A 72089-nucleotide genomic window follows, 5' to 3' on the forward strand; every position below is an offset into this window, starting at 1 on the left:
ACCTCTAATTCCCATTCTAGCTCTAAGCAAGTCTAATCAGTCAGGTGCTCACAAGCCCTGTAGAGCTCCGAAGGCCCGAGCACGAGGCCCTCCTACACCACTCAGCGAAGTGTGTAGGAACACGTCTGTGAACAGACGAAGCAAGCAGACCCTGTGTGGTGAAACAACTCTGAGCTGAAGCTGCCCAGGAAAGATCCCCTACAAAAAACAAACCCCTACAGGAAAATATTTTGCCGTGGCCTTGTCTGGCGATAGGCCCTTGTCTGCTCCAATAGCCTCAGGCCTCCACATAACTGCTGTGATGTACCAACAATTCCCCACCATGACACTTAGAAAAAGCTCTCCTCTGAAGTTGTGTGTCCCACAGCAGATGGACCGCTGTGCCTCATGGGCTCCAGTGGACCGGGCATGCTGTGGGACAGTGGCCAGCAGGAAGGCCTTGCTTGCAGTGGCGGGTAATGGTAGCTGTCCAAAGTGCAACCCTCATAAGACTCTGGGCATTCAAGCGGTGGTGAAGACAAATGTGTGACTAAGTATAGGTTAACATTTTGAAAATTTGAATTACAACAGAATTTTTTTAAGAACTTTACTGCTATATGAAGTTTCAAATTAAATTTTTTTTGGTCCTGATTCTAGATGAAAGCACATGTGGAACTGTTGCAAAAACCTGCAGGACAGACAGTCCTGTCTTCTGTCAGCTCTGCTTGAAGGTTGTCTAAAGGTTGGACTGTCTTGTCTGGCACCAGGCTCTTAATAAGCGACCAGCATCACCGTTTTCTTTCACTTATCACAGAAAAGCCCATACCATTATGAAGTTCCAGTCATTTAAGATATTGCTCTAAGAAAGAAAGGATGTATCAGCTGAATTTGAACCAGCTCAGTGAAATAGCCCCCAAAGTTTGAGTTGAATAAAAATCATAGGAAATAAACAGCTATGAAGGCAGAAGGCCAAAACAAGATTTAAAAGGCTTTTGAACTCTATCCAGACAAGATCAGGGGAAATTAAAATTATTTTCTAAGAGCTGGTTCCTGGCAGGTATATTTTAAAGCAGTCTCTCCTGAAACCTTCCCTTCTGTGCTTCGATCTCTCACAGCTTTGCTGTGAATATGGTTAATTAGATTCTGGAAAGGAAATCTTTAGGAATGCAATCTACCTTCTTTCCTTATATAACATTCCTATCACCTTGTATCCAAGTTCTTCACAAACACTGATAAGTTTATCCTGTCTCCCTTCCTTCCTTTGCCCTCTGTGACCTGAGGAAGTAGGCTTTTCCAGTTTTCCAGCAGGAGATGTGAAAATCTCATTCTGGCGAAGATTAGGTCTCTGTCTGTTGTTTGCAGCCACCTTCACTTACAGAGGGCTTTCTTCCTCTCTCCTTCCCTTCCTGGCTTTGGCTGTGGTGGAAGAGTTGAGCTTCCTCTCTAAGCCCTTTCTCCTTCCATTTCCCATCCTTTATCCTTCACACAGCGCTGTAGCTGATACTTCTTTTCCCCTCTATCCATGTTGCCACCTCTTATTCCTCCATCTCCTCTCCATCAGCCTTCCCCTCTAATTTTAGCTCTGGATTCTTTTCGTTCTTTTCATCACAATTTTTTGTCTGAGACTTCAACCTCAATATTAATGACCTTCTTGATTTGCAGCTTCATGTGTTGTCCCCTCATGGTTTGACTGCACTGGTAGTTGTTTCATAAGTTCTCCTGCCCATGGAAAGGACGACTCTATTTCATCTTAGACAAACACAGCATTCAGCCGACACTCTGATGCTTCCCCTTCACTTACAGCCCACCTATGTTAATGATTCCTCTGCTTCTCCTACTGTACCCCTTGCCTTTGATTCCCTCCCTTCTACTGTCATGGTCCTTTGCACAGCAAGCACAGGAGCAGTGCAAGTGTGTTACAAAATGGAGACCAGTGTGTCCAAGATCCATTGGTAGTTGTCATTTCCACATTGCCTAGCATGGCCTTCCTCAAATATTTCATAGAATTGTCTAGGTTGGAAGGGACCTTTAAGATCATCAAGTCCAACCATCAACCTAACACTGAAAAAAACATCACTAAACCATGTCCCTAAGCACCACGTCTATACAACTTTTAAATACCTCTAAAGATGGTCATTCCACCACTTCCCTGGGCAACCTGTAACAATGCTTGACAACCCTTTCAGTGAAGAAATTTTTCCTAATATCCAATCTAAGCCCCCACAATGTAACTTGAGTCCATTTCCTCTTGTCCTATCACCTGTTACTTGGGAGAAGAGATCGACCCCCACCTCTCTACAACCTCCTTCCGGGTAGTTGTAGAGAGAAACAAGGTCTCTCCTCAGCCTCCTTTTCTCCAGGCTAAACAACCCCAGCTCCCTCAGCCGTTCCTCATAAGACTTGTTCTCCAGACCCCTCACCAGCTTTGTTGCCCTTCTCTGGACACGCCCCAGAATTTCAATGTCTTTCTTGTAAGGGGCCCAAAATTGAACAGAGTATTCAAGGTGGGGCCTCACCAGTGCCAAGTACAGGGGGACAATCACGTCCCTAGTCCTGCTCACCATGCTATTCCTGATACAGACCGGGATGCTGTTGGCTTTCTTGGCCACCTGGACACACTGCTGGCTTGTAGTCAGCCAGCTGTCAACCGACACCCCCAGGTCCTTTTCTGCCAGGCAGCTTTCCAGCCACTCTGCCCCAAGCCTGTAGTGCTGCATGGGGTTGTTATGACCCAAGTGCAGGACCCGGCACTTGGTGTTGTTGAACCTCATACCATTGGCCTCAGCCCATCAATCCAACCTGTCCCAATCCCTCTGTAGAGCCTTCCTACCCTCAGGCAGGTCGACCCTCCCACCTAATTTAATGCTGCCACAGCAACTACAACAGCTGGAAGAAATTTTGTGCATAGTAGGAGAAGAGGGTTCAACGTGGATACTCACTGTTGTAAGCAGCATAGTGGGACCAAGGGAAAGGAGGGAAGGAAGGGACTCTGGCCATTTTCATAGAATCATAGAGTGGTTAGAGCTGGAAAGGACCTTAAAGATCATCTAGTCCCAACCCCACTGCCATGGGTAGTGACACCTTCCACTAGACCAAATTGCTCAAAGCCCCATACAACCTGGCCTTGAACACTTCCAGGGATGGGGCATCCACAACTCTGGGGAGCCTATTCCAGTGTCTCACCACCCTCAGAGTAAAGAATTTCTCCCTAATATCTAATCCAAATCTACCTTCTTTCAGTTTAAAACCATTAAACCTCATCCTATTCTCCCTGATAAAGAGTCCCTCCTCACCTTTTCTGTAGGCCCCCTTTAAGTACTGAAAGACCACTATAAGGTCTCCCTGGAGCCTTCTCTTCTCCAGGCTGAACAGATGCAACTCTCTTAGCCATTTTGCTACCTTTCTTTCCCATTTTTCATTTTACCTCCATACATGACCATGCCAGTTCCTCTCTAGAGAAAATTATCAATGCATACTTTGAACTTTATCTTCCTTTCTATTGGCCTTGTCTTTGATCTTCCTCCTCCCTAACACTTCTCTCTCATTTCATCTGCAAATATTTCTTGTGTGCTCTCTTCTCTGAGCATACCACCTGCCCCAGATGCTACATTTCATGACGTGTACTTTCATGTGATCTCCCTTTAGCTTACTCTTCAGCATCTTAGTCTCCCCTGGCTCTTCTCTCACAGTAAGTCTTACCTTAGGAAAAAAAAAGGAAAAAACCTCTTGACTCTGCTTCTCCAACACACGTACCCCCCCATTCTCCTCCTTTTCACCTTCAGCTTTATGGAATATGCTTCTTGCAGTCAACACCTCAAGTCCTTTCCTTCATTTCTACCCTAGACTGTTTCTGATATGTCTGCTATCAGTCTACAGAAAAAAAGTGAAGGACCTTAGTGATCTAGTGAACTCATCATTGTCAAAGATTTTACCCTTCTCAATCTATCCAGAGACTTCAACATAGCTAAAATCTTATTCTCCCTTGGCTTTTGTCTTTTAGGTCTCTCATCTCCTCAGTCTTTTCCCCTTTCTCTAGCAACTTCTCATTTTTGGGAGACTTCAAATCTCTGAGATTCTGCCCCAGATCACCCTCTTTCCTCCCTCTTCAAAGTATACTTGGGTAATTCCAGCCACATCCATTTTTATGGTATTGTATACTGTTTCTCAAAATAGCCTGAGATGTAGATTTTTACTATTATCACCACTGATGATGCTGTGTTGGTGTTTAAATGCAAGTTGAACTCTTTTCATAATCCACATTTAGATTTCTTGTCTGTGGTCATGCAAGAGGGATATAATAGAACTAAAACAGAATCAATATTTCTGATTTCTCTTTTTCTCTTCTCATTCCTCTTCAGACTATTGTCCATACAGACAATACTCTGGACACATAGAATTCCTTCATTAACTCAAAAATCTAGTTTATGGCTCTTTGCTTTCAGTATGCCTATTTTTCTTCCTTGTATATGTCTTGCTCTCTCATTCCTTGTACAAATATCTCACTACCAGGTTAAGGTCTTGCTCCTCTTTGATCTTTCCATGGCACTAGGAGTACTCCTGAAATGCTTGGCAGTTAATAGCTGATCATTGATTTAAGTGGGAAGTGAGAAACCTGAATATTTTATCGGATCTGGGCCATGGTCCCTCCTTAGGGAGCTTTTATCCACATAAACTCAGAGAGTCTGCCTAGCATGCAAAAGGTATCTGGCTCTGCTTGAGAGATCTACAATACAAGTACTGACAGACAATATCTAGTTTCATATTATATGAATAGACAGGGAGAAGCCAAGTCAATTCTGCTCTCTCAAGAGTTTTTCTTCATCTTTGGAGTAGAGCAAACACCATACTTCCTCCCTTGCCCCAGACTGATACATTCCTGATTCTTGAAATATCCTAACCAGTCAGCACCATCACTCCATGGAGCAATCTCCCACAGCGCCTACTTTGGATGTCCTACTCATGCCCAGGGCAGGGTGTGCAGACAGGACCAGACAGGGGCCTACTTCTCAGGTGCACTGGAGCTAGGTCATACAATACTTACACTGTTGTCTGTTAGAAGCCCTGACAACACTAAATCCATTTGGAAATACAACATCTCTAACAGTAAAAACTACCATTTGCACGCTGTGTGAGAGGCTGGAAGATGAGATTTCACTCTACACTTCGCTTGAATGTGCCCTGACCATCAGGCTTTAGCCTAGCTTCAACTATTGGGTAGAAGAGGGGCACTGCCCATCCTTGGCCAATCTCAAGTTGTGTCACTGTGCAGAAAGTAACTGAAGTTACTTAAAACTTAAAGCCTTTCTCATAAGTGAAGAGCCATGAAAAGAACAGGCAAGAAGGATACGGACTTGGTAGCCCACTGAAAGTGTGGGGATTAAGGGAAAGGAAATTCTTGTATGGTCTAAGGAAAAAAGCCCAGGCTGCACTGTAGCAGGTCTTCCAGTCCTTCATGAGGACATGAAGGTCTGAAAAGCATAGGTCCAACAGCTACTTCTGGTTGGAAGAGTCAGGTTTCAAGGGCTTTGCTGCCTGGGGAAACTTGTGCACAGAAGGCAATTTACAGCACCCAAGGAACCCAATGCTCCCTTCCCTTGTGAACACTCATCCTAAGCTAAAAGCAAATTTGATAAGGGCAACTTACTCTAATTTGATGTTGAAGAAAGATACCAACCATGGTGGTGCAGTCTCTGTACAGGTCTGTACTACACAATGAAGTGCAGTGCAGGAAATCCCAAGACAGCAGCAAGGCTGGAATGGCCAGTCTGAAGTTGCTGCAAAAAAAAAGAAAGTAGACATGCTCTAAAGGTGGAAACTGCATAGACGAAACCTCATGAAGAACTAGTTCATACAAGGCAAGCAACAGGATTTCACTGCTGGCTGTTTTGGTTGTTTCTCTGGTTTTGTTTTGACTTTACAGCTGGCGACATCTTTCATAAAATCCCTTCTCACAACACACACCAGATTTCTGGCCTCCTATATGTATGGTTAATTCTGGCAGGATGTCAGCAGGACTAGGGGTAATAATTTCACATAAAAAAGAAAGAGTGATCCAATGTGTTAATATAATATTTGTGATACTATTTATTTTGAGATTACATTTCACAAAATCCAGTTATGTATTTGACATGTTTTCTCTTTTTATCTTTTATATCTGATGATTGTTATTTTGTCAGTTTTATCACTGCTTTATTGCATAATAGTAGCATTTTATATTTCAATTTGTAACAACATTCAACATTATTTATTTGTTATATTCTTTTGTAAGGTTTTTTTATGAAAGTAATAAAAAGTTTAAACATTAAAGAATATCAGGCAAACCCTTTCTCCTTTTGTCAGCGCTGAGAGTGGATTTTTGCAGTGGTCAAAGCATTAGCAGCATATAGAGAGAGCATTCAGTCTCATTTTGTAGTATTAGAATTGCTGTAATTTTAGGTCTTGTGGAGAAGCTTCACTGAGGACTTGGAATCACCAGGCGCTGAGTTTTCAAATGTGTGTGCTTTCAGTTACATACTTCAGGACTTACTTAGGTACCGATCTCAGTTTGGTCCCTGGAGCATCAGAACCACAAACGAAGCCAGTAAGAGATTTTGATGGTCAGCACCTCTGAAATTCCTGCATCCTTTAGGCTTCGGGTGCCAAGTTGGACTCTCATAGAAACTGAAGCTTAGAAACAAAACCTACTTATCCCTGTGACAACACCATATTTATCCTCAAGGCATCTTCCCAGAGAAAGATTCAGAGGTCATAAAAAGTAGTACCATGGGGGACTGATAAGGTCCCAAACTCCCTTTACGTTGCAGAGGAGAAACCATTTTATTGCATTATTCTATTTTAAAAATGGAAATTCCTTCTTCGGCTCAAAGTACAGTCACCCTTCTGTTTCCTTCCATGTCCTTTGTACTCCTGCAAATATCAGTGAGAAGGAGCAGGAGAAGTAGAGACTGGAAAGAATCTACCCTGAGATGGGGACAGAAGTGTGGGACAGAAGATCAGGCAGGTATGACTTGTTTATTTGCTGGCATACTAAGCAGTTACAAATTCAAGAAAACACAAACAAAAATCTCTGGGAAAAGATTACCAATAGATTACCTCAGAAACCAAATTTGGAACAGCTTTCAATAACCAGGACCATGAAATATCAGATGTCTGGGACCTTCTTGGGTACTGCAGAGGAGGTTAAGTATCTGCATTCTACACAGCAATTCACACTACCAACTAACCACCTTTGACTGCCAAACCCTGTCAGTAGAGTGAAAAAATCATGATGCTTAAATGTTCATAGTAACCTTTTCAAACAGTGCGATCTAAATAATTGTGGCAAAGAATAGATGGACAGATAGATAGAGAGATGGATGTCTCTTTTCTGTAGAATTAATTATGAATATGGATAAAGAAGCATTGCTTGTACAGGTGACTTCATACTCTCCAAGCCAGCCTAGCTGATGGAGAAAACCCACCACACTAATCAACCAACCAAACAAAAAAAACCCCACCTTTTATTTATTCCTTCAGGAACACATAAAACTAACCTCTGCTTAGAGGCAAGCCAAATGCAGTTAAGCAATGTGTATAATATGAAGAAAAAAAATGCAGCTCTCTTTATGTTAATATAATTAACATTACCTATTAACTAGGACAGTAATATAATCAGGAAAATATGAGGCAGAATCTCTTATAAAGCAAACAATAACTCGGGGAAAAGGGCAAGAGGTGAGAGAGCAGAAAGTAAAATCCAAACAGTGAATATAATGTTTTATGCTCAAATTTGCATCCTGCAACAAGGCAATGACAGCAAGATGGCACGTGACGCTCTAGAGTCCCATGCTGGGGTTTGAATTTTAATGCCTCGGAACACACAGTTGCCTGAGACCCGAGGAATCTACGCACTGGGAAGGGAGGTCTATATGATGAAAGACAGATTGACCAGTGATGGTCTATTAAGAAGTGCTGGGAGCAGAAAGGCATTCAGTGAAGATCTGGAAAAAGTCTCCACTTCAAATCCTTCTGACTCAATGGAGCAGAGAAACAGTCCTTTAGCTGGTGGCAGCAAAGCATTGGTGATGTTGAGAAAGTCAAGTAGCCATTCATTACTGTGGCATGGAAGAAGTTGCATAGAGGATCCGAAAAGCCCTCCAAAGAACGCTGAACCCAGGCAGTAACTATGTCAAGTGTTTGACCCACCAAAACCACTATTAACCTCTAACAGAGGCACAGTTGTACAGCCAAACAATCACAATGTTAGTCATGTTTAAACAGCTTCCAGTAAAGATGACACAGGCCTATTAGAGGAATTTGCACATTCCCTCTGGAATTGATGGGATTCTTTCAAGTCTTTATCCTCAGCCTTGGCTGCCGACTTCAACTTTACAGTCCTTATCCCTTATTTTCCCTGGGAACCTAATAAACGAAATATTATGCCTACACATTTAACATTTCCTATTAGAGGAAATTTGGTTTGGTGAGGATGGGCTGGCCTATGCTACAGATTTCCTAAGTGGTTGGTTTAAATATGTACGTTTAAAAACTTGGCCATGAGCCTTAGTTTGGGGTAGAAAGGAAACCCTCTTTTCTCCAATTTTTCCTTTCAGACACATCAAGGAAAAGATAGTAAATGTCATACAAAATGCCAATCCCAAAGAGCTGACACATCACCTTCTATTTTCTCCAGCATTTCTTTGTGTAACCCCATGCTCAAGAGATGCCACGAGTTGTCCTTCCCCACACAGAAACCAATCCCAGCGAGCTCTCTGTCTCTGAAGCTGCCTAATGCCACTGAAATCAATAGAGTTATCCTCAATTGCAGCAACAGGAGGCAGTGTCAGGTCCTTCCCTTCCTTGGCAGCCCACAGCTCTGGCTCAAAGCCATGAATGAAATGGCTTATCCTACGTGCAGTGAACTAACGCTGCTGCAGGACTAGTGAGCAGTGGGGACCAGCTGGAACCTGGGCAGGCTGGAAAGAGATAATACATCAGGAGGGACCCTCTCACACACACACAAACACACATACACAAAAGGGTGACAAAGGCGTTATTGTCAATCTGTTGATTTGACCGTCTTAATTCTTAAGAGCCATAACCACTGAAATGCACCACCTATAAATCAAAAAGGGGCCATAAGGACTATTACAAGATACTTTTTTTTTTTTTAAATCACCATACTATCATTCCAGAATAACTTCACTGTATTTAGCTGAAATCAGTGGAATTACCCTAGCATAAAATGGAAGTAATCTGGTGGTGAATCAAGTCTTTCAGGAATAAAACACAAAACCAGGGTGTAGTCCTTGTAATTTTCTAGGTGTAGGTACAGTGATAACCATTAGGTGGATAGCTGTTTGTCCTGCTCTGCTTCATATTCTGGTATTTTATAGCAAAAAGAAACTTACTAAATTAGTCACAAACTATGTTCCTAGAATTTTTGGAAGTAAGTTCTGTTTATAACCTTTACCTGACATCAGAAACCTTTTATGGTGTTTCAAGCATGATTTGAAGTAGATGGACTGGTTTTGTTCCTTCCCCTTCTCTGGCCTCAGCACTCTGTTTTTTTGGCAACATCTTTTTATTTTCTTGTAGAATTCAAGCAATGCTACTCACAAAAGCATACCAGAAATTAGCACCCCTATGTATATCTCAAAGAAACCAAGCTTACTATATAGCATCTGCCTCATCCTACATCTCTTGGCGGTCTTTCTGGGTCACCTAAATTGTGCCCTGGGTACCTCCAAGTAGTCAGAGGCTCATTTCTCCTGTGATTCTGCATTGTGTTCAGAATAATCTTGTCTCCAGTTCCCCAAAGACTTCTTTATGATGTTTTAATTCAAACCTGACATTGCAGCCATGAGGTCTTGATGAGGAGTTGTGTAATGCAATAGAAAGAAGAGTTATGACTGTGGCACTGTGGGATCAGCAGCACCAGTGCATCGGTCGTACTTCTACAGCCAAATACAGGGAAAAAAGATGTAGAAAAGCCATCACATAAAAAGTTCACTTTTAAAATGACCAGCCCTGTAGTGCAGCCATGGTGAGTAGGCTTCTCCTAAGTGTTGTCCTGAGAGTGAGGTTTAGACCTAACCATTGCCAACCCAACCCCTGCCTCTAGCAGGGTCAGTTTTTTCACTCTTTGCTAAGAGGTTTCCTTCAGCTTTCTTCATACAAGCTGAGCAATACCACTGACTATCTCAAGAGCCAGGGAAAAACTGAAGCTCTTGGCCTACATCAATTCCTTAGTTCAATGCTTAACCAAAGCCTGAAGGCTCTCTTCCCCTTCAGCACTATCTCTGCTACCACTTTTCCTTTGCAGCTCTTGGGTATGTTAATGCAACAGACTGGCAGCACTGAAGGCAGAGATCACGCAAGCAGAGCTAAACTAGCTTTAAACCAGACAGCTCATATATCCCTAACAGGTGAGGCTGATGTAGCACGGGTCTGAGTGTGAGCTACTTCAGCCCCTTCAGCCTAAGGTGCAGCCTTGCTGCATCTTGCTGCACTGAGCAGCACCTGAGCTTGGTAGTGTAAAGCTAGTTTATCTATGCTACCTACAGTAGTAAGGTAAGACTACTAATGAATACTGTATGTCCTCTCAGGGGCATGGTAGTGGTAGACTTGGCAGTGTTAGGTTTATAGTTGGATTCGATGATCTTAAGGGTCTTTTCCAACCTAAAAGATTCTATTCTATGATTGTATATTGCACAGAAGTCACTGGGGTGTAAACCAGTCTTCACATTTCTCTAGATAGTCTTTATCACCACCTTCAACAAGCCTATTGCTCACTGTGTCTTGTGATACTGAAGTATCCTCAGCACTATAGCTGCCCTGAAAGGTATGGCATTTGGATGGAATGGCAGGCAGACCCCAGCTAGAGACTGATGAAAGATCTGGGTTCAGCAAGAAGATCTTCAGAATCAGGAAAGCAGGTCCTGATATCATGGGTTGGGATTTTGGAAAAGGCCCCAAGCAACTTATGAAGGTTAAATTTCATTGTAACCAGTGAGAAAAGCACCATGAGGGAAAGAACTTGGCAAAATGTCAAGCATGAGTAGAGACCTGATAAGATTCCTTCTATAAAATTAATGTGAAATAACTTTGGGTTTCATTTCAGTGCTGAGAGAAGGTTAGGGTCAGTTTTTTTCTCTCCTTCTGAAGTGATGCCCTGATTCCTTCTTGCATTTCTATAATAAGCTTCTATGAATTCCAATAAAATAATCACCTGCAGGATCCAGTTTTATTGCCCTGGACAAATGCATCATCTTTACTCCAATTTAGAAAAAGCATTACAGCCAGGTGTAATAGTCCAGATCCTCTAAAAAATGGAACAGTCATTGAATTTAACAGCAAGGCTTTTCTCCATCAAAAGGCTAGAGACATCACCATTATCCAGTTTTTACTTAATTACAGCATATGGCTAGAAAAGTTCTATAAATAATCATGCTCGCACTGTACTTTGAAAGTTGCCATTTCCCACTGGCTATGTGTACCTCAACAAAAGAATCTAATACAAACTCTGGAAAATAAACTGAAACATTGTCCCATCTCCTTTCAGACACTTACCCAGGAAACAGGATCCAGGTTGAGATCCTCTTCACCTAAAAGGGTTCAACCTCATAGCTCCCACTTCTGATGAAAGGCGCTTAGCCATGTTATCTAATACTAAGCTTATGAGCTGGCCTATGTTACAGACGCCACAAGATTGTCACTCAGGCATAAGGTCCTTTTTGAGTTGAAGCTGTACTCATGGGCTCCACCATTAACACTGACATAGCCATCATATGTATCCTGCTCATGAACAAAGTAGAGAAAACACCAGGGAAAAAAAAGAATGAGGTTTAATTTTTATCCCTGCTGAACAGTTTTCCCCTTGATTTTGAATCACACACATCAAGGCAGTTTTTAAGGAAGAACCACAAGATAATGTTTTGCATCACCATGTAAGATAAAAGCCTATAAGAGATAGCTTGAGGAGTTTGGGTCAGCATGCAGTTCCCTTGCTTCTGGGTCTGGGGCTCAAATCAAGTCCACAATGGTCAATATTTGTCCTTTTGTGAGGTGTTCTGTGTGAAGGTCCCGACTACTTCTAGGTCTAACTGATAAGGCCAGTGCCTGCCGTGACACATTTTGCATGCCAGAAAAGCATACTGAAACATCCGCACATTGATCAAGTGGCTTCTCCACTCTGGCACACAGAAATAATAATTCCCTGAGAATGTTGACAAAGACTCCACATGTGTTTGGCAGCACCCGATCGGACAGACTAAACATTGGACTACCTTATGCTTGTTCTGTTTGAAGTTGGTCGGGACAGCCTCTCCCTTTTGTTTAAGCCCCCAAATAAAGTGAAGCGTGTTTAGACCATAGTTATTCACTCAATGCACACACCTCATATAATAACAGCCTAATGCATTGGGAATGGAAGAAGTCTGATCCAACAACCTCCTTTTTACTTAGTGGAAGAAGAATCTTAATACCTCTGTATACTGAAATCGGAAATGCTCCCGGAGCCCTGAGGACAAAGCATCAGATGTCATCAGCAGGAACATGGGCTGCCATGCTTTATGCAGTTCCCTGACTTTACTAAATCTGCCAGTAATGCCGCCAGCACCACTGTAGAAATTCCCTGCATAGACAGAAAGCCCATGTTATATTGGTCACAAATAGCTACACTGCACTGGTAACCTTCAAGATCTATCCATGTTTCCAGGAATGTATAGATGGGCATAAACAGTGTAACAGTTCAAACCTTCATGAGGCTGTTTTCATACCACTCGCATTGAGAATGAATTTGGTGCTTTAAAGTTGGGCATTAATTGTTCCTTAATAAGATATCATCATAAAACATGCAATTTAGTGCTTCGTTTCTTCCAATTTCCATACAGGAATCTGACTGTGCTAAATTCAAGCTTTAATCCCCTTGGCCCTTCTTGTAACTGGTGCTATAGACTATGAAGGGTTACCGACCCATAACAAATAAATTAATAAGCTTGTGTAATTATATTTGGGTCATTTTATTTCAAACCATGAAATCAAAAGCTCTGTTCGCATTAGTGCAGGAATTGCTGTAACTGGCCATTGGGGCTCCCTTGATACACCATCTGCGAATGCAGCAAACTGGCACATGTTGGACAGAAAGAATCCATGCTAGCGTGCATAATTTTTTCCATTACCTTTGCTGGACACAGGCCTCAAATCCTATTTCTATCCATTCCCTGTCTCAAAAGAGTAATTCTGCCTTACACCGTTATCTTTGTCTTTTTCAGTCAACAGTTGCTGAAACATCCTAATCGTTACCGATTAGTAGATCAGATTATCTGACCTTCAGCTGTCTTGGGGTGAAGTGCAGAACGTATGGGCACAGCCGCAAAGGGGACTCCTAGAATGCCTAGAAAGAAGGGCTGTGCTTCCCATGGGAAAATGTATCGTGGCACCGTTACTTATCCCATTCCTCTTGGCCTCCTATAAATCTTCTGGTAGAAGCACACGCTCTGTCTGACAGTTTGAGTCATTGGAGGTTCTTACTTGGCTCTTCTCCCTATGTAGCACAACTCCTCTTCTTACCTCCCTGCAACCCCCACCCTCATTGTTGCTTTGTCTTTGGACTTTTCGCTCTTGGCTCTATTTTACCTCATAATCAATCACCTTAAATTGGAGGCCTGGGGAAGTTCTGCAACTTGCCTTGCTGCAAAACAGTTCTAACTTCCAGACCTTGTAATGCCGTCACACAAGATAAGGCTGGTAGAATTGACTTCTAAGTTACTATGGCCATTGCTATAGCCACCTTGACGTCTGCAATGCTGCAGCATGGAGCTATGAAGGGGGTTCTTCCTGCTCCTGCTGCATGCCTGAAAGGCCAAAACAGGACAGTCATCCCACGTATTTCCCCACTTCATAGACTTGTGGAATACTATTTCTGCCCATAGCTAGAAACTTTCTGGACAGCCTGTCAATTGACTGACCACCTGGCATCTCTTGAAAAGACAGCTGCACACAGCTGCCTTGTGATGTAGATCAGCCGGCATTTTCTGGGTGTGAATTACCTACACACCATGCCGAGAAAGAGGGGGGAGCATGCGAGGGTCCTACTTGTGAAAATAGAACTGGAAAGGGCTCCAGAATGGAAGATTAGTTCACTGCATTGCTTATGATGTACTAGTCAAAATATGGCAGACACAAGCATCTACAACTGCATGGACTTCACAAAGTTATCAGGGTTACACGTGAATGTGCATTAGTAACACAGCAACTTTTAGACAATGAATCAGTCCACCAGTGGCAATAAATGTGACAGCCCTTATGCAGCCTCTGCCTAGTAAGTCTCAAAAATGGTGGCTCCTGGGTGGTAAGAGGATGCACCACAGCAAAGATCATGCTGTATGTGCTCTGTGCTTATATGCTTTTCCAAAGCATCTGCTGGTAGCCCTATCAGCTTCAGTGTATTGAGCAAGATGGCCCTCTAGTCTAGGAGAAGAGTTCTTATGGCCTTCTAAAGAAGGACCTAGGGGGAGATAAGTTACTGTGGCAGAAGAATGACATATCCTTCCCAGCTGCTTTACAGCAGAAATACCTCCGTTCCGCCCTCAGTAAGCTAGCTGGAGCTCCCACGTGCTGCAGTGCAACCTGTACTTGAATAGCTGAGGGCAGACCTTCTGGCATTCGCATTTCTGTATGCTTAACTTAAACTGAGAATAGTTTACCTATCTGGAATTTTGGATGCAGTTCCTTCATACAAGGGTGATTTTTAGCCATTTTACACTTATAAAGTTAGCAATGATTTTGGCACATGAGATTTTGTGTGCAAGAAAGCCACTGACAGAAACTCTGAACCATAAATGAAAGTAAATCTAACCAGAAATCAAAGTCGCTGCCAGCTTCCAGCACAGCATCTCAAAAGTTTAACTGTGTGATCATCACCCTTTTAAACTTAAACCATATAGATTTTGGCAAGGGAGAAAACAAAAAACACAAAACCAACAAACACTTTGCGTCACATTGAGGGACAGAGAAAAAGACGATTCTGTCATTTAGTGGTGACTTTTCTTGATCATCTTTTTCGTAAGACACAGGGGACAGAGGACTCCAGGTCCGCTGCAGACATGGTGGATCAGCCAACAGGGGGCAGCCAGAGGACAGGAATTAGCCTCAGAGCCTGACACCCCTCATTTCAGAGCCCAGAAAAGCAACAGTCAATCAGCCTACCAGGAGCCCTTGGTCTGTAGACTGATTCATTAGACAGACACCTCCCTCCCTGGCTCATCATTTCGTTATGACACAGGAAGATGTCAGCCTTTCATGGGACAAAAGGACATTCTTAGGAATGCAAAGGACTGAAATATCATCTCATGGCCTGGCACACTTCCAGCACACCAAGGATGTGCAGTCTCCTTAATCACAAGTCCTTTTTTGGTCCTGCTGCATTTTAAGAGACTAGTCTGACTCAAAGACGATATCAAGTTCACCTAAAGTAGCCTGGATGATTTGCATTTGAAAGCCATCCAGCCCAAGCTTAACCAAACCAGCTTTTCTTAAATTAAAAACAAAAAAGAAGGGTCTTACTCAACAATACTCTCCTTTGCTTCTCAGCTTTGCCCTTGGGAGAGCACAGTGCTGTCTGCCTCCAAGATAGTATTTTTGGAAGGTGTGTTCCTTTTATTTGGGCTAGGACACTAAGCAGAACATCAAAAGGACGTATACAAGCTTTTTTGGAAGGCCATGTTTTTTCTTTGCAGCTGTAGTCACACAAGTGCGCCTCTGCTTCATAGTACTGTTTCTATGCTGAAAGCTGGTGTTTAGGGAAGACGAAATTTAACTGGGCAGCTTGGCATTGAAACCAGGCCAGTCTAACCAGGAAAGGTTAGACTGTCATGGCATAATGTTGTCAGAGTATAATATTAGAGGCCTGACAAATAGAGGATTTCTCATAGGACCCTATACCCGTGGTGGACTCCAGAGCCATGACCAGCTCTCATTTTCATCTTCTCATTTTCATCTCACATGTGGAATAGTTACATTTTAAATAGAAATAAATGACAAATAATGTCATTTAATAGAAATAAATGACAGATTATGCTCCTCCCTGTGAAACAAGAGGAGTGAGGAAAGGAATATTACCCAATGAAATCACTGGAGCCTAATCTTTTCAAAACACTGATACTGAACTCACCCTACTGTCATTTCTCCTTGGCTGCCACAACTTTCTAAAGCCCTTTTTCAATGATTTCCTATCCTTGAATTTTAAGCTCAATTCTTCTACCTGTGTTTATGACGTGCAGCAATTTTTCCCCCATTCACAGGACCTCCTTTCCTCAACTGTTGCATCTACTCCCATTGCTCCTTCTGAGGCACCTTATCTATTCACCTGTTCTCTTCTACTTCCCTTTTGTCATCAACAATTTTCATATTCTTTGGTATTCTTAGGTAAAAAGACCTTTCCACTTCTCTCCTGCTTTTACTTTTGTCGGACTCAGTGTCAAAAACTCATTCTTACCCCACAGCACTCTCCACTGCTGACCTCCATGTTTCTTGACATCTTCTAGCTCTGTTATTTGCTGTTATTTGCACATGACAAAGTGCAGAAGCAACACGCTCATTCAGAAACACAGTAAGTGGAAAAGAAAATTTTAAGATAGTGGCATTTCAGCATGGTTGTCACTTCAGTTCTGTCCCCATCATTAATTCTAAAGGAGTCTTTTCTCTCTGCATTATTTTGTTTTCAAACTCTATATAGGAAGTTTTGCAAAGTGCTTAAGGGATTCAGAGCACATATCCTAGTCAAAAAGCAATCATGTCTCTCAAAAAAAAATGCTGATGGCCGAAGCATATTTGGAGGGTGGTTTCCCCTATTCACTGCTCAAACTGCTACATGCTAGCTGAGCCATGAAGAGATGTCAGCCTTCTGGAAACCCACTTTATAAGCAAGTCCCACTGCCTGCCTGAAAACTGCTCAGTCAGTCAGCCAAAGCAGTCATTCCACTTCCTTTCTGTACTCTAAGGGACACAGCTGGTCCTCTCCTATGCTCCCTTAAACTCCTCAGATTTGTGTATAACTAGGAGGAGACACACTTGCTAGATTCTAGAGGCATTTGTTAACAATGTTAAAAGAATAAGAGCGAAATACTCAAGGTCCGCCAACATATGTGAAAGACTGAGATGCCTCTAGCCCCAGAAGGGTGAAATACGCATTTCTTTACACTTTGCTGCTTCAAGTCAGCCCAAGTTTATTGTCCAGCAAAGTCAATGGCTGTCTATCTACCCCAGTGGGCACTGCACCGGGCCCCAAATCAATAACATATTTCAGAAACTCTCCTGAGAAAGAGCAGGAGCATTAGCAAAGCAGCACATGAATTAAAGCAGGCTTGATCCGCTTTAATGTGCGCTCTGAGCCTGGGGCCCACTAAGAACCTTCTGATCACATAATCTGCCTATCTGGAGGATCTGTATATATACAATGAGATAATCCTGGTAATCAAGAGCGTGGATAATAGCATTATTATTTTATTCCCATAAATATTTTAAAAGATAGGTTTTCTTCTTCTGTGCAATCTGATAGGTAAAGTTCCCACACTCATTGAAAAAGAAAAAAGACCTGCCAGAAAGTTACGGAAATGTAATAGGAATAAAAGCAAGGATAAAATATCTCAGAAAGTGAAACACACAAAGTAGAAACATTTTGACTGCATACATGTTTTCAAATCTTCAGGTGTAATCAAAAATCACTGAGAAATAACATAGAGCTGATACTGATTTATGAGAAGTGTCAGAAAAGCATAACTGTATCACCAAGGCCTTGATCACAGCCTGTAGTTGTGTACCAGGAACCCTTGGACCATGGCAGGTAGGGGCAGAAGGCTAAAGGAGACTAAGGCATAGCCAAGACAGGAGCAGGCAATGCCTTTTGTCCAAGGGAAGGGAATCTGAGGATATTGGGGCAGAAGGGGACGGGAGAGAAAGTGTGTGGCCAGAGAAGGGCAGTCCAGGTCTGGCATGCTGGTGAGTGATCACAGCAGTTGCAGTCCTATTCTGGTGCCCCCGTAGAAATGCAGTATCTGCCTGAGCCCTACTTAGCCCATTATGTCACTACTAAAGCCAAAGAAAAATGTTGACAACTCAAAGACAGGGCTGAAGGATGGAGTGTTACCGATATAGTTCAACTGGTAAAAGCGGAAAGACTAGTCCTCTCACAGGGCAGTAACAACACCAGAGCAAGAGCGACTTCTGTTAATTCGGTGAACCCTTTCTCCCAGCTGTTGCTTCTATGAAGAAAAGGGGCCTTCATCTTTCCTAGTAGGAAGAAGGGAATTTCCTTCTGATCCTAAGGGAACTGCAGCAAGGACAAGAGGTCACTGCTATGACAAAGCTACTGAAGTTTGGATATAGCAGTTATTGACAAACATCTATCCAGTGAGTGCCAGAATAATCCCCTAAGCCACCGAGGAAAACTCAGGTCACCTCCCATTCCATACATCTCTTGCTATGGTTTATTAATGGTCTGAATATGTTTGCTATTTCTACATGAGGAGTGTAACCAGTTTCAAAAAATTCTGCAACCTTGGCCCTGTGGCTACACACATGGTGTAGATGGGGCTTGGAAAGGAAGAACTTCCTCTATGCTCAGGCACTCCTGTTTCTTGTTGGTTTTAAATTGTAAATTACTAATGAGGTATATACCCATGAAGTAACTGGATTTATTTGAAAATTAACACTGGAAACTGGCTTCTTAAAGTGCCTGCCATCAGACTACAGCAAAACACTTCGTGATAAACCATAGCACTACAGCTTGAAATTGGACTTAAAGAATCATCTACATCATATACCATCTGCAGAGCAGGAATTACTCACCAGGAGCTCTCGAGCTACAACAACAAAATAAATGTACAAGTTTCTGCCAGAAGGATTGTGCCAAAAAGAGCAGACTAACCATGGAATACATGGTATTTACACAACTCTTATTATTGCTGTAGTCCTCCAAGGGACTTAGTTTTGAGTACTTTCTGGGAAAGCATTTAGGACACACAATATGAATCCTTATCTTTATTTCATTCACTGTAAAGTTTGTGGGTTTTAGGTTATGCTTTTGGTTTGATCCACAACAAAGACAAGGAACCATTTGCAAAATTTGGATTGATTTTGTTTTTCCAATTCTCATGACGTTCAGTGAAAGTTTAATCCAGCACCACTGAAGTCAGTGAAAGTTTTGCCAATGACTTCAATGGGGAGTAAGATTTTAATTATGCACTACTGGGTACTGTCAGCATTTGATTCTGGTACTTGTAAACACAAGATATGGGCCTAAACAGATTATAGTTGGTTCCTGAGTGGCAGTACCATGGATTAAGCCCAGCTCGAGGGTATTTTTGTTCTACAAAAGAGTTTGTTTCTAGAATCCAAACCTCGGGAGACTTGCATTCTGTTTCCAAAGATGTCCCTTGATCTGCAGGAGATTAATACCTGCGCTCCGTCTTCTGTAGGAGCATTTTTCGGGGATAAATTCTTTCCTCTGAGTCCAGGTCACTGACATCAGAGGACAAAATGAAAGGTTATCATCATCCTTTTAGCTGATTCCTCCAGTTTAACTTCCCAAGCCTGTGGCCCCCTCTCTCCCAGTGCCATGGGGAGGATCACTTTTGTGAGTCCTCTTCCTTCCCCTGGGAGTCCCCACAAGGACTATTTAGATATGTTACATTTTCTTCAGTATTTAATTTCATTAGAAGATTGAGTCTTTCATAAATGTCAAGAGATTGTCTGGTTTTTTGTTTTTTTCAAGACAGGATGTTTACATTCTCAGTGTTCACCTAGTTTTCCAGGTTATCAAGATTTCTGTCAGGTAGGATATTACTTTTTTCTGCTCCCTTCTCTCCACACAATTATCTAAAGTGCTTTGTGTTTTCCCACATGGGGCCCACTTCTGATCTCCTTCACACAGGTTTTAATCTGCCTGCTCTAACGGAGTTACTTCTGATTTAGTTCACTTTGGCGAGGAATCACTCCTCAAGTCTCTGCAGAGCTGTAGTGGGCTTCAACTCCCTAATTGTGCTGCATAATGCTTTTATCTTCCTTAAGGGCCCACCTGGCCCCAGATCCCCCCTCTCAGTGAAAGTCCCACTGTAAATTAGTCCTCACATCACAACCCACAGAGGGACAAAGAGAAGGAGCACCAGGATCACAGGAAGAGGATGCAGCATGGACTGTTATCTTCCACTCCATTTTCTTGTTGGCTGTGGCTTTCCTCTGCTGTAGGAACAAGAAGATACAAGAGTTTTCCCCCAAACCCATTTCTGCTGGTGCTTAGACTGAGTTGAGAGATTTTAATCTGTCCTGTCCATGTTTTCTCTGCTCATCTCATCTGGATCTTTCACTGAAAGAATAATCTCACCTGCTCAAAAGGTACATATTGGTTTGTTAGGGAAAAATCAAATCTGGTAAAGAGATTAAAGAGGTAGTACCAGAGACAGATGAGATACATGGAACAGTTTCTTCTGGATGCATCAATCTTGCATCTAATTACAGTCAATCAGCACCACAATGAACTCGATTCATTTCACGAACACGTGGTCTGAGTTCATGTTTAAAGCCAAGAACAGTTTATTCCCAAAAGTTAACACCCTGCAAAAGGAGATAAAGCAGATGAAAGACACTAAGAGGGAAGTCAAATGTGTGTATTTGTATTAAAGAAGTTTTCAGTATTTGCATTTTCTATGCCTTAAGTTAGAATAGAATTTGTGGTTAAATAAATTAAAAATTAAACTGGAACGCACTATTATTAAAAACTGTATGCTATATCGGCTACAACCACTGAGGCTTCTTCTTTCTGTTGATTTACAAGGTATATGGTTAGTTTTACAATCCAGGAACAGTCTCTAAAACAATGCACACGTTTTACTAGTAGCATAAAATCTTCCTGATATTAGTATAATAAAATATTTTACTTGCAAATGAGCTTATAAATGTTTTCCTAAAGCAAGCAGTAAAATGTGTCTGCAAATGTAGTACAACTTCAACTAGAATTTTTTCACATAACCATTCCTGGTTCAATCTACCACCCAAACAATGATTACATCTTATAGACATATTTGGCAAAATAACAGTGAATGTTTTCAAAGGAGGAATACAGGATAATCTGTCTGAATATCCATTCAGATAACTTATCAAAAGAAATATTTCACAGTTATCTTCAAAAACATCTTGGCTAAGAAGTATTGCTAAAACTTCTTAATGAGAAATTGCTAATGAAGCAGTCTACAAGGCAGCTGAGGTAGAGTCCGAGAATAGAAATGTTCAGAACCATCCTCAGGAGGCAATGTAATTGGCTTTGAAGCTAACTTCTGCTTTCTAGAAGACAGAGGTGGAGCAGTACGCCTGGTTTTGTTCATAGGCCCTCAATAAATGACCCCACACTCATCTGTGTAACCTACATGAACACCTTCATTCACAACAGCCAGATGAAAATTCAGGTTAACTTTCCCACTCTACCGAAAAGTATGAATCATTTAGTGCAGTGGAGGCTTGGAATCAGTATCATCCATTATTGACTTTGTAGCTAACTAATGGCTTTGCACATTATTAGCATTACTAGTATGAATATAGCTAATGGATATTAAAATGATATGAAAAAGTGCTCATTAAAACACTGTAAAATGCATTTGGTTAGTAATTAGCACTTTTGAAAGCCTAACTTCTTAACTAATGCATTTATTTCACAAATTTGTAATTGCAAAACTATGTGCTCATTTTTATAGATTAGAGTTTCAAAAGAAATGTGCTCAGTATAAAATTCCAATATACTTTTTCATCTTTCCTTTCTCTTTTGCACATTTATAGAAAGTGTAAAGGAAGAAAATTTCAGCAGTAACGCAGTGATGGAGAGGCAGCAGACGGAGCTCCTGCAAAAAGCATTCACCTGACAGGAAAGGCAGGATGAAATAGGGCAAAATGCCATGTGGGAATGCAAGGCTCCTGAGTGGACTTCAAGGTGCCCAATCCTCTCTGTCTCAAGCACTCTTGCTTGGAGCAGCCACTTGATTCACCAGTACACTCAGGGTCTGCTGGATGAGCATCATGCATCAACAATGAGCTTCATTGTAAGTATAATTTCAACACAACAGCTTTTACTTCAAAGGAAAAGTGATCCCCAATTCCCAAACACCATCATGGTGAAGATCCAGGTTCCTGATATAGAGAATCTGCTAGGAAGTGGTTGAATCTATCGTAACCTGGAGGGGAAAAACCCAAACAAACAAACATCCCCAACGCCCCTCCAAAAGAAACAGTAAAAAAAAACCCCAAAAAATCTAGCTGAAATTACCAGGAAAAACAGAGATGAAGGAGTGTTGGAGGAGAGATAGGGGATAACATCCCTTTAGCAAGGCCTCAACTGGGGAAAAAGGAAGAAAATTACAACAAAAAGTCCCTGCACCTTCATTTTGAGTTTTGATTTTGACCAGACTAGCAATACAGTTACATTTTTTGGTTTGTGAGTGGGACCACTTGAGACCACTCTGTTGCCTGCAGGGACACTCCTGAGGGCCACGAGCAGCAGAGGTCTTGCGACTCCCTGTGAGGTCTCTGTCCAAGTTGCGTTAGCCCTTGGTAAGGGGCAGTCTTTCCAGGCAGAGTAAGGCCCTGCAGTTGTGGCCCTTAAACTAGACGTCTCCATGAGCAGGGGATTCAACAGGAACACTTGGCTCTTCTGATCCTCCATCTCTGAAATGCTGTGGACTCTGAAACCACCTCCGCCCCCAGCAGAAAGGGGCTGCCACCGTGCCGGCTGGGGTACAGCACGCTCCCGAGCTGCTTCGTGGCAAGCCATGACCATTTGTATTTGTATATTGTTAGCACAGAGATCCTTAAGCAACTTTTCAGGTTCCTATGGAAAAAAATCTCCTCAATGCCTTATTGAGTTCATTTGAAATTCCAAAACTAATGAGGCTTTTGTCTCCCTCTTAACCTAAGAACTATCGCTACCTCTAAAAATAAAAGACATAATCTGCTAAAGAGCTAAAGATACTGAACTCTGACAGCCTTTTCAGACCTTTACAGAGAAAATGATTGACACACTTGCACCTCTAATCTTCACAAAGAAAATGCTGAGGCAGGAGCTCCTATGCTCACCTCACAGCAGCTCTTTCACCAGCTGCCTGCTGGTTGTTCTACCACCATTAGGAGGGGACGGGCACAGTCTGGGTAGATGGTTAATGCTCAGAAGGTGATATTCATGAAGAAGCTGTAACAATCACCCAAGGGTGCTTGTGCAACACTGTTTTCAAGAATGAGCTGGGTATTTTTTTTTAGTAGGAAAAGCAGGGACTGCACAGGAGTGCCAGGAAGTCCAGCTACCTGCCCTCTGCCCAAATCCCCATAACTCCAGGATAAACAAAAGCTCTCCTGGAGCACAGTTGGAGAGCGCATGCTTTTTATGAGTCACTGCATGCTCTGAACAGGGCAGTGAAAAAAAACCAGACAAGTTAGTAGTACCAAAAATCTCTCCAATTTATCATAAAGAAGGCTTTAATAGTCACAGTGCAGTGAGCAAAAATGTCCTTTTCTTCAAAGCTTACTGTCAAAACACAGTCAAACATTTGCCTCACCTTACTGGTAGCAAAGTTGTATTGAGTGTCCACAGCAAGTCGTTGGCAGCAGCAGGCCTACAAGGGTGGTTTCTGGGAGCAGAGACCGGGAGAAGCCCCATGGCAGACACAGCTGACTCCAGCTGGCTCCAACAGACCCGCTGCAGGACACAGATAAGCCCATCAGGTGGTGCCTCTGTGATAAGGTAACACAGAGAGAGGCAGAGAGAGCAGCAGGGAGAGGAGGAAGGAACAAAAAAGGAATGAGAAAACAGCAGAGGGAACACCAAGGTCAGAGGAGGAGCTCCAGGGTGGAGCAGATATTCCTGAAGGAACTGCAGCCCATGATGAGCCCATGAAGGAGCAGATATTTCCTGAAGGACTGCATCGCGTGAGGAGAGCCCACATCAAAGCACAGGAAAATTGTGAGAGGGAAGGAGCAGGAGAGAGAAATCTCTAAACCTCCGTGTTCTGACCATAACTGCCCCACTGCCCCCTGCACCGCTTGGGGAGCAGGTACAGGAATCTGGAGTTAAAGAGTGAAGTTGGGCCTGGAAGAGAGGGAAGGAAAGGTGTTGTATATCTTTGTGTCTTACTGCCAGCTTGTATTTTAATTGGAAATAAATTAAATTAACTTTGTTCAAGTTGAGTCTGTTTTGCCTGCAGTGGTAACTGGTAAGCAATCTCCCTGTCTTTATCTCAACCCACGAGCTTTCTCATTTTCTCCCCCTGCCCTGCTGAGGAGGGGTTATGAGTGAGCAGCTGGGTGGGAGTTTGGATGTTGGCCAAGGCTAACCCACCACAAAAGCGACCCAGTCACAATGTGGCTAAGCACATGGAAGCATATGGACTTTCTCAACCTGGAGCCGCTGCAAAAGGGTATATTTGGTATCAAACAAAGGAAATACTGGGAAAGGTAAGGACTATTTCACAGAGTTCTTTTACAGACACAAAAAAATGATGATTCCCTAGGGGAAATACCAGTCCCAGCCTTTGCTGATTACTTGGAAAAAGGGGAGTCTGCATGCTGAATCCCCTGTCTTTCTGCTGTCCATCTTTTAGAAGTGACTGGAGAGTGGAGGACAATTGCAGATTCTCCAGCAATGATGCCTTATAGAGGCTGGTTTTGATTCTAACAATATCCTGTTTACTACAAGTTGTGTTCTTTTCACATAAGGTGTAAACCTGCTTCCGAATCCTGATTTCATTTCTACTAGACTTCTGAGAGTATAGCAAGCTTTCCTAGTTCTAACTACAATGGGACACTTTGGTCAATTCTCCAAGCAGAAGAGGAATCCTAAACCCTCTTTCTGTGGCCAGCTGCATTTAATTATTTCTAGTCTAAAATTTTTCAGATCTGAACCTGTCTCTTTCCTGGGTTCTTTTCATGACACATGATATGTTCTCCAAAGCTTGCAGTACACAGAGGGATGTCCTTCACCTTCTCCAACCTCTTTGACAATAACCATACTGCAATGGGGAGGACAGTGAACCAGGAAAGATTCCCTCCCTTAAACACTCATTCTAGGGAGTGAGGAGAGGGTAAGACAGAACATTTCTCCCATCCAGCAGATTGCTCGTGCTGCAGAGCCATTTCCAACACATAGAACTCCCCAAGCCTGTACAAGGTGCCATGAATTTATCTCTAACTCATTTGTACTCTAGAATGTTTCCATCCATTTAGGCTATCAAGGGATTTGCTATGCTTCTAATGTGTCATTATAAAGTCCTTTAAAATATTTCAATCCTGCTTTAAACTTAAACTCCTCAAAGAACTTTAACTGTGCACTGTAAATTTATGAAGACCATAAGAAAGATATCAAGCTCATGATAAAAGTCGGAGATAAACCAGAAAAAAATAAAAAAAATAAATAATCGGAGTACAAATTACTCTTCAATGTTCCTGTCTGTTCCCAGCCAAAGAAACATCTCCAGCATACCTCTAGGGCAAATCTCCTGACAGAAGTCAGCCAACCTACCTCGTACGTCTGTGCACACTCTGAAATCAGTGGCCACTTCCACAAAATCCTGCATTAAAGCCTTTCTGCTCTTCAACATGATCCTGTCAAGTTTTAAAAGATGCACAGGGTTGGAGTTAGTGTTAGGCCAGACTGCCTTTGGAAAAGCCAGGTTTTTTCTGCAGGTCGTGTTCCAGCTGGTGGAGCCTTTTCAGCCAACACTGTGTCAATGGCAACTCTTGTCTGAGGCTGGGCACCAGCTCTGTGGCTTTTTGCAATAGAAATTAAAATCAAGTTTGGTTGTTCACAGTTGACAGAGACTGGGAGGACCTAATGCATGAGCTGTATCATACCAGCTATGACTTCATGTTTAAATCATACTTTGGGTGGCTGTATTCTGGCCATTCATGCTCCTTACCATCTCAAATCAACAAAATAATCTGTATTGTTTTGCTGTAGATGTTGCTGTGGGTTGTCAAAAGAACTGTTATGGCCACTCCCAGCGGGGCTACCTGACATACATGAAGTAGAACATTTATAAATGCTTTGAAAGTGTAGGATATTGGTCAATATATAACTATTTATACATTCTATCTAATTTCAACATTATTTCAATTTCTATTGTGCTAGCAGAATTGTAATAAAAATTAAATCACTTGCTAAAGTTTCACTTTACTAACATTGTATCCTGGGGTTTGTAATTGAAAAAATTAATTCCGACTGGCTTCTTGTATCCTTTTTGTTAATCCGATGATGATTTTCGAAAAAAAAACTTCAGGTCCATGGAATGGGAATGCATTTCCCCAAACCTGTTATTTCTCTCCCAAATCAAATTTTTGTTCTCATTCTCATATAGGAATCATGCAAACCCCTTGTTTTCCTGAGTCATTCCTGTGAACTTCTCTCCATTACAGGAAGATTAAACGAGGTGCGCAGGATATCTAGAGTACCTCTACAGAATGGTTATCTGAGCTTGTTTAATCTTGGTGCCCTATTAAACGGCACGCAGTCTTGCAGGGCAGAAAGTGTTCTTCAGTCGTGTGGTTACTAACCCTTCCATGAGCCTGTCCTCTAATTTCAGGGCTGTTGTACATGGATTGACATGTGTCCTGTAGTGTCACACTTTACAGCTCTCCTGAGTCTTCTAGGACTTTCTCTGCTGGCCTTCAGGTCCTCTTTAGACCAATTTGCAGTCTGACATCAGAGGAATGCTGTTCTTTCTCTCCCTCTCTCCAACTAATGATTTTTAAAGCCATCCATTTCACTTTGCATTTGACATGAAGGCAAGGAAGTACATTTTAAAAATCACCTATTGGGTGAGTAATAAAAGCCTTGAGCCATTAAATTCATACACGTTTTTCCTTAGCCTTTGCCAAGTTATGTGCAATAAAACAATTTGACTGTCCTTGACCACACTTGATTGTTGACTATCAGAGTAGCATAAGATATCCCTCAGACAGTCTGATTACATTATACAGTGAGATTATATTAAATGTGTCCTACATTTTTGGCTGGGACAGTGGCTAAATGTGAAGATAGTGGAACCTTTGACTGTGAGATATTTCTTTTCTCCATTCTATTGAAGAATAAGATCTTGTGCAAATTCTTAAGAAGATCTCCTGACTGTTCACATTTGTTGTTTTCTTTAGCCTACATTTGTGTGCTGCATATGTGGGCAAGCCTGCCCCACAGCGACCCACCCTTCCAAACAAACTCTGTTTAAACATCACGCTGCTGGCTGTGTGAAACAGAGTGATTTTAATAGGCTTGCTCAGTGACAAAAATCCATTTCAGATCTTTTCTGGCCCAACTCTTTTTTATTTAATCAGTCAATAAAGTGCAAAGGGCTTATATGATGCATCCCTGGGAAAAGAATGCATCCTTACAACCTGCATGGTTTTTGTTTTTTAGATGCTTTTATAAAACTAAGCCAACCCAGCTATAACAAAAAGATCTTTCATTTGACATTCATCATTCACATTCATTTGTCATTAACTCACTGATATTGAGAACAATCACTGGCTCACAAAATAGAGTAAAATTCACCTTAATAACATCTGCAGGAAAATTGTATCCCTGATGTTATACCTACATTTCTGTTTAACAACGTGACCCAAGCCACAGAAGACACACACATATTTCGGATTTTTGAAGGCAGAAAAATAAAATCTTCCTCTCCTGCTGATGAAAGTCTCAGTGATTCCCTTTTTTGAGCTATGACCTTCAGGGAATCTTCATTCATAACCAGCAAAAGACAAATAGTGGCAATGCTGAAGGCGCACACAGAAATTTGCAAAGGCTGAGCCAGTTTCACCCTGAAGTTTTCTGAAGGTGTCCTCTGATAAAGGCCATTGTGGTGGGAATTATGATGAAGAGGAGTTTATGAGGGGAAAAAGTAGCTCTCCCCCCACCCCGTCACACACATCTCCCTCAAGTCATTGCAGACATATAATTGCAGACATGCAATGTGAGGATGTTCAGAAAAGCAGGCAATGTCTGCCAAAAAGAGTGCCAAGGCAGGAACAGTGTATTAAGCATATCAGTCCAGCACATTCCTCCTACAGCCTCTTCCCATGAAAGCTGCAAAGCCATGGCTGCTTAGAAGATGTGACAGGACAACCGTTTGTTTGCCTTCAAGGAGAATCTCCCACGTAGTCCACCCAGCTTGTTTGGACAAGGAAACTTCTTTTACACCTTCCCACACTGACAATGTGACCCAACCTACTGGAATGACTGGAAGTCTCTCTATTGATCTCAGTGTGCACCAAAGTGCTTCCTATCTTTGTGGAAATGTCCCTGTTAACAGATCTTGCAAGCCCAGTCTTATTTTCATTTTACCAAAGAAGATGTGAAAGTGAAGTTGAAGGACGTTTGGTCAAGGTCATGGAGAGTTTCCTTGCCAGAGATGGATTTCATAAGCTTGTGACTTCATCTCATCCTCGAGTAGCAGGCTGAAGTTGTTTTCTCATCAGCTTTTCTAAAATCAGTGCAACATTAAAAGCAAAAGGTAGCAGAAGGCTTTACGGTGACAGCAGCCACTTCAGCAATGGGTGTATTGCAAACATCATTATTAAAAAAAATTAAAAAAATAAATCCTTCTAGGTCCATCTATCTCTGAGGTGTCTTCCTTGCTTTCTTGCCTGGAGTTCAACCATTGGTAAGAAATTAAATGCAAATAAAATAAATAAATAAGTTTAATATACTCAGCAGAAATGGTTGCTTGGCTGTACGCATTGTTTGACTGGACGTGATCAGTCATTCACGCCATAAAGTCTAATTCTGAGAATCAGTTGCAAAGATAAGGGAGGGTTTTCTGCCCACTGACATCTGTCCTTGAAGTTTTGAATTGCTGAGTAGGAGCTGAAACCTGACTGTTCGTACATTCCCGATGCCCAAATTATATAGAGAAGAATGGAGTTTGCAATAAGAGTGGGGTTGAGACAGGCAAATGTTAAGTGTCAAGCACTACACTGAAAGGGCATGCATCTCATAAAATAACAATCTGTTGATGAAGTAGCAGACAACATTTTGTGTATCTGCTCTATTTTTAACATGCACATTTTAAATGAGACTTTACCACTTTGAGCATTTTTTTTCTCTCAAAGACTCATTATTACCATAATTTGCTCCACAGTAAAATCAAATATTCACTAATGTTTTTCATGTCAGAATGACAGGGGGGAATACTATTTTAGCACCACAGCAAATTCCATTAAATACAAGAAGAGTTTAAAGTCTTGTTGTGCATCTCAAGCTCCCATTTTTAATTAGATCTCTTGTATCCTTATTTTCCACCGGGTGTGGGAATCCTTCAGAGCCAAACCCGTCTGGCAAAAGCACAAAACGTACTCACAGCCCATGACTTTATTCGATTAATACGGAATTGTTACATATCATTGTGGACATAATGCAGCATCTGGACTGTTTGTCCCTCTCTTTTGCTGTTCTTTTTCCCATTAGCATTAAGAAACCGTATTTTCCTTTTTAACTCTTCATCTAAAGTGTTACGTACCTCTGTACACCAGCTTCTCCCCCTCCCCAGCCGCCCAGAAGGAGGCTGCTTTTGAACTGTGGGCCCAGCACACACAAGTCTGCAGAGAAATTTCTAATTTTATTTCTGTTCCGCTGATGATGGGGGCTGCGTTTATCAAGGCAGAAACATACAAGAAACACCTTTCAGAGATGATAGGATATCACTTGTGATTAAAAAATAAAAAGGGGGTATTATTTTGCCTTGCAGAAGACGACTGATAAGGCCATAAATAGTAACTACTGAGACATTGCCGTGCTGCAGAAGCAGTGGAAGTCCTTGTTTTTAGGTAATGTCTTGAATCAGCAATGCGTTTTGTGGCAAAGGCCAAGATACTTAGCATGCCTTTACATTTAGCCATTCCGCTATCCAGCACATCTTCTTTTAAAATTGTGTTTTGAAGATATGTTTGGGTTTAATCAATTCCGCTCAGTAATTGGAAAAAAAAACCAAACTGAAAGAAAAAAGCCTGAAACAAAAACAATCAAAACCCAAATTAAAAAAAAAAAAAAAAAAAAAACAAAGAAATAACAGTTTCATCACTCCTTTAATTCCAGTCATAGTGTGAAATCTGATAAATCAGCTTGGCCTTTTGGAGAAGATAGTGCTAATGATAGAGTGACTGGGTCTTGCACAGTGCCATGCTAATACTTCACTGACCTCAGGAGCCAAGCTAAGACAACACAGCATCATGCTCTACCAGAGAGGAACTGCAGTGCCTCAGGAATCACTGCATCATCTTCACTGCATGCAGCAAGCACCCCTCTGGACATGGAGAACAGCAGAGACTGCAGAGATGAAGCACAAGCCAAGCAAGCAGCCGTCTAGGTTTGCAGGCAGCCAGGAACAGCAAAGTAGCCATGAGCCCTGCTTTGCCTACAGAAGATCCCTGGAAATGCATGCTCTTGGTGTGAATAGAGGGGAAGACCAGAATATCTATGATGGCAGCTACGACTGTGTCGGCTGGGCAAGAAGGATCAACTCTTTTCTTCTGCTTCCCTCAACAGCTGCAGCACCATCACCAAACTAGTTTCAGGAGGGCTCCCTGACTCTCTGTCCTTCCCCACTCTTGCCCTCAATCTGTCTCCTTACAACAGAAGGAGCTGGCCTAGGCCACACTCCCTGTTAGAGAGAGCCGATAGTTGAGGATTTCCTGGACAGGAAACCTTGAGCAGTACACAACTAACTAGCTCAGTCCATCACCTTTCCAGCAGTAACCCCTTTGTTGAGGTCAACAGTCTCTGCTTGACTAAAACCTCATATATTTATTTCATATATATATTTATTACATATATCCAGGGCTGACCTGGATGACAAAGATGCCATCTTTCTTCATATTTGGCCCGTGGCTGGTTACTTATTCTCACTGTTAAATAATAAAATTGCATCCAGTTTCTTATTTGATTTTTTTCTGGCTTGAAGGTTCTTGTCTTTGTTCTTGAAAATAAATTCATGTTTAGAAGTTGCCTAATGATAGCTTTCACAGTCTGACTAGGAGGCAATGATTTCTTCAGTCAGGTTTATGCTACACGCTCATCTTCTCAGTTTTGTGTAGCACAGACACTTTTTTCCCTCTGATCTACCTCGTGTTTCCTGCACACAGGTTTTGCTCACAGCCCTAATGAATTCTGTGTCTGAAACTGTATCAGATGCTTTAAAGGCTAGACGAATTCAGAAGTGTGCTGTGTGGTGGACGGTGCAGCACTGCTGTATCTGAACAAATTAGTCTTGACTCAATGTGCTTGCTACAGGCTTGGGCTCACAGAAAAAAAATAGCTTATATGCCAAAAACAACAGCTCCCAGTCCAGCATCCCGGATGGAGCTCAGGATGTACAGAATTGAGATATCCGACTACTTTAGCTCATCACAGTTCGCCACCCGTCACAGAAAGGATACAGTCCTGTTGCTACCAGCGAAGATATTACTGTGGCCAGTGGGTAGGCTCACTTGGTATAGGAGACCCAGAATTCTGCTCCTGGAACGCACTTTCCAGGTCATCTGAGAAGTTACCTCAGACGCTGGTGATTTTGTGCGTGTGGGGATTGGAACGTGGTAGATCGTGTCCTTTGCAAGCATTACCTTGATTCAAACAGAGCGAGGAAAAAGGTTAAGGAAGACCCAAAATATTTGCACAAACAATTTTCATAATTTAAAAATTATGAAGCTTCCAAATAAATAGGCTCAAGTCCGAGGGAGTAAAAGGAGCAGAATCACAACTGAAGACTCCTGCCTGTGAGGAGCTGTTATCCAGACCTCTTCTCTTGTCACTGGACTTATATGTTAAGGAGACAGTTTCAATACTGTAGCTGCTTGAGCCTCTCTGTGCTATATATAGTTACAAGTCTATTTGATTTTTTCTTATTTTATTATATAGACTGGCTAAGTGCTGTTTTGTGTAATGCTCGGAACCAGGGGTCTAACTAAGCATGTGCAGCCATTCGCACTTACACTGAAGACCTAATGCCCTCAGTCTGACGTATGTGAACTTAAATGACTAAAAAAAAAAAAAATCATCCTTCAGCTCAACTGCTCCAAATTACAATTTATTTTGCATTATCGAGGCACATGCTGAGGATCACCTGGAAAGAATAATAATTACCTCACCATAAGCAGTGCTCTCGGAGCTCTCTACTGTGTGCTTATTTTGCCTTATTCAGTATGTATCATTTTGATTTAAAATCATTTCTAAAAATACAGTCGTTGCCTTTGGCTTTCATTCTACTTAAACTACCACATAATGCTGCACATGGTCTGTTTTCTTTCATTATCCCAGGCCACCCTGAGTTAGACAGTATGCATTAACACTGCACCTCCTATGGCATAACACATCTAAGCCGTGGACTAGAACGTAGGACCCAGTGTGCCAGCAAGGGAGCCACATTTGCATTTATACGCTTGGCTACCGTGATGCTGGGGGACAGGGTAAGCAGAAGCTGTCATTTGACTCAATCTCTCTATATAAATGAAGGGAAGAAAGACTTGATAAATGCATGGTAATCAACACAACTGTAAAGTGAAAGAATTATGGCAGGGAGGGTAAAGAGGAAACAGACATGTCTATTTGTAAAATGCCATCCTAACAAGGAGAGAGCAAGACTTATAAGATCACTCACCTAAATACCTCCCAGGATGTCTTCTCTGATTAAGGATTTGTGAGAGTTATTGAGTTTTGAATTAGATGCACTTTAATAAAACAGTAGAATGTTCTTATCTGATTGCACCTGTATTGATTGTGTTAAAGAGGTCTATCCTCGGATCAAGGTCAATGATTTCACATAAACTGACTAGCTAGATGGAATCGCTAGTGGTATTTAGGACTCCCAGTTTGTCCACCCTTTTAGTGTATGACACTTAAATGGAAGTTAGAGAGAAGAACTCAATGTTCATTCCATATTCGCTCTGTCTTCTAGCAGTACAGTACTTACTCTAGTCAAAATATAAAATTAATTTGGAAAAGACCACTCATGCTAGTGAACTCTCTAACAGTGATTCTTATAAGCTAGAAAAGGAAATTTTGCATCACGTATATTTAAACAGCAGTGTTTCACAGACTTAAAGAAATCTTGACCATTTTGAAATGCTGTACTTTACGTAAATATCCTTCTTTACCTGAGTAAAATGGGACATTATTCTGATTTATGGTTCCATTGGCTTCAGTAGAGCTGATCTAACTTTCTACTGTGGTGTTATCATTTGCATGGTTTCTGAGTGATATACTCACAGTTCTCCTCAGTAACTATACATGTATATATTTAAAGTATTGTATATGTAAGTATTTATACGACTTAAAATTGTGCATACCCACCTACTGACTTCTAGTCTGTTCGCTTGCTCTGCCTGGGACGTTGGGAGCCCAGGACAAAAAGGCTGCCAGACAACCCCCAGCTTTATTAAGGAGTGGATAACAAGACCTTCAGATCTCAGATAGACCAGGGAGCTACCAGAATGAGTGAAGGTCCTAGCAGGCTGCTGAGGCTAGCAGTGGTGCATAAGTGTGTACGTGTACCATGTGGGATGGCCCCGGTTCCACCATCATCCATGTGAAAAGATCAGCCCCGCACTTTCAGAGCTGGCAGGCTCACCTCCTCCTAGTCACCCTTACTTGCTCCTGACCCCATGGAGGATGAAGCAGAGGAAGAGGACTATTCAACAGGCTGCTTACTGCTGATGGAGACACACAGCAAAGCAGAGGTGATATGGAAGTTGAGGGTAAGAGCCTTTTGCATGGGCACAGTGAGGCTGCACTGCAGCAGAGAAGGGAAGGAGGCAGCCCTAAGCTGCCCCTCCAAAACTCAGACTGAAGCAGCACTTGGCTTGTGAGTTTTGCAGATAAGCAATGTCCTGTTACCAAGAAGCAGGCTGGGGAGATGTCCAGGTAAATCTGTACCTCCTCAAATGCTGCAGGAGCGTTCTTCACTTCATGGCAAGGGATGGAAAATGAACTTTGACTGCAAGTGGAGAAAGCTCCCATCAGGTTTATAGGCTGGGAAAAAGGACTGGCCAGGATCCACAAGCTGGTTGCTGTCAGAGAAGCTGCTGGCAGGCCAAGGAAGAGAGTCTGAAGGGGACAGCTGCAGGGGAAGAGATGGGCTCGCTGTTGAGAGAGGCGAGGGAGCATCAGCGGTGCAGGTGTTGAGGCTGCTGGAGGCCCAGATGGCGAGAGTTTTCCTGAGTAATATTTCCAAATGCCACAATTGAAACATATGAAGGGGAGAGGGATCCCAATACCCATTAAAAGCAAGTTTTGTTCACGACAACATGAAGCCTGTCGCAAGGCAAGGAAAACCTGCCACTGCAACTCCAGACGGAAATGCATCCCGTCCATGTAAAATACAGCTCAAGAGCCAGTCAGTAACTGCTAGTCTTTCTGGGCAAAATTCAGCCCCAGCCACAGACACAGCAGGAAAGCAGGATTTAGGGGAAACAAAACTCTGCCAAGGGCATCTGGAGCTTTGTCTGGAAAGTCTCGTACTTCTGCACATCCCAAGCTTCAGAGACCACCTGGCCAAGATGACAGGTGCCCAAAGGAGGAAAAAAGCAAAGCACTCACTAGCTACCTTTGAGCCAAAAAAGTCACATTTGTTATCTATGGCAAAGGACACCAATAAGAATCCCGTCTTCTCTTCATCTGGCACATTTTCATGGAGGGTGGGATTTCATTTGGATGATACATTGGCTCCCATCTGTTTGCCTTATTTTCCTGGTGCTGCTAAGTGCTGGGGAGGAGTGAGTGTGTTCATTTGTGAGTTTCCTACTCCCTGTAGCCTTCCATTGGAGTGAGTGCAGAAAGGAAGTAGGAGATGGTGCTTCTCAGCCAGAAAGAAGTGGTCAGACAGGACTACGTCCAAGCGCTAACTGGTCACACAAGTTTCTCTGGATTAGTTGTTATCACATTTGCCTCAGCAGCTGAATGTTCTCCATCCGTCAGCAGGTAAAACACACAATGAATTTTGCTCAAAATTGAAGCAAGGATAAAACACTTATTTCTTATCAGTGACAAGTAAGATCCCTGTTCTTTGCAATTCCACTGAGCTACTAAGATATGAGATACCTAATCCTTTTATTTCACGTGTTACCTGCTTGTTTCATTTCTCACTAATTAACTTAATGCAAGAAAGAATCCATAGGCTTTTGAACAGGCTCAGCTAGTTGTTTCCCTGCTGTAGCAGTTACAGGGCCTAATAAGCAAGGAGCTCCTGATGTAATTCCATGCAGCAACATTGCTCTTTTACTGCTGCTCAGCAAGGATTTTGATTTTCTCTCATGTGGCAGGAATGAGCAGAGGTCTCCTTCCAACAGACGAGGTACTTTGCTTAGAAAGGTCTGTGTTCTGGGGCTGAGAGGGAGGGAGGAAAACTAAACAAGCAAGTGAGGCAGTGGCTTCACGGAAAGGTAAGCCATCAGATCAATTCACTAAGTGAAACATAGTAAGCATGTTGCTTCAAAGAGATTCATACCTTGGCAACCGCAGATTTTTCAGGCTTGAAGCATGATGTTGGCCATTTCTCCTAGCCTCATTTTCACTTCTAGGAGCTGAAGGAATGAAGTACAAAAGCTAAAGACCGACTGCCTTCTCATCCTATGAGGCAAAGACCTGCATTTGTGGGAATCCTCAATGATTTTGAGAACTTGGCCATGCTGGCTTTAAATGAGGAGGCATGGATGTTGCTAGCAGAAACCCCACAGATGCTCAGGCAATGTGCAACAGAGAGGCCAGAGGTAAACACCTGGGCTACTAACCTGTGCTGAGTGTCCTGATACAAGAGTTGCAGTGCTGCAGGTACCCATGCCGGAGGATTTTAATCTAGCCCAATTTTACCTGTACAAGCTGCCTTCATTTTCAGAGCAGTCAAACCCTGCAGTGCCCCAAAGGAAAGTCAGAGCAACAGCCTGAGAATGGCAGTCAAGAGAAAGCACTGCTGAAGAACTGGAGCGGAGTCTTTGATGCTGTTCCTGTAATGACAGGCTCTTCAGAGCCAGGGGAAAGTCCTGTTTGTCCTTTCCCCCTGCACTACTCAGACAACAGGACGTGGTCACGGCCTTTCTCTGCTAGGAACAACATTTGGACTGCGGGAGAAACTCTCAGGGACTCTGGTGCGCTAGAGATGCAAATGTAAACCCACCGCCCAGCCATTTCTTCTCTGGAAAAGGGCCGAGGGAACTAGCCCGAACCTGCTAAACATGGGGCTCAGATAGATGGAGTTTGCCTGGTGGAGGCTGGGCGTCAGGGGTGTCAGGTGCGGTTTCGGAATTGGCAAAGCTTCGAATTCATATGAGTTTTGCTTCAGCACTTTCTTGCTAGTTTAACCCCAGCAATGGCAAGCATTTATTTTTTGCAGCCTTGCCAGCACAGCTCTGAGCGCCGGTGTGTGGGTCACCAAGGGCACCTCAGAGAAGGACAGAGAAGACAGGGTGAATAAATGATGATGTTTTAGAGCTCGCAGGGACATACTTTCAATCTCACCAAGCAGTCTGCATTACATATTTGTGTCTGTCTTCACAAGTAGCAGGTCTGGAGACATGCCTTTTTTTCCTTTCTAAATGAAAGGGAAGACAGAGTTATCCCTCAGGATGTCTGTCTGCAATCAATAGAGATACAGCAGTAGGGACTGTGGTTGCAATAAGCCAGAACTAGAAATAACAAGCCAACTCAAATCAAATATCTGTCAAGTCCCCGTCTTTTCCTAAACTAGGAATGCAAATGTCTCCAGTTTCTATAAGCACACATTGGAAGCAATCACCATATGTGTTTGGAAAAAAAAAAAAAAAAATGTCTGAAGCCAGGCAAAGAAAGTTCACCGTATGCGCATAAAAGGAAACATCGCGGATCTCTCCTTGAAAAGCTTTCAGGTGTGAAAACATACGGCACGCTTTCACGTCCAAAGCACTAAGTCCCCATTCCAAAAATCGGCCTCCTCTGTGACGCGCTCTTGGCAGCCCAGCTGAAGGGGCAAATGAACACGGAGGCCAAGGAGACACACTGCTGCCCGCCCAAGCGGTGTCTCGGCTGGCCTCCGACACTGCCACCCATGCTGCGCCTGCTGTCTGCATCCACTGAGCACTTATCTCCAGGCAGCTGTTAAATAGGCTGGCACCTTTTGTCGGCAGCGACTTCATATTGAAAAAATCAAAACACACTCGAAAAGAAAAATAGAGGAAACTGGAAAGCACATTAAACCCCAACTGGAACAACAAAACATAAACGCGGAGCGGGGGAGGAAGAAATAGAAGATGAGGAAATTTATAGCAGCTGTTGCCGGAGCTGCTCACTGCAAACAGCAAATGCTTCCAGGGCCACCCGTTTTACCTTGTGAGACGTCCGCCTCTGCTGTGGCAGGCTCGCCCAGGCTCAGTTAGCAAACCCAGACACCTCGCTCAGGCTTATAAACAAGCGCTATACACAAACGTACATAGTTCGCTATGCCTCTTCTTTGCTAGTATGTTTAAACTTTCCTATTTGGGGAGTTTTCATGTTCTTCCAAACAAACAAAAAGAAAGAGGCAGAACATCAGAGGCAGATGAGGCAGAAAGCCCTGGAGCCAGGGGGCTGGGTAGACTGGGACCCAGTCTCCCAACTGTTGTACATCTCCACAATCCTTGGACATAACTTTATGCAGTGAGCCACCTCTCCTTCCATCCCGCCTCATTCTCGGGTGAATGAGGAGAGAGGAGGAAGAGGAGCACTTACAAAGGCTGACTTACGTCTGGCAAGGATAATCTATCCAGGGCTTTCTATAGATACAAGGGAGAGACAGGCATCATCTAAAGTAGGATTTGGAACAGGAGCCCAACTTGGCTGATTTAAATCACTTCCCTGTGATTCAAGCCTGATTCCTCTTCCTGCCATGTGGCTTGTGGGGGAAAACTGCAACAAGAACAAGACCCCAGCCAGGAAGGAAAGCTACAGAGCCATCATCACCGGGAGCCTCCAGCTGCTCCTGGAGCTTTTTATACAGTTTTGACTGGGTTGTCAATTTGCGCCGGTGGGCTGCTTCCTCCAGCCTCCTGCACAGTTTTCTTCTGAGCATCCGTCTTCCCCGGCTTCTCTTTCTCACTTCACTTTTCCCTCCTTTTCCACTTGAGCTTCTCTCCTCCTCAGGAAACCTCCCACACGCAGCCCTCCACAGGCCTCAGCGCCAGCAGGCTGGCTGTTGCCACCTCCCCGTGTCCTCCTGCCGTACACCTCACGTCTCCCTGCTGCTGCGCATGGACAGGCCAGTTACACAGCACGGGCTGCAGAGCGGAGGCAAGGACCTGCCTGCGGGCTTGGATGTGCAGTGCCTGGGACGGTGGAGCCTGTTCATGGCAGCTTGTAAGGCACAACTGCAGCATATGGGATCCAGCGCACGCAGAAACCCCTGCAATCGTCCGCTCAAAAACATGGTTGTTCCAGGCATCAGAGTCTTCAGGAGATGCCTGGGGAGTCCGGGGATGGAGACATGAGCATTGAACTGAACACCTTTTTAACTCCACTTTGTATGTTTTCACATTTTAAAGGCCCACACACAAAACACACACACACGGATTGTTTGGGTTTTTGTGAGACTCAGATAAACATGAGGCAATGCAGCTTCATGTCAGCAAGAGTGAGTAAGAGCGATAACAAAGGCGACAGGATAAGGAAGCCCACATCAATAAGATGAAAGCATCGTTTTTCTAGTTTCTAGAGCTTTCCCACTTTACATGCCTTGCTTTCATTTTTCATGTGTGTTAATAATTATAAGCCAAGAAACTCAAGCCTAATACATCCAGTCTTTGTGCCGAGTTAGCTCCTTAAGGGTGCATTTTTAAAAAAACATCAAAGATATGGTATTGATATAGATAGGGAAGCACTACGAGCTCCTCCGCATTTGTGGGATCAGGCAAGATTGGCATAAACATGCTGATAATAACACAACTGCATTGTACTAGGTTCTATATACCGATTTCAATATACTAGTTTCGAGCCTATATTTAAAGCAGTACAAAAACTGCGTGTAGGCAAACCCTCGGGAATATGTTTTTGCTCTTCAAACAATTGTAATCAAAGGAACAATACTGACCCCACTGCAGTCAGTGGGAGTTTTACTGCGCATTGTTTTCAGAAGTTCTTTCAGCTCCTGGAGAAATTTCTGTTAAGTCAACAGGCTCTCATGGTGCAAACAGCTTTTTGAGGTTAAAAAAAAACAAGGGAAAGGGGAAAAAAAAAGAAATAACACCGACTGATCAAAGGCAAATCTACGGCTGCATCGCCTACATACACATTAACACCTCATTAACACTACTTGTACCTACAGAAGAAACCAGGCTTGGGAACAGCTCTGGCACAAAGTAAACAAGTCCTAGGTAGAAATATGCCTTTTTTTTTTTTTTTTATGATAGTACCAGAAGTAGCGGGTCCTTGATTGCAGTAGCTTTGTTCTTGCCATTTAGGGGAACAGAAATGAAAGATTTCACCGTTCTGTGATAAAAAGTTCCCCTATGAGATCATAATGATCACAATAAAAACAACACCAGCAAATTGAAGAGAGGGGTTTTCTTAAACATAGTAGTGATCTTACAATATGGTTAAAATATCAGAATAATCTTTTGGGGTAAAACCCATCAAAATAATATAACCTTGGAATTGTTTCATAGTCGTGAAGGTTAGACAGTATTAGCAACTGAGCACATCTCAAAATTCTCCATTGATAATTCTCAGTTCTCCTGGCATTTCCATTTTCACAACACAGTGCGTCACCTCTGCCAAGAAGTAGAGCTCCTGTTTCCTTTACCTGCTCCCAGCCAAACTCCCCAAACACTTTCTTTGCCTTTCTTCCAGCCCAGCCACCTTTGCAAACCTCTTTAAAACACTAACCTGACAGAAAACAAGCACATTAAAACACATGGAGCAAGACCGAGATGTTTTGCTGCCTCACTGGCCTGGGGAGCGGCAGCCCAGGCAGGGCAGAGTCAGCAAGCTCTTAGCTTGCACCTCGCTTGCTGGTCCCACACCCTCTCCGCTCTCCAGAGCACTCAGGGTGAGGGTGTGCTTGTGGGACAGGTTCCTGGGGAGAGAGTCCTTCATTCAGGTAACCCCTCTTACCTCCTTTTCTGCACATGTTTATTTCGCCAGGACTTGAGACTGAGATAGGATCTGCTGCAGCTCTGCAGGGTCTGGGGTTTTACTAGGACAACCTCTCCCTGATCATTAGCAAGCAAAAAGAGAAAGCCTTCCTTGGGCCCGTGCTGAATTTGCACCCATTTCACTTCTCTAAAAGCAATTTTGTTAAACCAGATCAGATGTTCTTATACTGACTTAGCTAAAATCAATTCCTAATTGATTAAAGCTAACTTGAAATAAAATTGCCTAGGCTATAATAAAGGGTGTCCGCAGCAGTTTAACTGACTGGATTTAAAATAACCCCATCAATTAAGCAGCTACAACTGCCGAGCTTTTCATGACTGGGTTTGCTTCCTCCTCTGTGCTCAGGAAGCATTAAGTGCAACAGGGAGCTAATCCCAATTAGTGCAGCAGAGTGCTGCTGTGGCAAAACAGTAAGCAATCCCGAGTGAAGCTCATTGTGCTCATCAAGGTGCCAGGCCAGAGATCTGGGTTCTGCTCTCGATTTTCCAGCTAGTCCTTTCCATTGCCTTGGGCATGATAACCTCCCTCTGTGCAGGTTATGATCAGGGAAGGCAAATTTCTAGGGGCAGGAGCTGTCTTGCACCTTATATTTGCAGGGCACTTTGCACCAGGGGCATGCAGTCTTGTCTGGGTCTTTGGAGTGCCGGCATTCACTAAATATCTGCCTTTTTAAAACAGTAAACACCACGCCTTGTACTTCCTCAACAGCACAGTCAACTTTTTTTAAACTTGCATGTGTCCGTGGGTGAGAGAGAAAATGAATCTGAAGGCTGCTTTTCTCTATTTTAAAGGCTGGTGTCCAGCTCTAAAGTCACATCCAGATGGAAAAAAAAAAAACAGCCCCAAAAATCCCTACGTCCATAAACCTGCCGATGAAAGTCAGTTGCACTAGCTTCTGTGATTTTGGGTGCTAACTATGCATTTGGGGACTCGCATAGGAAGAGTCTGCAGTACAGCAGAGGTTTAGCACCAGCTTATAGATGAGGGTTTGGGGAGGCATATAACGCTTGGCTGCTTTCCCTGTTTCTCCTGTGTCAGCTGGAGGCCCCCTCGCCAAGCGGGAACCTGCACCAAGTTCAGAGCGCTCCCAGTTTTTAGGAGACAGCTCTAATCTGTTCCTAAATTACTTAAAACCTTTGTTCAAAGCACTGAGCACCGAACACCTTCCCTCTGCGAGGGCAGCGCTCTCTGCCTGGTACACTGGTCAGTACTGGGAACGAGGGTGGCTGAACTTTGCTTCGGGGAGGTGCATCCATACAGGCTAGCAGAAGTTAAACAAATCATCTCCTTCAGTCCTCTGTGCTGCATATCTTTTCTCTGCCAGCCCACAGGGAACTGAAAAATACCCAAACTGCTTAACTGCTTATTCAGAACGGACGTTTGCCAAAGCTGGAATTGGTTATGCAAATGATCCTGAACACTGGATTTGCTGGTAAAACAGGATTCAAATCCAGGCCACCCTGCCTTTGTTTCTGCAAAACCAAAAATCAGACAGTGATTTTCTCCAAAACAACCGGAATGTTTCTACGTCTACTTCGTTTCCACATTTTGATTGCCTGCTTTGTCATAGAGCCCACACAACATCCTTTCCCTCCTCCTGCCAATCACTGCTTCACACTTTCAGGATTTAAATTATTTACGTATTGCACTAGCCAAGTAAAAAGGGTTCTACTTTTTATTTTGGTCCTCCTCAAATCAAAATCTTACGTTGACATCAGTACAGAACAATTATAAGGAACTAATGAACCTTTAAAAATACCCTCATTATGTAGAAGCAATTTAGACCTGTCTAAAATCTAGCTTATGGGCATGAGAGATATTTTCAGAAAAAACTGCAGTTGATTCCTTTGATTTTTTTTTCATCAGTAACTTCTTTAGCTACTAAAAAAAGTATTTTAAAACTTTTAAAATTTGAATTCTTTTTTAGGAAATATAGTCAACACTGATGGAATTCCAGTGGAAGATAAATGTAACTTATTATTTCCAAGTACAACTCTGAAGCAAGATACATACATTTGTGTGGGTACATATCAATATATGTGTGTTGTGACTATGTGTGTGCATACACACATGTGAACGTACACTCTTTGCACAGTGAATTATCTATATATTAGAAATATATTTAAGTTGTACAATTCAATCCAGATCCAAGTTTGAATCTACTCAAGTTTCAGAGGTATTTGGATCGAAGCCTGGTTTTCAACACATAAAAAAATGGGTCCTACTCAAAATTAAGAATCCATTTAAAGCTCAAACATTTCTTATCAGTAACATTTCCCGGAGTGGCAACGACATTTGAGCTTTGCAGATGAGACAAGGTCACATGACAAATACTAGAACTTTATGTCTCTACCAAGATAACATAGCAAGATGGCATTCAAATAAGTAACTAGGACTTCTGCTAGTGTAAATCAGCATATTCCCACTGAGATTCCTACCATATGGAAAGCAATATACCATGCAAAGGAACACAACAATTTCAAAATCACATTTTTATCCTTTGTTTTGAAAGGGACCAATACTAAGTCAATAAAGAAAAATGACAACTCTTTTGATTCGATTTCTTTAAGCATTTGACAAGAACTTCGCTTCTTCCTCTGTAATCAATGAATCTCATTTGTGTAGGTTTTTCACACAGTAACAAAGGACTATGTAACATGGATGTGTATAAATTATCAGAAATACTGGTGAAAAAGTCAGGAATAGAAAAAAGGAAGCTTAGAAACAAGTGGCATATTAGAAATGCTTTTTATTTTGCAGTTGACCACATTCCAAGTCGAATTTGTCCCTTTCTCATCAGCCTTAATATAAATTTCTCCTAGCTGCAGTTCTGACACTTTAACACAATAAATTATTACACTAACATGCTAAAGCACAGTTGTATTAAATGGCCTGTTGAAGACAATTAAATCCTTGTGAAGGCATGCAGAACAAGATTCTGCAGAAAAATATTAAAACGCAATCCTAATAAATAGCTGTAATCAACACAAAATTTGAAGCCCAAATTTTGAGTGTGTGGCAACAGGCAGCACGTGTGTCTGAACCTTTGTAGGGTGAACAGTGTCTTGCATTTCAGAGAAAGAGTGTGGCTGCAGTCACCATAGGCAATAACTGTCATGTGTCCCGTTTGGGGGGCCACTGTATATCCCCCACACCATTACCAGCAGGACACATACCCACCCCACAAACCTTCCTCGGGTTGTCTGGCACTAGGAGCCATGAGCCGCTGCCTCCTGGTCCCCCTTGGCCATAGGGGGTCACCATCGAGGGCTGCACCACTGCGCCCAGGGGTAAGCAATGGATAAATGGCACAGTGGTCCCGCCCTCGCACACACCACCCCGGCTTTAATCAATAAAATCTGAAGCCCAAATTTTGAGTGTGCGAAGGGGTTAGCCATAAATATACGCACGTTGCCGGCCAACAATACGTTACCAGCACTGAAGAAAGAAGAAGACACCTGTGCAGACAACAGTGGAAGCTGCTCCACTGCCATGGTTAGGCATTTATAGCAGACACTTTGCTTAATTTAAGTATGCTGACTACTTCTTTACCAACTCTAGCCAAGGCCTGGGCGGTCCTGAGCATCAGGCAGGCTGAATTGTTCCTCACCCCCCCTCACTTAGGGGCAATAGCAGCCACGATGCCTGCATTTGGCTCTGCAGCACTTGGTGTGACAGGCAGCGCTCTGCCTCTATCAGTTTGATTTGCAGGTTACCACAAGGAACTTCAATAGTTTGCACTTGAATAACAAATACATAAATAAACTGGCATGAATAACACTCCTGGGAAATCAGCAATGAATTGCCAGGTGTATTTCTTACTGGGGGTGGGGTGGGGAGGGGAGGGGAGAAAGGGAGAAGATGAATAACTGGGAGAGAATTATGCTCCAAACCTTCCCTGGTCACGGAGTATTGACAGAATAAGAAGTGCTGAACTGTGGGCTATTTGGAGATGCATTTGTCAGTGGGTGCACAACTTCCCCGAAGTCTGGGCTTTACATTTGGTTAATGCTATTAGAGCTGGGAAAGACTATTAGGTAACAGAGAGATGAAAATGATATCTGAAATTAGTATTTCTGACTGGTTTTCCTTCCTCCAGGTTATTTCTACAAATCAGATATTGTGAATTCTTATCTTGTTCCTAAATCAAATAACTCCAGTAAGCGACAGAGGCAGGGTTTGAAAGAGGAATCTCCAGTGGTCTGTGCCTCAGAGCTGAGGTTTATTCTCTTCCTTCTCAACTTTGAGGTAGCTTCATTAACTTGGACTTAGATTCCAGCCTCAGCTCATGTTGTGGAGAGGAAAAAAAAGGGATGAAAGAAAACCTCAACATGATCTAGCCAGACCTTGAAAAATTAGACCCACAGAAGAAAAGAATACAATCGGAACTTGCAAAGACTTTTTTTTTTTTTATTGGCCTTGTAATTTCCTCACTAAACACGCTTTTAGCAGCCTACTCCTCTCAGAATCTTAATTATCTAGAGGCCCCTCATAATGGGCCCATTCATGGCTTTGCAGAGCAAAAGCACTGTGATACCGCAAACACAGGAACTCAGAAGATACAGCATGTTCCCAGCGAAGAGCTGCACACCCACGGATAGTTGGCAGAGGGAATTTGCTACTTGGAGAACATAATATAATACAAATATGCGGATTCTTTCTTTCTTTCTTTCTCTTTCTTTCTTTCCTTCTTTCTCTCTTTGTTTTCTTTCCTTCTTTCCTTCTTTCTTTCCTTCTTTCTTTCCTTCTTTCTTTCTTTCATTTCTTCCTTTCTTTCCTGAAGCAAGGAAGAGGAGTGGCTTTGCCTGAGTTGTGTGTAAAGGAAAAAAAAAGCCCTCTGATATACAGTTCTGAATAAAGCAGAATATTATAGGCTCTCCATCTCTCTCCTCCACCATTTCCGACTGTTCATTGACTACCATAAATTAATATGACGTGATATATTGTATGGGCTGGAGACATTTTATGAGCATTTGAAATCTTTTCCAACAGGAAATGTGAGGCATCGCTTACTGTTTGGGCTTTTTTGGTTTTGTTTGTTTGGAAATGAACCACTTAAGAACCGGCCATGTTTAGTGATTCAAGTACATACTTTTGCAGACCCTTTCTATGATAAAAGAAGGAAAGAAAATACTGTTATATCAGGAAAAATATAATTGCAAAGTTTTCACAAGCTACTAGCTCTGAGAGTCTGTTACTTCTGAAGCCCCACTGTTTTATGTTCTCCAGGTACTTTTTGCAATCAGTTTTGCGTTTTAAATTTGCAGTCTGACTTCATCTAAAAAAATTAAAAAAGAAAAAAAAGAAAAAAACCACCACAGTTTTCCAAACAGAAACTGTATCGTATGCAAAATACAGCCCAAAAAATTATATTCAATCATTTACATTCAATAAAAATCTTGCAAAAAAAGCTGTAACTACTGCGATAAGCAATATAAGAATTTAACCAAAGAAATCACTGTTCAAAGGAAATATCAATTCTGTACGTCCATACTTGTCTTTGGATGTCAGTTTAATTAATATATTTGACATTCCAATAGAAACGGTCCCATTTATTTCAGGATCTGCTGTCCCAGGCCTACTCAGTAAATATTGACCAAGGTCGTCTGGATAACGTAACCGATTTTTATTTCAGCAAATGTGCTCCCTCCAGAACTCTTGGGATAGCCAAAAGCCATGAGCCATATTCCTAGCTGCAATGGCAAGAAAAAAGTGACCCCAGAATAATGGTAAGAATTATGGAAAAAAGGGAAAAACCTTGTGTATCTAGGAGCCTTGCAAGAGGGTGAAGTTTACTTTTGGTCCACCTCCATCCAGCCTAAAAATTATTTTTTAATAATAACCTAATATTGTTTTTTAATAATAACAACCCTATTGTATCTAGTAAGTGCAGAGGTGATCCACATCAGTTTACATGTTAGAAATATTCAGATTTTAAAACAAAGGAAAACAACAATAAAAAAAAAAACGACCCCCCCCAACAACTATTGTATTGGATATAGAGAGGCATTTGAACCTGGCAAGCTGGGAGGCTGGGAATTTATAGATAACACCTCCCTGAAGGCTTATGGATGAATCCACTCTTCAAGCAGTAAGGCAAGGTAAAAAACCTTACAAAATTGGTTTCAGGGAGACAGGACTCCTTCCCAGAGTCCTGTTTTGAGCCACCTCAGAGAGGACCAAAAGCCGGAGACACCCCACAGGTATCCATCAGCCTGTGCATGAGCTGCATGAGGAAACACCTTCAGGCTGGTTGTGCTCCAGGAACCTCATCACATGAGTGTGTACCAACCCACCACCACGTTGGCACCTTGTAAGAAAGACAAAGGAACATAAGAGAGAGAAACAGCTACTTTCTGTCCTTTGAAAAATGTCTCCTCCAGAAGAGGGTGAACAGAGGAGTGAGTGCGTGCCAGACTACCCAACTGCACCTGCCCTAGACTGATATGGTAGCACCAGTCTCCACATTTCACGAATAATAAATGCCTATGTTAAAGGAAGGAATCGCTAGAGAGGATAGGCTGAAGGAAAGCATAAGTCAAACAGTGAGAAATGCTTCTAATACTTGCTTTTACCAACTGAAGCCCGGAGTTTTGCATCACTAGGCAGAAGGAACAAATTGACCTCTTCACAGAAGTGGCGCGCTGAAGATGTTTAATGAATTGCTTCAGAAGCAGAATCAGTTCTGAACTGAACACAGGTATCTCAGAGAGGAAAAAGACACATAAAAGCACTGTGCAAACTGCTGACAGCACTAGCTATGTGAGAGACAATCAAGGTACTTAACATTTTAAAACACATGCCCTGCATAATAACCAACACCGCAGAAGCCTCAGTCATTCTTTCAAGCACTGAATGAAGAGGAGTGTGGCTGTACTAGGATCGTAAAAGATATCCTTTAAGCCTCTTGCATAAATGCATGTGTTCTGAGTTGGAGTTAATTTATATTCTTCATGTACCTAGGGGCCATTTTCCCCCTCAGAAGCTGAGGGGAGAGGGAGAAGGGGGCATCTCACTATTGATTTTCTACAAACGCGCTTAACCTTTAGTAGCTGCTGTCAGCATTTCCAATGTCAATACCAACAGCAAACCAAGTAACTGGAAGAGTGCGGAGAGCTTGCTTCAGATGTAAGACTTGGGAAATCAGAGGTTCCTCTCTCAGCCCTGGGTTAATTACTTTAACGGCTGTACTCGAAAGGGTGCGGATGCAAGAGAGAAAGGGGAGGGTCTCCACAAATTCGGACAGTATTTCACACAAAAGTTACAAGAGGTGGCTCTGTATTTCCCCTGAGGCACTGGGTCTGAGTCAACTAATAATACTCACGATCTAGAATATAGATGGTTCTTCTAATGAACATTTCCTTTAATGAGTGCTGTGCAGTATCACAGAAAAAGTGCTCAGGCCGTGGGTGCTGCCCGGCTTCCAGGCCCTGAGAAGGCTGCTGGAGCGGGGACAGGAGTTTTACAAGAGGCAGTGGTTGAAAAGGCTGATAATAGCTTGTGTGGCCCTTTGCTTCTGGGTCACTAGGTCGAGTGCAGAAGCACGCAAAAGTCAGCTCCATCTCTCTAGCCATCACCTGGTGCCTATGTGAAGTGAGGCCATCGCTTCAGCACAGCTCCTCCCGAGCAGCCGCTGTCTCTCATTGTGAGCCCAGCCTGGCTCCCTCGGTGACAGTCTCCGTAGGAAAGCATGGCAGCAAATCGACCTATAGCTTGAACTGCTTCCTGACGCCTGCAAAGCCTGATTTATGTCAGGCAGGTGATGTGTCCCCCTTACAGTAAACTGCGACTGCCTTGAACTTTCGATCAACTTACCTACACTCTGCCCACTAATGTATCTCCACTGAGCGTACTCCACACACCCCGCTATGGCAGGTGCCGCTGCTAAAAGGAAACCAAGAGGGCAGAAACACAAAGTCTCTCCTTGTCCCGGTCTGCACACGCATGCTTCACAGCAAAGGAGACCAATGTTCAGTCCTGAAGCAACCGCGGGGCTCCACGTCCATAACCCACAGGTGGGCCAGGGCTGATCCCCTCCGTCAGCGCGAGTGGGCTGGCACGCCGCCCTGCCACAGCACCCGCTCCCCGCGTCCTCGGCAGTGGGTACGAGCCTTGGCACCGCCGAGTTATGTCTGAGTTTTCTAAAATGTACTGGTTGTGATTTTTTGTTGTATTACCTCCTCCAACACAGTTTGGGCTTGCTGTATTAAGACAGCTTGGGTTTACATACAGAGGGAATACAAATAGCTTTCCTGCAAAATAAGTGGTGAAAACACACCATTCGACGGTGCTGCGTGGCTTACAGGATTTATGGGCTCCCGTTTGGGATGAACTGTGCAGTTCTCTTGTGGTGTTGCCATTATGAATAATGCGGCCACGCTAAACTCACACTAATAAAACCTGAATGTATCACCGCATTGTTCGGCACTCTGTATAGGAGAAACCCATCCATTAGCGAGGCGGGCACTGAAAACTCTTTGTGACAGGAGCAGCGCGGGGACGGCTTCACAGCAGCTATTCAGAGCCACTTTACAGCTTCCTGAGCAGAGCACAGGCTGGGCTGCATGCCAGCAGCGTGGGAAATGGCTGGCAGAGGAGGCTCTGGCCACCAGTTTGAAAATCACATGAATCCCGCAGGGAAAAGGAGCAGGTAGCATGGAGCTAGGAGGGTGCTTGTAGGATGTCTGCAGCCCGTCTTTAGCATTTGTTTCAGCCCACCTGTGCCTTTTACAATTCCTTTGACAAAGCAAAATTACTAAGACTTGGTGCAAATCGGACAACCGCCCCACCGCTTTAGCTGCTTGTGTAGCTGTTGGTGACCACTGGAGCCTGCATGGACATCAGAAATGTTCAAACTGGAGCACAGTGGGCAGCCACGCCAATGAGAGGGACGATGCGTTTTCCCGAGGTGGCATGCTCAGAGGGGTGCTCCCTGCTCCTGGGGTAGGAGTGGAAGCACCGCAGCCTTCCCGCTGCCACCAACCCAGCTGCAGGGGCAAAGCTGATGACCACAAAAGGCATGACTGCAGAGGCAAAACCAAAAGCAGTTAAGAGCGTCTACCAGCAGCACCATCTGGTTCCTAGCCAAACGCCTCCAGCCTGCCTTGGTAATGGCTGACATATGCTGCTTTCTGCATGTCCCGTGACTAGGCTGGCTGGCCTCCATTTGTTCTGCTCCAAACCGCTTTCATTTGGTGAATGCTTTAATCCTAGAGAGTTACCCAAGAATGTACTAACACCATGCCTTACATTTCTTCTGCATGAAGCTCCTAAAAAATACCTTACTAAATTGAACTGCCTTCCTTTAAAGACACCGATGTCTTTGCTTTTGGATTTGCCTTTCCTCCAAGCAGTGGTATTTAGACATGCAAAACAGTCCTGCGAATTCACCCGACTGCTGTGGCACAAAAAGTGCCCTGATGAGAAAGTTTGAATTGAACATCTTTCAGTGGATGACAAATCTTGGCCTGCCTGAAGCCTCTGAAAGCCGAAATGCAACGCAAATTAAAGTTCAAGGAGCCTAGAAGAAAACTATTTTAGCTTTAGGCTTTCAACCAAGCAAAAAAGAGTTAAAAATTTTATTTTAAACAGCAGTTCAATCATTTGCTTTCCCAGTATTAATGAACGCCTTCTGCATGTTTCCCCAGATAAGGCTGTGATTCACGTAGCAGGCATACCCCAGAAACTCAAAAGGTCAAAAAGACGGCAACAAAGAATTTTGTTAATATTACCTAGAATCCACTCTGTTCCTTTGGCTATTTTAGTATCAGTAAATAACTCTCTACGTTTTCTGACCTAAGCAGTTCCATTTGAGAAGCTTCCCAGCCTGGATGTTTCTAAAATGTTACCAAATGATTAAACACAAATCCTCAAATGAAGAGAGCGGGTTTTATTAAATATCCCAGAGCAGTTCTGTCTGCCCACACTTATGCCCATGTCTGGCTGCTGGCTGATAAACGCCTTGGCTTTAAGATATTACTTATTAGCATGCCTGTATATTTCCACCTCACACAGTCACCCAAGGGTGATTGCTATCTGTTAATTGAATTCCATGCCAGCGACTGTGTCTTTGTGTGCCTGCCATTATAATTTTGAGGATTGTGACTTCATTTCCTATTTACAAGTTGCAGCAATAAAAAAGTGTATTTATTTATATATAAATAAACACAACATTTTTGTAGCTATATGGCAGGAGGTAGGTGGAAATCACATGTGAAATGCACAGGTGTGTCTGTTCTTTTGCCTTCCTTTTTCTCTCTTTTTAAAGGCATTCTGCTTCCCACCTGAAACAGAGCTTGTGTGGGGCGGTGACGGGAGAGGGGGCCAGGGGAGCAGAATGAGAGTCTTAAGTTTAGAGCAGGGCAAGCTGAGGCTGTAAAAATGCTTGGTTCGGTGCCTTCCAAGTGCTGGACTCTGTGTTGCAGGCTTACTGGAATAATGATTTGCACATCTACTGCACTTTATTCAAGCATCTTGGAGCCATTTCCCATCACTGCCTTCGTAGCTGTGGTTTATGGAATACTTCTCCTGTCATTTTAGATGAGAAAATGTGAGGTGTACGTGGCTTGACTCTCCCAAGACCACACTGTGAGACTGAAGCAGAACTCGGAGAAGAAGGCAGCAGAAGACATAGGACCCCAATGACGTTTGAGTGAAGGACAGCATATCTGACCTCTGGGCCTGCATCTTAGTACCAAGAACCCACGTCTCAGCTAGCTTTTGCTGGCCTCCAAAAAGAACCTGACGCTTTGGAAAAGATATCAGTCCTTTTGAGTTTAGACAAGTCTGCTTGGGCAAGCAAAGGAAACTCTTGAACCACCAACCAGAGCTGGTTATCATTGCAGGCACAGTTGGTCTATAATCCCTTTCATAAACACATAGAGATTCACCTCATAATTCCTCTTGGTTTTTTTCCCCCTCACTATGTCTGCAGGAAAGTTGTTTAAGAATCTCAGTCCTTGGAAGATCAGAAGCTGATTTCTCTGTTAAGATGCACAACAAGCAGCTCGTAGAAAAGTGAATGTAAAAAAGCTTGGAATGGGTTGTGGCCAGCTCAGGCTAAGGGTCTGTGGAAAACCAGGGTGATGTCTTTTACCCAACCAATTTATATTTCACAGAAAAAGCAGTCAAGCCTACAGCCAAACAAGTCCTTGTTGCGATGTCCCGTATGGAGATGGATTTCTTACCACCCAGGTTACACTTCTGAGCAGCCTGCTGTGAGCGCTCCTTTTTCCAAATGTGTCCAGAGACAGCACCAGAGTAATGAATTGGAGCATCCCTATCTGTTATGTCAGACACTAGCCAAATACCATTTATTTAGTAGGAAACATTATGAAAGCATTGCTTTTTAATAAGCTTCCTAATATTTCCTGGAGCTTGCCTACATGAAAGTCTCCTTCATCACTGTTTTGCTTTGCCTTTTTCTATAGCCAGAATGTGCTGAGCTACGAGTCAATTAACACTTTCACCCCAGGAAATTATAAAATGTTTTGTGAACTGGAAATAAAAGATTTGGGATCAGGCTCATTTTAGCATCCTGAGAAATCTTTATCCAAATGGTACTATTGTAGTCCTGCCTGTCCCCAGTTTAAGAGCACTTCTCTTTAGTCTGGCTTTTATAAAAGGCAGGATGCATATTGCTATAAATTAGCTTAAGAAATAATTTTTGCCTGTAGACAGCTGTATACTTTATATCCATCACTGATGCAGATAACACTAAAAAAACTAGCTTCAAATCCCCTTTTTGTATTACAATTCTCTATAAATTATTTTATTTCAAAAATGAAATAGAGTAACTATTTTCAGAGAAAAAAAGTCCAAGGACAAATTGCAATGTAATAGACATAACTAAGGATGCCATCTATTACTGAGATCACTCAACTTCATCTTTAAATTTATTTTGTCTGCTTATAACTTGGGCAAACTTTATCCCCTTGAACAATTTTTTTCTTTTTAGATTGGGTGTCATCCTCATAGCAGTTATAAATTGTTCTGAAATTAAGTTGCTGGGATTTGTTTGCTTTCTTAAAATATAGGAAAGTGTGCATGCACAAGGGCCATTAAAGAACACACTTATTAAAACCAAACTTATTGAAGTCTTCTAATAATCAAATTGGACTATGTCAGAATTAACAGGGCTGAAATATTTAAAGGCCATTGTGCAGGTGATTTGACAATATTTAGCCCTTGAATAGGAAATATAAACAATATATGCTCTGAAACCAAAAGAAAAGAAATCAGGTCTGCAGTGAAACAACTGGCAGTGAGAAATACCTTCTCCAGATTTTGAATTGCTCACATTTTTTTTCTGTCAAAAATACCATCACAAACAAAATGTTCCTACGAAACATTTCAATTCCGACAAAGCAGCATTTCCTGGTGGAAGATATTCTGGTCAAAAAAAAACCCTTTCAACAAAATGTACTTCAGGCTCCGTCTTTGATTATACAAGAACACAGTGCTCTTTCAAATGTCTCAAATGCAAAATTAGCCCTGCTCAGTGTATGGCTCTAGACTGAGAGGTGAATTAGTGCAGGGCGTTCTCTTGCTGCAAGCCCTTGCTGTTGGGGTGGGAAAATCGGAAACATGCTCACTGAGCCAGGTCAGTTGCTTAGGTGACCAAATCCAGGGAAAACGTTCTGGTCTGAGAAACATTGCAAATTTGGCCTCGGTCTGATGCCAAGGCTTGGCCGGAGCCTGGAGCCTTGGCCTGCGACACGGTCACGCACCCTTCGCAGCTGACAGCAGTTGGGGGACAAGCGGAGTGTGGCTAGTAAAGGCCGTGTCATAAGGCACACATGCATAATGGGGGGTTGAATTAGGATTGCACCTTACCTCTGATGCTCCGTAAATTTGAGTGCTTGGCTTTACAATGTTAATATTTTTTGAATCTGTATTTTTTGTTGCATAATTGTATATAGTACATAATTACTCATAATTCATTACTGCACATGCGACTCGGCAGACAATGTTTAGACATTAAATCTCAGTTCAGTGATTGAATGGAGGGTACAGTAAAAATAAATATCCATGTATTTTGTAAATATTTGCATAATGAGCTATTTAAATGCAAGAGATTCTAACATATGTAAACAATTGGAAATACTGTATGTGTGTAAGTCTAAAGTGGATGCAAAAATATACACAACCCCTTGTAAAATCATATGATTTAGGAGTCAAGCATAGCATATATTTTAAGGCTTTATGTATTCCAGTACTACAGACTGTAAATACACATTGTATTAAAAACACATTGCTCGGTACAATTAGTCAGTAAACTGTATGACAGAAAGTTTTGGGTGACAAAGAGAGTGGAATAAATGGACATTAGTGACTGTCCAGTTACAGTGAAATCTCTTTGTGGTCTGCAGACTTAAGACATCTAAGCAGTTACAGAACTTGGTCAGCGTAATGAATCCCAGTTCAACAGCAAGTACTAGAGGAAATAACTTTCCTGTTGTTACAAAGCTGCCACCTAACGTGATGTGGAGCTTCTCCTGCAAAACGTTTTCCCAGCTCCATGTGCAGTGGTGCATGCAATGGGAACTCAGAGGTTACCTCCACCAAAACACACCATTTGCTTCTTCTGGTCTTACTCCAGTCTGGGACTTCTGGACCAGTGCATCAAATGGCACCTTAAAGAGGCTCTGCAACCCCAGCCACAGCATGATGTGGTTCAGCATGGTTCCCACAAAGGAAATGTAGTGGTGGCGGATGGAGGGAACAAAAAGACCTTCAAAGTGAAAGATTTTTTTTGGTGTTAATAACCACCCTGAGCTAGCTGTCAAGGAGAGAAACAATATGAGCATTGTACTTAGTAGCTAGGCTGCCTACTGGGTAATTACTGCCTTTGCAGAAATGAACTTCTGCGCTAAGGACCAAAGCAGTTAGATCATATCCACAGTCACACCTCTGAGCTCGCAACTGATTCAAGAAGGTCAATAGTGGACTGTTGCTGCCATCTCCCTCAGCCTTCATGACTCAAAGGGATCCCACCTCCTGTGGAGCACTCCACATCATTGTGGTGGAGGGGATGGCTGAAGGGCCCCCCCGCTTTGGGAGGCACACCGGCCAGCACGGCCAAGAGGAGATGGACAAGGGATCTGCTGTCTTCAGTGGGACGCATTGTCCCAAAATCATCTAGATGCCAGGCCTGTATTAGAGCAGCTGTCAATAGCCCCATGGCCAAAGCAGCCAGAGACCTCAGGGTGGCAGGGACATCCCAGCCGCACCCCCGTCCCCAGGTGACAGTCCTGCTGCCTCTGCCACGCTTCAGGGTGCAGGAAGACCGCCATCCTAAACAACTTTTATTGCAACATCCCAGGCCCCAGGCCTTCTTGCACATGCCGAACTCCTGGCACCTGATCAGTTAATAAATGTTTGAGTCACTGGGGAGCTAATTTAAGATAGCTCACAATAACTGGGTGTAGCAAATAATTGGCGGACTGAAGAAATGGAAGATAATATGAGATGCCTGGGCGTGGGTGTTTATGTGAGACATAGGGAGCAGTTTTTGACTCAGAGACTAAGTTATCTGGGCCAGATTTAAGGCTATGGAAATTTCAGTATGAATTTTGGGGAGGGAAGAAATTAATGTCATTCTGTTCTATGGGACATTTAGTTTCAACATTAAACTCAAACATATTTTCATTAGTAATGTTCCCAGTCATCAGACAGCTCTGAATTTTTAAAACCTCCCTTTCGAACTCCTACACTGCATTTCAGACATGTTGTGTCCAACTCATGACAAGCCCTGCACAAAAAAATATTGTCTGCACAGGCATTCCACATGCTCGGAGGCAAAAAAAATGGTTTGCTGAAATGCCACACGCAAGAAAGCCATTTGGATTGTGGGGGAGAGTCACTCAGTGTGCAAACCACAATCACAGTCATATTTCTTACACCTTCCAACAATCAACCCACAAAGCTAACAGTCCTCAGAAATGCTTTTAAGAGATTTTCTGCTCACCTGGAATAAAGATAACATTTACACTGCTGTTCCTTGTTGAGCAGCTATTCTTAAACTCAAGATGTGTTCTTGACTAACCCGTTTCCAAAGGAAACTTGAGCAGCTAAAAGACATGCCTTCTGCAGGCCAACGAGAACAGACAATCAATTAGTATTCCGCCCATTTCTCAAATTCTCATAATGTGAAATCCTATTATTTTAAAAATTTATAATTAAAATAGTCTTTAATTAATACAGGGTAATTTTACACAGAAAGAAATCTCCCTTTTCTTTTTTCCACCCCACAAAAAAGGCTCTGAAATTAAATTATTACCGTAGTGGAAAGCATCTCCAGATCTTTACCACAGACAAATGTTTGAGGAGGAAGTGTGTTTGACAAGAGCTGTGTAACAAAAAAATCTCCATTCCATATATCAGACTCTTTTCCAGCCTTCTCTCTCACTGTCCTTACTTGTATGACTAGTATCTGCCTCAGCCTAATGCTCTTTTAAGCGGAAAAAGGTTAACATGGGCCCAGCTTACGTGTAAAAATCTGGATGTGCCACAAGATGCGTGTGTCCTGACAAAGGGTGGTTGAAATCCAAGAGCTCTCGGACACCTCCTCTCATCCACAGTCTTCTCCAGTACTCCACCGGAGCACTGCATTTACTGGAGTTTGCAGCTGTGTCGCTGCACACCTTCGTTCATGGGACATTGCATAGGACAGCTTAAAATTCTGAGCAAACAATGACTGTCTCGTCCCACTGTCGCAGGAGGAGAGTCAGAGATCACTCAGACAGATCTCATCTAGTAGTTAGTTTATTGAGTTTTAATCAGTAAATTAAGTATGTAAAATATCTAATTAGTACAGATGGATTGGCAGTCAACACTCTACTATTTTACTAAACTTAAAGTTGGAATGGGATATAAAGATTATCACTTAAGCTTACTATACGTATCTGAACCGTAACATGCATGCAAAAACTGTCACATACTAACCCTGGTTCGTACTTTTCGATGTACGAACCGTACATCATTCGTGTGGTTGTCACGATGCCTGGTGTCAGCCTCGCAGGGTGGCCCTGAGCGCATCCCCCTGCTCAAGGGGAGATGACCGCCATGCATCCAGCTGCCATGGAGGGAGAGCTCCACGGGCCCTGATGGCTGTAGTGTAAAAAGTGTAAAGTGGCTGATTTGTAGTCGGATTTTCTGCTGTGTTCATGCAGTTTCAGCTGCTTATCAGTCCCTTTTCCAGCCAAGCCATTTTTGTCTGTTTTGGTGCTAAGTTCTCACTGCTAGCCTCACGCAATAAGATTAACTTCATTTGGGCCTACTTGCTGAGCATCTGTCTGGACCAACGTCCAGTTAGTTCAAACAGGAGGAGTGCGTCCATCACACCCACAGGCCTCTTCCAAAGTACAGCTCCCCAGAATTATCCGTGAGGAATTAAGTGTCAGAGAGTTACCTCCCAGCACGCTCCCCGGGAGCGAAGGGCAGAGGAGGAGGGGAGGACTGCAGCCCGTGGCTGTACAGATAGCGCGCATCCACAGATGGCACATGCATGGGCAAAGATCTCCTATACACACTTGCAAAGGTGCAAGCACCACACATAGACACTTGACTTTGCTCATGTCACCCTCCCAGTAGACTATCTGCTTTCATTACTGGAAGGCCTCTTCCACAGGAAAATTTCTTCCCAACGGAGATGCCTCCTGCCCCTGCCTGCTGCCTCTCCTGTCCCTTCCCCTTCCCACCTCCTCGGGACCTAAGCCCCTGCCATGGGGTCCTTCCCTGTGCCAAGAGCCAGACATCGCCTTTCAGGCCTGGCTGGGCAGGGTCAGGCAGCCAGGGGGGCAGGAGGGGAGCAGCTGTGCTGCCGCCAGCTCCCGGAGATGAGCCATGCTCGTGTCGGAGGTCTCCCACGCAGCTGCATGCTTCACGTGCCTCGGGACAGCTGCGCTCCAGGGCCAGAGTTAGCCTTTCACTGCAAACTGTTTTAAGCAGACATTTAAAAAGCAATCCGCCTACGTTGGCCTCCTTTTGCCACTTCTTTGCGCCATCGCCAGCAGGACTCTTAAAATCGTTCAACAAAAGTTGCCTCCAGGTGGGGCGATGTTTGTCTCCCTAGGACGGGCACCGCAAAAGGTCTGGGTTTTGGGGGTGGTGGCTTCAAGCATGCATGTGTCCTCATGTTTTGGAGAGTGAGGATAAGACAGGATAAAAGCAGCCAAACAGACAGGCTTCTTGCTCAGCAGGTGGGAACAGACAACCTGCCTGTGGATGCTGAAGAAGGAAAGGTAGTGCATTTTGGAGGCAAATGATCTGGGTCTGCAGCAGCAGCTCTTCATAGTCCAGCAATGGAAGGTCTAATTGAGGCGGTATAATTATGCCCTCACTACATAAAATGAAATGTGCGCTCCCTCGGTGGCTATCATTGATGAAAAGCCAATTGGGGAAAAGTTTGAAATACACGTCAGGATCAATTTTATTTGTAATGGTTTTTAACATTTCATCTATACATTTAACTGGCTGAAGCGGGTGGAAATAAATATTACAGTAGCAACTGTGTCATGGAATGAGGCTTTGCTTTTGATTAAAAAAATAAAGGGGAAACAACCATCACCATTTTATGGTTATCATAATTTGTTTCACATACATTTTTTCAATACTAAGGTGTACTGAAATATTTAACTGGTAAATAAAAATGCCTATAAACTTCTAAAGAGATCTTCAGAGCACTTGGACAAAGACTGAAGAATGTGGTTTTATTCCATGTTAATTGTATTGTAATACCTACATGAGTCTATATAAAAAGATATGCACATATATAGTTACACATGCAATTATCTCTTTAGCTATGCATCACTTCCGTAGCAAAAATCTACTAAAAAATTGATCTCACACCTTTTTATGCATTGCTCTGTTTCCTGTTTTATTGATATTAACAATATTTGCCACCACATAAAGTCTATTTTGCTGATATTATTACCACACAGTGCAAACTGAAATCACAGGCCAAGATACAAGTTCAGGTTCAGACAGCAGTCCTACTTTCCCCCACTGCAGACCAGTTTAGAGTTCAGGCTTAAGGAACCAGAAAGATAAAAGCTTAATTAATGCGTTTTTTCATTTTAAGATATGGAATACATGCACCAAGCTGGAGGCAAGAGAACATCATCTTTTATATGCTATCATATAATTTGATCTCTTAAATATCAGACATCAATAATATTATTGATGCAAATAAATAAATAAAACAAGACAATGTAAAACTCTGACATATATCATGTCTAGAGGACTTGGTTTTATTTTGAACCTATAAACCTCAGGTAAGGATCAAGACTTTTCCAGTGAAGTTTTTACCCACTGGATGTTTAGTTTTCTCCAATGTAATTTGATGCTGCTGTTGGTTTTGGCATTAATACATTAAAAGTTAAATTTATGTTAGTACCGACAGATCAACTATCAGATGTTGCTATTAACTTTGACATCAAAATCATTAAGAAATTGCCACCATGTAAATTAATTATCAGAATTGTATTGGCATGAATGCATAATGATATTACTCATGCAAATAATTAAAGAAAATGCACAGTGAAAAACACATTAGAATAATGGCACAAAATGTCATTATTCTGGCTTCTTGACAACTAGGCACTATTAGTTTTCAGCACAGTGAACTTTAAGGTTAGCAGAAAGAGACAGGGAAGTCCAGCGCAGGGCTCAAGCCACTCTTTTTTGTGCCTTTATTTATTCAGTATGTGCGACCATAGGAGTGAAAACTAACATTTTTAAACTCATCAGAGAAAGCTTTTTACATCACTCTGGAAGAGATTTAAAAAAAAAAAAAAAATTAAAAAAAAGCAAAACACCAAAGCAGCAGAAAGACTTATAGTGCTGTTGTCCAAAAATATATGTTCTTTTGTTGTTGCAAATTTCAGGTCTCAAAGGACCCCAGGCACAGAAAGGTTGCTGTTGTTAAAATGCTAGGATTTTTCTGAGCACAGGAGAGTAATAATTAACCTGCAAGTATTTAGGTTATCTCCTTCCACCCCCTACCCAAAAGGTAATTATTACTGATCAGTGCTCAGGGAGAGAGAGTTGTGATTACGGTGCATGTGTGTGTTCTCTTAATTTAATGTGTAATGGACTGAGTTAGCTTTTTCGTCAACAGCAAAAGACTGTCCACTCTAATAGAATAAACATTACTAACGACTCAGTGGTGCGTGCCAGCTTACTCACCAGCTGGACACATTTCTTTTAAATGTCTCTCTCCATTCCCTCCCAAGTCAATGGAAGAGGTCTCTCTTAGTCATGGTTTTGTACTTGGTCCAGAAATGGTATTATAGAAATAATGCAAAAAGGCGGTCATTTCTGGGCTTCTTGCCTTCCAGCTCCCATCTTTACCAGACTAAGGAAACATTACCACCACCCTGAACCAGAAGTTCACATCCTAAAAATAAAATTCTACGTTTTAAGCAGTTAAAGCAGGGAGGGGAAAGCCTTATTTATCCTCCTATAGAAGGTCACTTCTAGTGACACTCGGAAGAAAAAGAGTATTTCCAGGATAAAGCAGAGGGCTAGGAAACAGGACATCTGTGAACTGTTCTTGTCCCTATCCTTGTTCTTCTACATAATTTCAGGCAAGTCATTGAAATGACTCAAATTTTTCCCTGTTGCCATACTGAGAACAACAGTGCCAATACAAAAACAACCCAAAGAGATGTGGTAAAGGATCCACACTTAAAAAAACAAACAACCACTCCATAAATTAAAACTAGTCAAGCTACCTAAGCATGCACAAACATCCTAGATATTTCTCATAAAAACTGTAAAAGATCCGTTTGTGACCTAACATCCAAATTCTGCAGCTGAATCTGCCAGCACAGACTCCTGCATGTCTGAGGAGTCACTTCTGAATCTCTGTTTGGACCCTCCTTGTCACTGCACTCTCTAGACTTGACATAATGAATCTCAGCTCCGAAATGGGACACAGAAGGCAGGCAATCCACGCATCACCGGTGTCCAAAGGTTTGGTTACTGTCTGTTTCTCCTGGCAGTTCAGAGCTTATTTGCTCCAGTTTGCTTTGGGGAATGGGGAGAGGCATAGAGCAAACCATTTTAGGGCAGTCAAGGTCTCTGGGAGCAATTTGGATCATAATTAATATCAGGGCAATGGCAAGTGTAATTGGAAAAAAAGAAAAAAAAAAGACTTGAAAGCTATTTCTGGTTTTCTTTAAACTTTGTAAGTTGCCTTGGGGACAGCTAACTTTTCAGGTACGCTTTGACTTTTTATGGTGAAATACAGACATTTTACCTGAAACAGTTGGTTTAATGATGCCCTGAGCCTTTTATTTCTGTTTAACAATTCAAGTTTTGCTTCTAATCCATCAACAGATAGGTCAAACTTGTATCCATAATTTAAAGTTATGTTAATAAGATCTATGACATGTCTTGCAACATTTTATTGATAATATATAATGTATTATAAGTATCATGAGCCTGCCGAGCTGCTGTCACTCAGGGATTTTGTGCGTAAGTATAACATCTCAAAAGCATACTGCTGCAGTGAAAAAAGGACTCTAAATAAATAGGCTGGCACAATTCTGCCTTCAAAGGGACAGTCTATAAATTCACAAACAAGATTTACTGTGTAATTCAAGCCTGAATCAACACAGGACTTACACTGTGTAACTGAGAAGGGATGCACCACGTGGTAAGGTGTTTATAGTGTGGGCAATATTGCAGTGCAGAGGCTGTTTTGCAGGCACATCTTTTCCTTTTCTAATTACACTGATTGCCACCTCCCATTTACAATCACATATCCGCACCGAGTTTAACTGCAGTAATTGCTACATGATAAATTTATATAAGGAAAATATTGAGTGTCTATTTAGTGTGTTATAATACAATTTAGCAGCTGGGAAAAAAAAAAAAGATGGAAACGACAGCATCGTGTGACTTCATCACTTCTCCATGCAACATGGCAAGGCAGCCTCTGCACTGCGTTTGCGAGACCTCTGAGGTACAGTAGCTATATCTGGATTAGAATGAACATCTGTAAATGCACTAGCTAACTTCTAGTTTATGGCCACATTTACTTGTGTGAGTTTACAATGTCCTGCAAATGATATTTTTTGCTCCCCTGCTGTTTGTCAATGGTATAAAACTAGATTCCTGGGAAAGGTCAGACGGTACATTACTTAGGGAGCAATAAAACCCTGAAGTGATGGTCCTTGTGACATCATCTGAAGATGTAATTCACTCAAGGAGTTGCTTCTTCCCCACCCAAAAATTTAGTAACGCAATCTACTAAGAACCAGTCTGCTTTTTTTCCTATTTAAAAAAAAAAAAAAAAAAAAAAAAGAAGTTAAAATTACAAACCATACAGGATGCCCTTATCCAGTTAATTCTAGCTTTACAGGGGTTAGGACTCTGTGTGGTTTAGTGACAACTGGGAAAACACATCCCCCTCTGAAGAGTTAATCCATGTCTACGTTACGGCACCAGCATGTGGTGTTGTTACATGGTCAGCAGAAGTCCTGGCTCAAGTCACCCACCCTCAGAGCCGTCCCTGACTTTCAGAGGTCAAGATCATGTTACCTCTTATTTTCTCCTATATGAGCAAAGGAAATGTGTTCTCTCCGGCTACTTTCGCCTCTGCCTACAGAACTGTTGCTTGACAAGTAAGGTGTATTAAGGATGTGATCTGCTAACCAAAGGTACAGCAAAATCAAATGCTGTTACACCCTGCAAGCTGAACTGAAGTTGCAACTCATCAGTCCTTTTTAAAACCAGAACAGAAACACACAACCCAGTGTTTAGGCAGGCGGAAGAAAAAGATGCAGAGTGTGTCTGTCCTTCAGAAATATTTTCTGCAGTTTTAGCTAGTTTAACTGGAAGATTTCTGACCTGGCTTGCTTTGGAGAGTAATACTGAGCTCGCTTTTCTAAGAGGCAATGCTATAAATTATCATTTGCTGCTAACTGAAAAGGAGGGATTATGGACAAGTGCTTGGAGTGGCGTATTAAGATCTGCAACCCTTCAGCTGTGCTGCCTGCTCAGCACTGCATCTTAAGTCTTTGGGCAAATAACTTTAACCCCTCCGCACCTCAGACTACAAACCTGTGAAGCAGGCACTCCCACATGGAGCTGAGTTTAAATACGTATCTTTAAAGAGCTTTGAGATTTGTAGGTACACCTTAATCTAAAATGGCAGATATCTTCTAGCCAGATTCATGGTCTGTGAAGTATCAAGGAAAAGAGAAATGCTGAAGAGCCAGTGAAGCTAGTATCTATAGCCTAGCCATGCTGGGACTCCTGCAATTAGAGTTTGTTCTTTCGATTAACCTCTCCGAATACACAGAAGGTGTCACGCATCCTCACAGCTGTTCCTGTGCTCATGCTCTCCCAAAACGACCGCTGATCTCAGTGAGAGCCTGGCTGCCTCAGGGTGACCCAGACCGGCCCATGGCAAGGGACAGAGCCCTTATGCTTTCTCCTCAAGCTCCCATGCCTGACGCTCCTTGTGAAACAGGCACGGGAGCAGCCCATGGGCTGTTGAAAGCAGCTGCTGAGACCTGGAGCTCCCTGGGACTCTCACTTCTTTACTGTGAATATTTTTTTTGTATCCAAAACTACTCTTTCTTCTCAGTTCATATTGCACGAGTGCTACCCTATGCTGTATTCAAACAGCTTTTGAAGACACATACTGTAAGTGATGAGGCTGCATGCAAGTAGGTACAAGGCTCCCTAAAACAGTAGCTTCATCCATCTCATAGCTCCTCACACCGAAGCCACAATGCTTGCCTCATCCTTCGCCTCAGCCGTCCTCCATGCCTGGCTGCCTGGCTGTGCTGGAGGAATGGGATGGGATGGGATGGAATGGGATGGGATGGGATGGGATGGGATGCGATGTGATGCGACGCGATGCGATGCGATGCGATGCGATGCGATGGGATGGGCAGCAGGGTGCCCAGGCAGCAAAGGTCTTCTCATTTTAGACAGAAGGATCCTGATTTACACAATCAGAGACAAAAGCATAATCAACCCTTCTCTGATTAATTGCAGTGGAAATGGTAAGGAGCTATCAATGCAGCAGCCAAGAGAACTTAAAACTAAATATAGCCTGCAGGAGGGGAAGAGAGGATGAGCCTTTGAAAACACTTTTCTGAAACAAAACAGGAATCTAGGGAAAGTTTTCCTCTCCTCTCCCCACTCCCCCGGCCTGTGCAGTGAAACAGGAGTTCCTGTCTTCACTCTCTGAATAAAAGTGCTGCTCGCCTCCTGCTATCACCTCCCTGCTCTTCCTCACAGCCTTAAAATTAGCATGGCTGTGATCAGGCGGCAGTGGAGGAAATGCTCACCCACCGCTTGCCACGGCGGCGTTTAGAGCTGATGAGTGAAACACCACCTGCCTCCAGGAGCTGGGGAGTTTGCGACAGCCGGGGCCGGGGCTCTCGGCACCAGCAGAAGGCTCTCACCCACCGGGAGAACTCCTGCCGCTGCTGGCACCATGGCACGTCTGCCCAGGCTGGCTCCGGCTCTCGGCGCGAAGCAGCCGGGGAGGCAGAAGTGACTCTACAGACATAAATAGCAGAGCCGGTCTGAGCTGAGGAAGATGATTCAATGAGATATTTTGGTTGCATTTTTACGAAGGCAGCAAGACTCTCCAGAGAAAGTATTTTTAGTGGGTTGAGACCCGCGATACTGATCAGCCGGCACTGAAACTGCCAGTGCAGGAAACTTGTAGAGTTAAACCACCCTGAGGGAGTATACAGACGAGGTGGTAAGTGCGAGTCAGAGAAGTGCTTCTTGCAAATTTGGAGCTCCAGCAACTTCCTGGAGCAAATTTCACAAAGCGTCCTCAGCAACATGAAATGTCCATTCAGCCCTTCCTGGCTCATCCTGATAAATGCTTCGTTTCTGGTTTAACAGCAAATTGAAATTGATTAAGCCAGCATCGATATTGTCCTAAAAGGTACCGAGAAACTAAATTCATTTTGGATAAATCCCAAGAAAGAGCAACACTCATGCACGCATACACACACACTATTTAAAATAAGTTCATCTGGGATGCATACAACCTGAAAAACATTCATTAGGACTGGAAAAGGAAACACTGTTAATCAGCTCTAGGCTTCTTATTACTCAGTGGAAGAAAACTTCAGTCAGATAATTTTTTAAACACACATAAACCCCCAAGATTCTCCTTGGAAGAACTAGCCATCTAACTTGCCATTAATATGAGGAGGTGGGAAAAAAGGCAAATGAAGGGGTTGGGGGCCGGATTATTATTATTTTTTTTTAATTTGCATTCAACAGGAGAAAGAATTATGCATGAGATGCAAATTGCTATGCGTTATTTACACATCTGAAGAAAAACAAATCTTGAATGTAAATGCTTAGAGGGCATATTTTTAAATATGAAAGTGGTAAAATTATTATAATGTTTATAACTCCCACACTGTTAAAAAGACATTAAATTGGGGAAAAATGAGCCCTTTTATTTAAATTATAGAGTCCTCAACAAATATTAGGGCAGAAATCAAATACAAACATCTGTGTGTTTCCATTCTTGAAAGTCTTTCAGAGCAATATGTTCACCTTGCAGTTGGTCCTATCAAGAATATCCCAGTGGGTTAGCAACTGCAGAGGGCAACAGCCAGTTACAGCATTTCTCTTTCCATTGTGAGATACTACGTATGTCTTCAGAAAATAAAGAAACAGAAATACCTTTATAAAAACAAGTCCGCTCCGTAAGCAGTCCAGCTGGGGGGGGGTGGGATATATACGACTTGCAGTTGACCGCTCCTGAGAATGAGGTGAATAGCACTGAAGTGTGCGGTGAAAGAGCAAACAAAGCTAAAAGACCAGGAAGAAAACAGTAATAATGAGAAAAAATTAGATGAGAGCAAGTGATGGCACCTAGAAGGTCCAGCATTGCTTAGTTGATCCATATCCACTGAACTGTGCATTTTCCGGTTCTCTTTGGAAAATGTAAAGGATCTCTATTATACTAGCACTGCTCAATCTTTCATTTATTCAGTTCTGGAGGGGAAAAGCTATTATTTCTGTTTTTGCCAAGAGAAAAATCAAGGTAATAAGACCTGGGTTATCAAATCCATTTACATGCTTGACTCCTGTCAGCTTCTAAAACCTTTGATTATCTGCATTGCAGACTCATTAAAAAGCAAAGAGATTTGTGTGTCTTCATGTCCTTGCCACTTTTTAAAAAGCGACTTGCAACGCTGCCAACCTGAGGGGCTCAAAAGTCGTGAGACTGGACTCCATAAGCTGAAAAATAATCAGGGAATTACCGGTTTACCTTGCTTTTTGACATTGTGAGAGCTGGATGGGGGTTGCTCTTTTCCTTCAGCTGCCCTACATGAGATGGACCTTACAGTCACGTTTCTTTCCCCGCTGCACTTCTCCCCAGCGGGAATGCTAGAGCAAGACCTGAGCACACCGAAACCGCCTTTCTCCTAACACAGGGCAGTGAGCGCACACGGCAATTACTGTCGGGTAGCTCTGCCCATGGCACTCCATTCCACAGTACAAATTCAGTGGGAGTCCAGGCTGTGTCCAGCAGCAGAAGGTGCCTTGCAAGCACGTGTTTCACAACCAGAATCAAAACTTTCACATAGAACATCAAAAATTTGGCAGAGGGCTTCTAGAGGGAGTGAGGGGCATTTCCTACCCACTCAGTCAGGCCGGGGAGTTTCTAGTCTGATTAAGAGTGGTCAAAATGAAAGAAAACCCAACTATTAGTCACGGCCGCTCACTTTTTGAATGTTAGTTCATAAACACACTAAAAACAAGTGAGAAGGCATCCACTTTTGCAGCCAAAGACTTGGAGCAGGTTTTTGTGGTTGTGGTTTTTATGGCTATCCACATGGCTAATTCACATCGGGTTTTTGTTGATCTTTTAATATTTATGTCCAGATGCCACTGTAAGCTTCCAGATGTTTTTGCACAGACATCAAAAATGTTTGCATAGCAATTACCAAAAGAAAGTTTGAGGCATTTTCAAAGATCTGAGAATGACAAAAGACGTGTCTTTGTCACAAAAGCCTTGTGTTGCCGAAAGATTTAATTTTCTCCTTTTTTTTTCTTTAATTATTTTTTTTATTATTTCTTTATACACCATTTGTTAGCCTACTAACCAAAAGTAGAAACCAAAAGTAGAACTCAGTCTGTCTACTTTAAGTGTTCTATTTAGGTGCTGTCTCAGAAAATTTTACCTTTCTGAATACAGATGATTCCTACATTTTCTGGCAAGTACAAATAAGTAGATGCCTTTGCAGGTTTCCAGAGGGTGATCTATCCATATAACTTAATCACCCCTTCAGTCTCCACTGACCATATAGGACTGTAGCTATTCCTGAGGTTTAATCCACAAATTTTGCTCTGCCATAGAGAAGAGACTGAAGGAGTAGGAGCTGTTATGTGCCTGCCGCCCTTGGGATCAGGCCTGAAGCAGTGGGGCTCTGCCTTCCTACGTGGTGTCACAGCAATCCCTCAGGAAACTTGGCAGACACCCCTGGGGACGGAGGTGGAGGTGAGCTCTCTGTCCATCTCTGCTTCCACCGCACCACAGCTCTGCCTCAGAGAAAAGTGCCTATTGCTCCAGAGCGGCTGCTTCCAAGCACGGATACGCAACTAAAACACAGCCATCGGAGCGCATTCAGGCTAATTAGGAAATTATCTAATGCTTGCAAGTGTCTGCAGGGAACGGACTCCTGGGAAGTCAGTGGGCTAGACTGCAGACAGGGTTTTTAGGTGAGATGGGGCCAGTCTGGGTAGGAGTTAGGTGGGCTTAAACCCTTCACAAGTTATCTGTGCAATTATAAGACAACTTCATGCTTCCCTGTGTTTCTATATACTGTTGAAAAAAAGAACCCCCAAAAGCAAACATAATCCAAAGGCCAAGTGCAGAAAAAAGAAAAAAAATCTTCCTTAATTTTGATAATTATATCACATGCTCAGAACAACACAGTGAAAAAACCTATGTTGGGCAGGAGTGGGAAGGTGACGGAGTGATTTGTTTAGCACCAAAGCTCAAAGTGACAGTCTGGCTGCAAAGTCCAGTTCTTCCTGGGAGTGAAAACAGGCAGTCTTGCTCTTTGTGCACTCTGAGTGTTTCCTGCAATACGTATTTTGGTCTCATAAATAATCAGCTAGAGTTTTGTCAGTGAGTTCAATGGGGCCAAGATTTGCCTTTGGTCATGGCGCGGGTGGCCGGGCCAGCAGCAGCAGCAGCAGCAGCTTCAGCCGACCACACCGCTCTTGTGAACTGGAGCATCCCTGGAGTTGCCCACAGAGCTCTGAACAGACAAAGATGGATGGCAAACATGACTGAATGAGTTAGATTCGTATTTATTCAGCTACAAGTGAAATTACACCTTAACGTACTTAGGGAAGGATTTTTTCACTGAGAAACAAATATTAAAGCTTGAGAGTGTTTGTCAATAGTTTCTGTTAATTGGCTAAGGGTTGGAAATGTATATCTACATTCCAGACAGCAGTGTGAAGCAGAGATAGCCAATTGCTTTAAACTGGCTTAGATACAAGAAGAAATACATCTGCAGCAGCGCTATTTCAAACTACTACTCAAAACTAGCTCAGGCATCTCCCTCGGTTACCTTGTAACCTGCAGTATATTCTGATGCTATGATGTGAAGAGAAATTGCAGAGAGGCAACATCTGGGAGCACATAAAATAAATTTAAAATTATTTTCCAGAAAAATATATCAGAACTTGCTAGAGAAATTATTTCCTAGGAATATCTCTCTTACTCTCAGCTCAACTCCTTGGCACAAAAAATAAGTAAAAGGAAAACAACAAAAAAAAGTTCATCTGATTAGCATCATGAAATCTGTGCAGCCATTATTCAGCACTGTCAGATACCTTCTTGAGTCTGTAAAACCAAGCACAAAGACCTCCACATGCAATCTGCAACCTTTAAAAGGCAAACCAAACCAAACCAAACCAAACCAACATCTGAAAACTGTGGGTCAGGTCTTCAGCTGCTGAGAATCACTGTGATTTCCTTGTCTCCAGAGGAGCAATGCTCAAATTCATCAGCTCAGAAAAATCTGTACTGAGTTGTACCAGTCATCGTATCCACTGGAGCAAAGGCAGCTCCTCAGCCCAGGCCACAAGCCCTCCTGAAACTGATGGTTCTCAGGCAAGTCAGGTGTCTTACCTATATCATCTGCTCCCAAATTTATGGGCTGCATCTTGCAAACATAGCCACCACCCTGGAAGCTGTACTTACTGTCATCACTGCCAGCACTGACCATGAAACTCCATTTTATGATTCTCAGCAGCAGAGCCACATAATTATGCTGTTCACCTTTTGTTGCTTGGCATTTGCTGATGATTAGTCCAGAGTCAAGACAACATTTTTCCCCCATAGCACCAGATTGGAGCAGGGTGCATTTTTTTCTCTGTTTATTACAATTATTATTTTATCTCTCCTTGAAACATCAGGCTTTGATCACTGTCAGGGACCGGTTAATGAGCAAGATGGACTTCTGTTGTCCTGTGGGAAGGCGATACTTATGGTTCGTTTTCAATGGTGACATCTGTTTGCATCCTACCGAAAGGGCCTATTTCGTCATACAGTAATGGTCAAGAGATATGGTCCTGGAAATCTTTCTTTGTCATATGGAAAGCGAGACAAAACTTTACCTAGTCAGATGCAACAAATATGCCTGCTTTCATCTTGCCCAATCGTCCCAACTTGTCACGGCAAGTGGTGTTTGACAAAGACTCAAAATGAAGGGCACGTGCACATGCAGAAAGCCTACAAAATTATGGGAACAGTTCATTTAGTAATGTTCACTTTTTTTATTTGATAGTGTTTCTGATAGTGAACAGGTTTCAGCAATGGAAAATAAGTTGTGATAGGACATCGGTAACCGCAGGATTAAGGTGACTGGAGCTCCTTTAAATAAAGGACACCAAGGAGGTATGGGTTCACCCGTAGTTGTGCATCAGGATTATCCCAACTCTTCCTCCCCTTTGACTTTGCCACTTCTGATCGGGCAGATGGTGATAAAAGAGGCTGAGGTGTACGTGGTCTGGTACGATAAAGCTGCCTGGAGAGTCACATGAAAGAGGGGAGCCACATCTCTAGCCTGCAGCTGAGAATCAGGCCTGCTTTGATCATGAAGCCCAACAGAAGGAAAGTATCCTGGCTGTATCAGAGCACTGGAGTCTCTCTTCTATGCCGTGACCTTCAGGAATAATTCAGTTGTGTCTAGCGCTTGGGGTCACGGCGCAGGAGAGGACCACTGTGCGGTCCTGCGCAAAGGCCCAAGGTACAGACTGGGGCACGGCGGGTCAAGAGGAAAGGGACTGCACAGCCCTCTGTTACAGCCCTGCGTGGTTTGCCTCTTATTTTCTTACAGGTCCGAAAAGGCATTTTAAAACTTCCAAACAGAAAAAAAAAGATAAAAAGGGATAAAAAATAACTTTAATTGCAAATAGTGGCATAAAAGCTGTGGCATTCAGTCAGCCTTTTTCTACCAGGTAGTAACTTAACTGGCTGTTTTTAAAAACTATTGCCTTGCCCTGTTAGACTCAATACCTGTCACATGATTAATGTGCTGGTGTCTTATTAACTGCTGTGTTAGAGGAGCTGTCGTACTCACCAGCCCCCCCTTCTCTCACCCTTTTTGTAAAAAGCCCTTTGCAATCCCGCTGCTCTGACTGGAGGGTACTGCACCTTCCGACAAAACATCATAAAGAGCAAAGAATTACCATTATCCGGTAATCCAGCCCATAAATCAACCCTCGTATTTTGTTCTGAGGATGATGCGGGACTCCACGAGTGCTCCCTGTGTTCGCTTTCACAAGACGGGCTGTGTCTTCAGAAAGAAGAAACAGGAAAAGAAGGGGGGGAAAAAAATCAGGAACGGCTAAATCGTTCAAGCGTCTGATTGATCTTATCTGGACCTCCCTTGCTGCAACAATAATTTGAGACTGTTGAAAATTGCCACCTTATCTGATTGGTGGTCTTACCAGCTGCTACCTTTATTGGGCCCCAGCTGGATGAGGAAAGCAGGACGTGGCACGACCTTGGTATCTCAGCGCCTGACCTCAATATCTAATCAGTTGGATGTCTCGCTGAGGCTGCCTCGGGATGCTGTTCATGTCCCCTTCAGCACCAAGTCATTCAAAAGATGTTTGCTTCACGCTGGTGTTAGCCCACCAGCACAAACACACACACACAGGGAGCACATCCTGGCGCACCACTGCCCTGCCTGCTAGTGCTGCGGTTTAAGATGCTTTTTTGTAAAGCTTCAGCAGCCTTTCTCCTGAAAAGCTTGGTTTGCAGGATTGCCACCCAGCCAGCAACATTTCAGCATCCTGCTGGCGTGGCAGGTGAGGCAAGCTCATTTCATTGGTTTTATTTCCAAACTCATTTCACTGGTTTTATGCAAGCTAAACGGTATATGTCCATCAGCGCAATGAACGTTACCTATAGAGCACCACACCACAGGCTCTGCCTGTATTAGGAAGAACATCGGTTTCTTGCTTCGGACTGGAAATTGAAGGATGAGCTTACCCCAGCCCTAACGGCCATTAGCTGCATGATTGGGGAAAATCATTCCACCTCTCTGTATTCAGATGCAGACGGAGGATTACACTTGCAAGACCTCCATCATGGCAAGGTTACAGGAGATGTCTGTTAGGCCCAGGGCTTTCCTCCAGTGCTGAAGGGGAGAAATTAAAGGGTGGGTGTCAGGAGGATGGGGCCAGGCTCTTTGCAGTGATGCCCGGGGACAGGACAAGAGGTAACGGGCACAAACTTGTGCATAGGAAGTTCCACCTAAACATGAGGAGGAACTTCTTTACCCTGAGGGTGGCAGAGCACTGGAACAGGCTGCCCAGAGAGGTGGTGGAATCCCCTTCTCTGGAGACATTCAAACCCCGCCTGGACGCGTTCCTGTGCAACTTGCCCTGGGTGACCCTGCTCTGGCAGGGGGGTTGGACTAGATGATCTCCAGAGGTCCCTTCCAACCCTATGATTCTTTGAAATTCTCCTTCGGATCCATTTGAGGGGGTGCCTGCGTGGCACCTGTGATCCTCTCCCCAAGGGAAGGGTAAGCAGATCCATGTCCTGACCTTCACCAGCCCTGCTCTTCCTTTTCTCCTTCACACTGGGGCTGGAGGAGAGCCTCCACCCACCTGACCGTGCTCCCACAGGAAGATACACACTTTGGGGGAGGTCCCTGCAACACTGACGACCCCTCTTCTCCCATCTGCTTAATCTTCCACAGTGGTGGATGTTGCTCGAGGAAGTCCCTCTCAAAATAGCAGAGTCATTGCCGCAGCTCTGTGCTGTGCCGTTCAACAGGTACAGTATGAAGAGAATGCTGAGGGGGAAGCCTGGGGTCAAACCACCTGAGGTATCAGCAGATAAGCAAGGAAAAAGGCTGCAAAAAGTGAAACCTGAAGCACAGAGCAATTAGCCATCCAAGGAAGATCAGAGTGCTCTAGTGTGTCATCTCTGAAAAAGATTTAGATTTTCTGTTTCAATATTATGGCTTATAATTCCTTTATATGCATACATTTATTATACAGAATTCTTAAAGGCTGACATTAGAAACAAAGATTTTGATTCTGTTATGCCTTTGGTATGACCCTAATTTCCTTTTCTTTTCTTTTTTTTTTTTTTCCCCTGGAAATTACTATGGCTTTGTTTGTTTATTCTTGCTCTGTTTAACAGAAAAATCCTCTGCAACTGCAGAATTTCTCATAAAACAGCAACTTATTTCCAAACCAGCTCCATCCATTACCTCTGCTGCATGCAGTGACTGCTAACAGGGGTCTTGGACGTGCTTTTCGCACACTGTGACCGGGCACAAACCCTGACGTTTCTGTACACAGGAAGTATGAGAAAAAGGTGGAAGTTTGATGCAGAAAGAAATTTCTCACAAGCTCTCACTCCGGGGGTGAATTTCCCTGTGCAGTGAGTAGTGGCTATAGCAGAGGAGCCCGCAGG

The sequence above is a fragment of the Larus michahellis genome, chromosome 3 (genome assembly GCF_964199755.1).
Source record: "Larus michahellis chromosome 3, bLarMic1.1, whole genome shotgun sequence".
NCBI lineage: Eukaryota > Metazoa > Chordata > Aves > Charadriiformes > Laridae > Larus > Larus michahellis.